At 42.9% G+C, this 66,276-nt stretch overlaps 1 protein-coding gene across 2 annotated transcripts; it reads left to right on the top strand.

The window, feature by feature from the left end:
• Positions 1-9,547: 9,547 nt before the first annotated feature.
• On the top strand, positions 9,548-59,595 carry abcf1 (ATP-binding cassette, sub-family F (GCN20), member 1). Of its 2 annotated transcripts, none has more exons than XM_074687343.1 (26): positions 9,548-9,771; positions 10,643-10,689; positions 10,945-11,022; positions 12,130-12,274; positions 12,365-12,399; positions 18,119-18,199; positions 20,208-20,258; positions 22,906-22,989; positions 29,899-29,979; positions 30,069-30,164; positions 30,263-30,385; positions 30,474-30,574; positions 30,677-30,762; positions 39,071-39,210; positions 39,313-39,461; positions 39,550-39,633; positions 41,266-41,390; positions 54,566-54,678; positions 54,765-54,939; positions 55,028-55,102; positions 55,268-55,338; positions 55,654-55,686; positions 56,748-56,916; positions 57,074-57,138; positions 57,586-57,658; positions 58,998-59,595. In XM_074687343.1, exons 1-26 carry the CDS (start codon positions 9,711-9,713, stop codon positions 59,162-59,164), a joined length of 2,508 nt encoding a protein of 835 aa, XP_074543444.1. In that variant the 5' UTR covers positions 9,548-9,710; the 3' UTR covers positions 59,165-59,595. The 2 variants fall into 2 exon arrangements, with proteins under 2 accessions (XP_074543444.1, XP_074543443.1); XM_074687342.1 differs by having other exon boundaries at positions 9,549-9,771; positions 10,640-10,689; positions 58,998-59,594.
• Positions 59,596-66,276: the final 6,681 nt, after the last annotated feature.

Genomic DNA, 66,276 nt, shown 5'->3' with positions numbered 1-66,276 from the left:
TTGTTCTCTTAAGATACTGTAATAGTGCATCATAACATTTATCACTTGAGTTTCTCTGTAAAATATCTCTCAAGTCCAATCTCAACTTCATTTCTGTGAGTTTGAAAATAAGTTCCCTTCTTTTAACGTCATACTTTGGACAGTAAAGTACCACATGCTCTATGGTTTCTTGCTGTTCACAAGAATCACAGTTTCCTGAAATATGCTTCTTTATTTTAAAGAGTGTGCTGTTAAGTCCAGAGTGACCAAATCTTAATCTTGAAATTAGTTTCTTATTTGCGAGATCTTGCTGTCTGTCCCATCAATCCTACTTGCCTTTGAATTCCATAGTACCATCTGCCTGTTCTTTCTTCTCCCCATTGTTTTTGCCACCTTTCTTTCTATTTGTGCTTAACTCTGGTCTTCATCTCTGTTTTACTAAAAGGAACTTGTATGTCAATGTGACTCTTTCTTGTTGCTTCTTTTGCACACCGGTCAGCTGTTTCATTTCCACTCAAGCCTATGTGAGCTGGGATCCATACAAATGTTGTTCTTAGTCCCATCATTTGGATTCTGAATATTGTTTGTTGTATTTCCAGTAAAATATCTTTTCTGCTGTCTGAGTGTCCATATTTAATGCTGGTCAAAGATGAGCTGGAGTCAGAGCATACCACTGTTTTCCAAGATCTGACCTCTTCAACCCACTGAAGTGCAAACAATAAAGCCATCATCTCCCCTGTATACACAGATAACTCCTTATTGATTCTTTTGCAAACTTTAATACTAAACTCTGGAACTACAAATGAAATGCCTATTCTGTGAGTTGTACTTTTTGATGCGTCCGTATATATCTGACTGTATCCAAAATAGTTGCTTTCTATGTAGTCTATTATCAACTGTGGCTGTACAATGAATCCCTTTTCTTTGTACTTTTTGTTTAGCAGTGTGAGGTCCACACTAGGTTCAGGAAGTATCCAAGGCTGTGTTACTGAGAGTGGAGCTGTTGGACTGATGTTTATTGCTGTTATATCATGCTCTTTTGCCTTTTTCTCCATTATCCACCCGAAGCTCTTTGTTTCTCTCCTCTCCTTTTCCCAACAGGGTTTCAGTGTATCTTGTGTTGGGTGATCTTCACTGTGCCCTGTCAAATTAACCCAATAGCTTAGAGCTAGTTGTTCTCTCCTGAGTTCTAATGGCATTTCTCCCATTTCTATTTGTTGGTGTTGTTCTTACTGCATCTGTACACAATCTTAAAGCCTGGTATTGAACATTGTCCAACTTTTTTAAAAGATGTTAGTGCTGCAGATCCAAATGCTACACTTCCATAGTGTAATACAGATCTTATTAGCCCTGTGTAAATGTTTTTAATGCTGTTCTGTCTGACCCCCATTCACTTCCAACAAGACATCTCATCACATTCAACACTTTCTTACATTTGTCAATGATTTTCTGAATATGGACCGGCCATGTTATTTTCTCGTCCAGCCACAATCCTATAGTCAATCATCGGCAAAAAGTGAAAACCCTATCCCCTTCTCTAAACTTAAAAAAACATTATTAATCATGACAGAAAATAACAAAGGGCTTACTATACTGCCTTGAGGCGTTCTATTTTCTATTTATGTAGGGACTATAGTCCCTCCCACCAGAGATGCATGGGAGAGACATGAGGAAATGAAGAGAGGAGAGAGGAACGGAGGAGATTCCTTTTTAGAGCAATGGGACATCCTCTCCTCCAGAGCGTCACATGAAGCGACGTGTTTCAGTGATGACGGCATCAGCTGATCACCTCTGGATCATCTGTCAGTCAGCTCTATCAGCTGTTTGTGCGTCTGGGCACGTGCGCTGTAATAACTCTGATAAAACATAAGCATTAACAGAGCTTTGTCTGTTCCTTTAACCAGTTAAACACAAACGTTACCATGAAGAAAACCTGCTCTCTGTTTATTCTGTGTGCTGTTTAGAAGCTCACGGATCACTCTGCCGGTAAAATACGTAATTGTGAGATTATTTATGAATCATTTAGCCTTTATCTAGATCGTTAACTCTGAAACTTATTAATGTAAGCTAGTTTATTGTGTTTCAGGAAGCAGTATTTATCCTCCATTGTATTGATTTGACGATGGTTGTGTTCAGTGTTTTGTGCTTTAAACTCACAACAAACACTTTATTACCAGATTTATGATAAGTTTCTGAACGATCCTCTGTGCCTGTCATCAGCTCGTCTTTTCTCTCTCATTAAACTCAGTTGTGTGTTTGTGAAGTTTCATTTAAAGAAGTCTGAGCTGCTGCAGTGTCCAATCAGAGAGTGATATTCCCTATGGGGCCGTGTCTGTCAGTGAAAAGACTTCCGAAAAAGCCGGCTCTCGTGTTTCCTCGATCATAGCTCCTCTGATCAGATTATCGCTTTGGGACAGTCTTCAAAATGGTAACTAAGAAACTACTTCCAGTGCTGCGGAGGAGATAGGAAGGAGAAGGCACAAAATTAATGCATTGAGACGCACCCAGTGTAATGAGAGGCGGAGTCACCGAATGTTGTCTGAAGTTTTTGAAAAAAAATGGAAACTTGCATCATTTCCTTTACTTTTACACCCAGAGGTTTTTTTTAGGCTTCAATGCCTTAAGTTGTAGTTGTAGTTGTAAAAAGAAAATAGATAGAAAACAAAATTAAAATATTTTAAAAAAGTAGTTTGATTTATTAACAGGGCTAACCCTAACCCTAACATTTAGCTGGGGTAACGAAGAAAGTCAATGCAGCCATTTGTCAAAAGAAAAAGGCTTTCTTTAGTGGTGACAAAGATCAAATCAAAGCAGCACAGAAGGAACTGAAATATGGAATAAATTTCCTATCTTAAATCAAGAGCATTTTAATTGATTTGAGGGCAGTATTTTATTGATTTCATGCTCAGATTTCGTGATATTGTCTTTCAAAACTCTGCTCTTGTGCTCATATTTGCTCTGCGTGTGCTCAAACTGTGTCCTTGCGCTCGGTTACAATGGTGCGCGTGCTCAAACTGTGTCCTTGTGCTCAGTTATAATGCTGCTCGTGCAGATTTCCTGCACACTCGAGTTCCTCTTTTGCTGAATGAATTTCTGCTCACAAATCCCTGTCTACTCTCGAATTTTTTTGTGGATCAACCAATAGAAGGCTGACAACAATTGACCAATCAGATTATCCCTGTTTGTTTACAGGTGCATTCGCTGTTCTTCATGGAGCGTCGCATACAGGTGGGCTCTCTTTTAACCTGGTTTATCACCCCCTGACCTCTGGGGCTGTAATAAATGTGATTTCTTTGATATTTTTGTCCACTGTTGAAATCAAATATCATTCAATAAATACACAATCGCTGTTTTTCACTGAAATAGCTATATTGCTGTGAAAATGTTGGTAAGCGCAATAAACAAAGCCATGATTCAAAATCACTTGACATCTGAAAAAAAGCTAGAGGGTGTTTTGGGCCTAAAAGGCCCCATGCTAAAGTGCCCTCTTACGCCCCAAAACGATAGTTGAGATCATATATGGGGAGAATTCTGAGAGACTGAAATAAAGGAGTAGAGCTGCTGAGTCTATTGGAGAAAGTTATCATTTTTATGAAACGTTTCTGGAGAGAGAAAATGCAGTTGAGATTGCTTTTGAAGGTGCTGGCCCAGACAATATTACAGTATGAGATGTAAGGATAGATCATTGTGTAGTATAGATTAAGGAGGATTTTTCTTGATACCAAATGTATAATTCTTCTGATGATGCCAATATTTTTTCCAATTTTGTTAGAAACAAATGATATATGAGTTTTCCAGGTGAGATTTTCATCTATGAGAACTCCAAGAAATGTAGTTACTGCTACTTTCTCCAGGGTGTTATGGTCAATATGTACAGTGGGTAAAGAACTATTGTGTGTTAAATTTCTTGGGATAAAAATCATATATGAACTTTTCTTTACATTGAGTGATAATTTGTTTGCTTTAAACCAGTTATGGATTTTACATAATTCACTGTTCATTTCAGACATTAAACTATGGGCATCATTACCAGAGAGGAAAATATTGGAATCATCAGCAAATAGAATGAAAAATGCTTTTTTTGAGACCAGATATAAATCATTAATGTATATAAGGAAAAGCAAAGGTCCAAGGATTGATCCTTGAGGCACTCCACAAGAAACTAACCTTAAATCCAAATGTGAATTTCTCCAGGATACAAACTGCTTTCTATTTGACAAGTAACTTTTAAACCATAAGATATTTGTTCCAGTTATACCATAATGACAGAGCTTTTTTAATAAAATGTCGTGGTTGACTGTATCAAACGCCTTTGACAAATCTAAAAACACTCCAAGTGTGATTTCCTTATTGTCGAGGACTTTGGTGATGTGATCAACAAGGTTAATGAGGGCCATTGAGGTTGAATGATTCTCTCTAAATCCATACTGGTGGGTATAGAAAATATTGTTTTCATTAAAATACTTAAATAAGCGAGTGTAGACAAGTTTTTCCAATACTTTGTAGAAGCATGGAAGAATAGATATTGGTCTGTAATTGGAAAATAAGGCAGGATCATCTCCTTTGAAAAGGGGAATGACTTTAGTCCACTTAAATGGATCAGGAAATACTCCAGTTTCCAGAGAGATTAAAAATGTGAAGAAGTGGTTTGATAATATAAGGAAGGCATTTTTTTAGAATTTAAGATTTTAATTCATCATGACCTGGTGCAGCTGATTTGAGTTTGTGAACAACTTCTATAAGCTCAGACTCAGTGATGGGGGATAATGTAAAGGAAGAGGGGGGGGTCTCTTACTGTCAGGTATAGAAAAGGGGATCAATGGTATTTTCTCTGCAAGTGAGGAACCAATGTCCACAAAGAAATTATTAAATTTATTTGCTATTTCTAAAGGATTTGTGATTGTTTTGTCTCCCTCTTTGAATTCATTTTGAGCAGAAGTGCTATCATTATTTTTGTTAAGAATTTCATTAATGATTTTCCATGTAGTTTTCATGTCTTTCTGGGAATCACAAAATGTCCTTTCATAAAACCTTCTTTTATGATCGCAGTCGGTGGTTTAATTTATTCCTGTATATTTTGTAACGATTAAAGAAAAGTGGAGAGGGATTTGTGAGGTAATCTCGATACAATTTGTTCTTCCTTGCAATAGAACGTTTCAAGCCACTAGTTAGCCAAGATCTGCTGGCATTAGTGGCCTTTTTACTATTTTGAAGCGAAAAGGTTTCATCAAAGATCTTTAAAAATACAGCATGGAAGATGTTGTATCCATCTTGAACATCACATACATCTTCAACCATAGACCAATTAACTGTTGACAATCATTTAATAAATGTATCAATGTTTCTATTATTAAAATTATGATACATAGACTCATTAACAGAGGTTCTTTTAGCAATTGTAGGCATAAGGTAAAAGATGGGAAGATGGTCAGATTTGTCACTGAACAAAACACCAGAGATCCCAGAGACACAGAAAGAATTTGTAAATATGTTATCAATCAAAGTTTCAGTTTTGGCTGTAATTCTTGTTGCCTTAGTTATGGGGGGGGGGGGGGGGGGGGGGGGGGACATTGAGATGGTCAATGAACTGGGATAATTGACTATCAAAAAGATTGATGTTGAAATCTCCCATTATAAAGCATTTTTTTTTCTCCTTACAAATTTTACCTAGGGTGTCACAAAAACAATCCTTAAAACTGTTCATATTTGAATTGGGTGGTCTATAAATACAGCCAACAATAACTTTATGACTAGAGGAAGACTCAACAAGCTCTACAAAGACAGCCTCAGCTTCATTTCCAACTAAGGCAACAAGATCATTGCGAGGATAAGACTGAATGTTGTTCTTTACAAACAGAGACACACCTCCCCCACTGCGATTAGGCCTAAAACTAGGATAGTGGTTATAGCCATTGAAAGAAAACATAGACACATTTTGTTCATTTAGCCAAGTTTCGGTTAATCCTATTATAGAAAACTTGATAGAGAGTACAGAAAGGTATTCAGTAAGGGTATCATATTGTTTTGGTAGACTTCAAGTATTGAGATGAAACAATGAGAAGCAATTACCAGCGAGCTTTTTTTCGACACAGAGGGAGTTTAAGGAATCCTCAGAAAAATACGAACAAGGAGTAGGGCCTTGTTTAAAATCAGTAAAGTATGAATCAGGATCAACATCAGAAAATGGTAAGAAATACTCATTGCCCCGAGGGGAGATGGAATCTTCAAACTGAAGATGAAGGTGACCAGAAGTATCCAAGTTCATAATTCAGTGCATACAATACATGAGTAAAACACACTGGCTGATGTAAGAGGCAACTATGTCTCTGAAGGAGAAGGGCGGGGTGGATGCACCACCAACTGGTCATACTTCAGGTATGCTATGTTTCCTTGTTTACGTGCCTCTTTAAGTTGAGGGAGTAGATCCTTCCTTTTAAGACGCACTTTTTCTGAGTCGTCCTCATTAATGTAGAGCTTCGTACCCTTAAGGTTTTGGGATTTTTTTGAGAATTTCCTCTTTGTCTTTGTATCTGAGAAGCTTAACCGCCATAGATCTGGGGCTCCCTTCAGCTTCAAACTTTCCTGACCTGTGGGCTCTCTCTAATTCAATGAGGGAGGGATCCATCTTCAGGTGCTCGGAAATAACTTTTTTAACCCTGGTCTCAGATTCATGCCAAGACTCAAATTTTGAGTCTGGATTTCCATCAAACAGAAGGTTGTTGCGTCTGGACTGGTTTTCCAAATAATCTATTTTGGAGGTCAAACTGGCCGAAGAGGAATTGGTGTTAGACAAATCTTTGCTAGTTGACTTACAGCATTCCAGACAGGTGCTAAAACCAGACTTTAAATCTTGAATTTCAGCTTGAGAATATTCAAGGCTCTGAATTAATCTTGCCAACCTCACTACTTAAGTTGTCAAAACGCTTGTTAGTGGAGTCTAAGATCTTCTGAACAAAGGATTTGAATGACTTTTCCTGCTGCTCAAGGAGATCTTTATAAAAAGATTTCTGTTGGTCAAGTAGCTCATGTAACACAGCCAGAGAGATGAACTCATCATCCTGACTGGCCTTCTTTGGAGGCATAGTTTCAAAGAGTGCAAGATAGAATTGCTGGAAAGTTGATACAAGGTGGCTTAACTACCACTGCTGCTGTAGAGGCCTGGAAGCTTCTGCTGCTACCGCTGCTGTTGTTGCTGAAGAGGCCTGGGAGCTGCTGGTGCCTTGGAGGCCTAGAAGCTTCTTGTTGTTGCTAGTGCTAGCTGGTGCTGGGGCTAGGGCCCAGCCTGGTGGTGGCTTGCTAGGGCTGAAACTCGGCCTGGTGGTGGCTAGCTTGGGCTGGGGCTGAAACTCGGCCTGGTGGTGGCTAGCTTGGGCTGGGACTGAAACTTGGCCTGGTGGTGGCTAGCTTGGGCTGGGACTGAAACTTGGCCTAGTGGTGGCTAGCTTGGGCTGGGGCTGAAACTCGGCCTGGTGGTGGCTAGCTTGGGCTGGGACTGAAACTCGGCCTGGTGGTGGCTAGCTTGGGCTGGGGCTGAAACTCAGCCTGGTGGTGGCTAGCTTGGGCTGGGGCTAAAACTCGGCCTGGTGGTGGCTAGCTTGGGCTGGGACTGAAACTTGGCCTGGTGGTGGCTAGCTTGGGCTGGGACTGAAACTTGGCCTGGTGGTGGCTAGCTTGGGCTGGGGCTACTGCCCACCTGGTGGTGGCTAGCTGGTGGCTAGCTGGTGCTGGGGCTGGGGCTGGGGCCTGGCCTGGCCTGGTGGTGGCTAGCTGGTGCAGGAGCTGCTGCCTGCCAGGTGGTGGCTAGCTGGTAGCTAGCTGGTGCTGGTGCCTGAGCTGGGCCTGGTGGTGGCAAGCTTGTGCCTGGGCTGCTGGCTGCCTGGTGTCCTTGGGAAAACATGAGGATTTTAGTGCCCTCTTTAGTGAGGGGAATGTGCTGTATGGGTCTTTTTTCTTTTGCCCCTGTCATTCAAAAAGTCTGTGCACACCACAGGTAAAACTATCTATCTTTGTAATTAGTTTTTTGTTTGTGTATTTGATAGAATGCCCTACAATGAGATAAGTTTTCATGCAAAAGCGTTAATTTTTTTCCCCCACAATATGAGGGCGTTTATGATAAACCCTTAGGTTTTTTTTGATAAATGAGAGGCCTCTGAGAGATCATGATGTGAGACTGTATGGTTCTGACCATAGATTGTATGACACGATTCGATATGATGAGATATGATCTAACTGTCAGTCTAACTTCTAGTCTTACTGTCCTGTTATAGTTACTGACCATACACCTCTCTGGGAGGCTCTGAGTTTGTCTCAAAGTTTTTCTCTTGATTGGTGATGTGGACGGCCTGCTGCTATGCTCCTGTCAGACTCCAGCTGCTACGGCTTTGGATTATTGCGGGTGTTGAGGCACAACACTGAGAATGGCCCGCTGGTTTCACCTAACTGTCCACACAATGCCAAACTTCAGACTATGTCCTTCTCTCTCCAACACAGTCTCCTCTATCTGTCTCTCTCTAACCCCAACATAGTCTCCTCAGATGTCTATCATAACACCAGGTCCGAGGTTTCTGCCCGTTAAAGGGAAGTTTTTCCTTGCCATTGTAACTTTCCAAATGTTAACCAAAGAAGAAGAAGAAGAACTTTCCAAATGCTGCAAAGTCCTGTACTCATGGTGGGTTATGATGAGATGAGACTCCTTATCTTGTCTTGATGGTGGGTTTCTACTAATAACATTTTATTAACATTTAGGGGTCTAGACCAGTGAATACTTTTGTAAAGTGTCTTGAGATAACGTTTGTTATGGTTTGGCGCCAGGGCTTGACATTACCTTTTTTGCTCACCAGCCACTGTGGCTAGTGGTATCCCTGAGTTACTAGCCACTCAGTATTTTCACTGGCCACAATTTGTTGTTGGATAATTATGTTCAATATGATTAAAGCCAATGATGACATGCTAAAGTTTACTTAAAAAAGATTTACAACCTCTTTAAATGTAAATGACCCCTATGCACACTCAAAACAAGACTACACCAATGTTAAAATCCACAGGTCTTTAATCAGGTATTCAGCTCTGATAAAGTTGTGTGTAACATTATGCTGCTTTCATATGAAAAATATGCAGTCTATTAGGACATAGTAATTAAAATAGTAGTTGTTTTTATTGCTTATAATAAAATGGTAAAGGGGATTAATTGAACTGATAAAAACTCAGCAAGAGACACTGTCTGCTTAAATATTTATTAACGACAGTAATCAGAAATTAATTTCTTTCTTCATGAGAATGACAATGAAGGAGGGGTAAATTAAATTTCCTCAGAGCTTTCATCATCAGAGCCATCTTTTTGCTTGTCTCTCTGCTCCATGTTTGAGATAAAATTCAACCCGCCAAAGTGGCCAGTGGGAGCGGCGGTATTACCAGCCACTGCCGAAATCCACCAGCATTTGGCCGGTTGGCCGGTGTTAATGTCAAGCCCTGTTTGGCGCTATACAGATGAAGACTGATTGATTGATATGATACGCACCAGTATGTTCCTCCTCCAGCAGGGGGCAGCGCCCGGTCGGAACAGGTCGTGGCAGCCATCAGAAGAAGATGAACGGCCGGTGGTTGGCTCGGAGATTCAGCGTCACGATCAGATCTGTGGGCCGCAGCTAGTCAGTCCATGTGGGGAGTGACAAATATAACTGAATAAACAGTTTCAACAACTGATCTTCATCGTTTTCAGTCAAAGGAAGACCATGCCGAAGAAGGGCAAAGAAGAGGCGGAGTGGGTCGGAGATGAAGTGGCTCCAACAGCGGGTAAAAAGCGTTACTGTTCAGTTAGAAGCAACGAGCCGGTCCATTAGCATTAGCAAGTTTAGCATCTGTGTCACGCAAAGCCAAACTACAGCACGAATTTACCATGTTTAACACAAACTGATTATTTTAATTTTTTTTTCAAAATGTAATCTACTGATTTATAAAACACATAAATGCATATAACGACTGGTTGATTCGGCTGCAATAAACCCCCTGTACGGACAACATTTCTACTGAAATTATGACTTTTGTAAGTAGAATGTGTTTTTAAGCCGGGTAACTTTGGGCCTTTTCTGCTGTGATACAGAGTCATTAAAGAATTTAAAGCAAAACAGATAAAGTAAGAAAGCATTTAAGCTCTTAATTAATATTGTCGTTCGTATGCGTAGAGTTTACATTGGTTAGGTTTGTGCTCGAAGAGTCAAGTGTGCTAATGTTAAAGTCTGCGTGCGTGTGCTTGTGGGTCAGAACGACTGTAACACTAATGGAATCAAATGAGTATCAATGAATTTTCAGTCAGTCCCGATTGATGTCATACCTACACCTGACGGTACCAGTGATTGAGTAATGTTAAACTAAGCTAACGTTAGCCACGTATCTGTCAGCCCATTCATGATGCAAATGACGCAACTGCTGCCAGTCCTGCAACACATCATCACAGCGTACCATCTTATAGTATACCATCACAGAGTACCATCTCATAGTATACCATCACAGAGTATACCGTCACAGAGTGTACCACCATGGCAGAGTGTACCATAATGTGTTAAGTCAGTGTAGTGAAGTCAGTATGTCATGGATGTATGACAGTGCTATCAGAGGATCAGTGATGTCCCTGTCAAATTAAATATTCATGGTTTTATTTCAGCAGAAAAGGCTGTTAAGAAGGGAAAAGCTGCTAAAAAGGACAAAAAGAGCGTGAGTATGAATATTTATTTAACTTCAGCCTTCTAACTTTTTCCTGGAGGTTTCCTCAGAACAACGAACTGTCAGTGTACACCTGGTTCTGTTTATGTTGTTCTCATGGTTTATTCCCTCTCTCTCGCTCTCTCTCTCTTTCTCTTTCTCTCTCCCCCTCTCTCCCTCCCTCTCTCCCTCCCTCCCTGTGTGTGCGTGTTTGTGTGTGTGTTTGTGTTTGTGTGTGAGTGAGAGAGAGAGAAACTGTTTGTGTAGTTTTTTGAGGAACTGGCTACAGAAAGTAAAGATGAGAAGATGGAGGCAGTTCCCACAAAGGAAACAAACAGCAAACAGGTAACCATCTCAGAAAACAGGTAAACGTACAGTAAGCAGTCAGTTTACAGTCAGGAAACATTATGAAGTCATGGTAAACAGTTTGCAGTCGGTTAAACATGTTAAAGTCCCATTAAACACGTAACATGAATTAAGCACATTTCAGTCGGAGTAAACATGTAACAGTCAGTATACCTGTTTAAGTCACAGTAAGCAGTTTACTATCAGTAAACATGTTTAAGTAACAGTAAGCAGTTTACAATAAGTTAACATTTAGCATGAAGTTAACAAGTTTCTGTCAGAGTGAACATGTTACAATCTGGAAACATGCTTCAGTTATTGTAAACAGAAGGAATCCAGTTACATTTACAGTTCACATTAAAATCTCTTAGAAACAAGTAGACAGGTAACAGTCAAATTTAGATGTTTCTATTACAGAAACAGGTGTAGACAGGTTACTTAACATGGCACAATAAATACATGTGCTATTATATGTGCTGTGTGACAAACACATTTAAACATAAACAGTCCAAATGCAGCATGGTACTCTGTTCTAAAAATGTTATTACGCATTGTCAACGCTGAATTTTGCTCACATCTTACAAATAAGACTTGGTACACAGTTCTAAAAATGTCACCACACAATACATGCATCAATCTACATAGATAATTACAGATACAAAGTTAAAACTAGTTAGAGAGAGCTTCATTCCTCCTGAAGTTCACCCCGTCTAACGTTACCTTTTTCTCACATCAAGTTGCTCCTTCAGATGCACCTTCAGTCTCAGAATCATGCAGAAACCTCTGTGTAGGCTTTAAAAACAGGGAGGATCTTTTTTGGCTTTTTTAGGAGAAGTCTGCTCCTTTCTTTCTGTGAGCTTCTGCCATCCATCTGCTCCACATTCTTGTGTGTATTCGTGGGCTTCCTTAAATGAAATTACCCTAAAAACCACATATTGGCTGTAAGAGCACCATCTTAGCTTTCACAAACCATTGGAAATTTTCTGGATTTAGCCATTAGGCCACCAGTTGATGATCACCGACATATGTTAACAGTTAACAGGTAAAAAGCCCTGGTAACAGGTCACATTCACATAGAGGTCAGAGATCATTCTGTTTTTTTTTCAGCCTCAGAAGAAGAAGAAGGACCGCAGGAAAGGAAAAGGAGCAGGTGGCGGGGGTGGCAATGATGATAGTGATGATGAAGACGTGATGATGAAGCTAAAAAAGCTTTCAGTTCAGGCCAGTGATGAGGATGAGGATGAAGAACCAGGTGTGCAGGTGTCACCATGAGAAAGGTTTGATTAGATTGGTCACTGCTACAGTCACTGTTAAATGTGTGTTTTAATGTTTGTATTTACAGCCATGTCTAAGACTACAGGAACCAAGCAGAACAAGGTGAGACTGAGTAAACTACCTCCATCTTAAGATCCATAGCTATCAACATCTGTGACTCTGACTCCTCTGTCTCTCATCTGTGACTCTGATTTCTCTGTTCATCATCTGTGACTCAGACTCCTCTGTTTCTCATCTGTGACTCTGATTTCTCTGTTCATCATCTGTGACTCTGACTTCTCTGTTTCTCATCTGTGACACTGTCTTCTCTGTTCATCATCTGTGACTCTGACTCCTCTGTTTCTCATCTAAGGCTCTGATTTCTCTGTTCATCATCTGTGACTCTGACTCCTGTTTCTCATTTGTGTCTCTGATTTCTCTGTTCATCATCTGTGACTCTGACATCTCTGTTCATCATCTGTGACTCTGACCTCTCTGTTTATCATCTGTGACTCTGACTTCTCTGTTCATCATCTGTGACTCTGACTCCTGTTTCTCATTTGTGTCTCTGATTTCTCTGTTCATCATCTGTGACTCTGACATCTCTGTTCATCATCTGTGACTCTGACTTCTCTGTTTATCATCTGTGACTCTGACTTCTCTGTTCATCATCTGTGACTCTGACTCCTCTGTTTCTCATCTGTGACTCTGATTTCTCTGTTCATCATCTGTGACTCTGACTTCTCTGTTTCTCATCTGTGACACTGTCTTCTCTGTTCATCATCTGTGACTCTGACTCCTCTGTTTCTCATCTAAGGCTCTGATTTCTCTGTTCATCATCTGTGACTCTGACTCCTGTTTCTCATTTGTGTCTCTGATTTCTCTGTTCATCATCTGTGACTCTGACATCTCTGTTCATCATCTGTGACTCTGACTTCTCTGTTTATCATCTGTGACTCTGACTTCTCTGTTCATCATCTGTGACTCTGACTCCTGTTTCTCATTTGTGTCTCTGATTTCTCTGTTCATCATCTGTGACTCTGACATCTCTGTTCATCATCTGTGACTCTGACTTCTCTGTTTATCATCTGTGACTCTGACTTCTCTGTTCATCATCTGTGACTCTGACTCCTGTTTCTCATTTGTGTCTCTGACTCCTCTGTTTCTCATCTGTGACTCTGTCTTCTCTGTTCATCATCTGTGACTCTGACTCCTCTGTTTCTCATTTATGTCTTTGACTCCTCTGTTTCTCATCTGTGACTCTGACTCCTCTGTTCAACATCTGTGACTCTGACTCCTCTGTTCAACATCTGTGACTCTGACTCCTCTGTTCATCATCTGTGACTCTGACTTCTCTGTTTCTCCTCTGTGACTCTGACTTCTCTGTTCATCATCTGTGACACTGACTCCTCTGTTTCTCCTCTGTGACTCTGACTCCTCTGTTTCTCCTCTCTGACTTTCTTATCATCATCTGTGACTCTGACTCCTCTGTTCATCATCTGTGACTCTGACTTCTCTGTTCATCATCTGTGACTCTGGCTCCTCTGTTTCTCATTTGTGTCTCCGACTCCTCCTTTTCTCATCTGTGACTCTGACTCCTCTGTTCGAAATCTGTGACTCTGACATCATTGTTCATCATCTGTGACTCTGACGCCTCTGTTTCTCCTCTGTGACTCTGACTTCTCTGTTCATCATCTGTGACTCTGACTCCTCTGTTTCTCATCTGTGACTCTGACTCCTCTGTTTCTCATTTATGTCTTTGACTCCTCTGTTTCTCCTCTGTGACTCTGACTTCTCTGTTTATCATCTGTGACTCTGACGTCTCTGTTCATCATCTGTGACTCTGAATCCTCTGTTTCTCATCTGTAACTCTGACTCCTTTGTTTCTCATCTGTGACTCTGATTTCTCTGTTTCTCATCTGTGACTCTGATTTCTCTGTTTCTCATCTGTGACTCTGACTCCTCTGTTTCTCCTCTGTGACTCTGACTTCTCTGTTCAACATCTGTGACTCTGACTCCTCTGTTTCTCCTCTGTGACTCTGATTTCTCTGTTTCTCATCTGTGACTCTGACTCCTCTGTTTCTCCTCTCTGACTTTCCTATTATCATCTGAGACTGATTTCTCTGTTCATTATCTGTGACTCTGACTCCTCTGTTTCTCATCTGTGACTCTGACTCCTCTGTTTCTCATCTGTGACTCTGACTCCTCTGTTTCTCCTCTCTGACTTTCCTATTATCATCTGTGACTCTGACTTCTCTGTTCATCATCTGTGACTCTGAATCCTCTGTTTCTCATCTGTGACTCTGACTCCTCTGTTTCTCATCTGTGACTCTGATTTCTCTGTTTCTCATCTGTGACTCTGATTTCTCTGTTTCTCATCTGTGACTCTGACTCCTCTGTTTCTTCTCTGTGACTCTGACTTCTCTGTTCATCATCTGTGACTCTGACTCCTCTGTTTCTCCTCTGTGACTCTGATTTCTCTGTTTCTCATCTGTGACTCTGACTCCTCTGTTTCTCCTCTCTGACTTTCCTATTATCATCTGTGACTCTGACTTCTCTGTTCATTATCTGTGACTCTGACTCCTCTGTTTCTCATCTGGGACTCTGACTCCTCTGTTTCTCATCTGTGACTCTGACTCCTCTGTTATCATCATCTGTAACTCTGCCTTAGGGCTGGGCAATATGGCCTAAAAAAAAACTGATTTTTTCACAAAAAATTTGATTTAAGATTTTTTGACGATTTTTTCCCCAATCTCTTAAAGAAAATAAGTGCAAAAGGCAGATATAGCCCAAAACCAGTTTTGTTTGAATTTTGTACCAAAAACTTACTAAAAGTAACAATCTATTTCACTCCTGGAATTGAAGTTTCAGCTCTTCTTCTATTTAAACAACTTCACTTTGTAGTTTTAAAGGCGGCAGACTTATTTACATTCACATTGAAAGCTGCACCATTTTATACATTTTGAATTTAAAAATACAGCCAGGAAAAGCGTGTAAAGTACTTTTTCAGTGCTCTATAGCACCGTTCAGTTATATTCTACTTTTAACTGATTTAAAAAAAACAAACAAATTTGTTTTAGTCTGGTTTTTAATTTTTGTTTAAGCAGTAGCCTGGTAATCCTGTAATTTTAATACAAAAAAATAAGCAAAAATAAATTATATTTATTCTGTGGTGGGCTACTCAAAATTCATGCCTCCCTGCACAAGTCAGTGCTCTGGTCGGGGCACCTCAGTCTAAAAAGTGTGGCCCGCCCGTGCCTGTCAGAGTGTATCTCGTTGCAGGTTGGTTATGTTGCTCTGCTCATCAGCAGATGGATTTATGCTGAACGGAGGGTTCAGTTGGTGGAATAGAGGGAGTTACAGAAAAAGATGGGACTCAGCATTCCTCAGGTAAAAGTCAAACAACTTCTCAGTCATGTCTGTCCGAGCAGTGCGCCATACTATTCGATTGTCCGTCGCCGTCCCGTCTCCCTCCCCGTAGTTTATTTTCACAAATCACGATCAGTCCATATCACCAATAAGAGGGGATTTTCTTTGGTAGAGTTGGCATGTTCTGAGAAAACCTAATGTTTTCCAAACTAAGTCTAAAAATGATCCGAGTATCTTTTTGAAGAGCAGCAGGTTTTACGTGTCAGTCACATCATTAATAATCTGCAGGTGAACATAAAAGGGCTTTGGAAATGTTTCAGTCAAAGATCTTGATCAAACTCCTGAAAAGTGACAGATTGAAAACAGAGGATTGGAGGAAAGGGGTTTGAACATTTACTGACGAGAGGTCTAGTTCACATTAAACTGTTTGGGCTGTTGATACGGACCATAAGGAACACGTGTCCGTCAAGGTGCTGGGTCACAGACACACAAGAACATTTTTATGACATTCTAGTTTCTATTGTTTCATTACTGAACTGTTAAATCACGCTGCACACACGCGGAGTCACCACTTGCTGCGGTACAGAAGTTGCTCAATGGCAGGGAAGAAAAATAGAATTTTTCATTTTTTAAACTTATCCACAAAGTAAAATTCAAACTAATCGCTTTATTCAAAATACTGTTCAGGTCAACTCTGGCTCCTCTGTTATCATCTGTGACTCTGAATCCTCTGTGGACATCTTCTGTGACTCTGACTCCTCTGTTATAATCTGTGACTCTGACTCCTCTGTTTATCAACTGTGACTCTGACTCCTCTGTTATGATCTGTGACTCTGACTCCTCTGTTATGATCTGTGACTCTGACTCCTCTGTTTATCAACTGTGACTCTGACTCCTCTGTTTATCAACTGTGACTCTGACTCCTCTGTTATGATCTGTGACTCTGACTCCTCTGTTATGATCTGTGACTCTGACTCCTCTGTTATGATCTGTGACTCTGACTCCTCTGTTTATCAACTGTGACTCTGACTCCTCTGTTATGATCTGTGACTCTGACTCCTCTGTTTATCAACTGTGACTCTGACTCCTCTGTTTATCAACTGTGACTCTGACTCCTCTGTTTATCAACTGTGACTCTGACTCCTCTGTTTATCAACTGTGACTCTGACTCCTCTGTTTATCAACTGTGACTCTGACTCCTCTGTTATGATCTGTGACTCTGACTCCTCTGTTATGATCTGTGACTCTGACTCCTCTGTTATGATCTGTGACTCTGACTCCTCTGTTATGATCTGTGACTCTGACTCCTCTGTTATGATCTGTGACTCTGACTCCTCTGTTATGATCTGTGACTCTGACTCCTCTGTTATCATCTGTATCTCTGACTCCTCTGTTTATCAACTGTGACTCTGACTCCTCTGCTATGATCTGTGACTCTGACTACTGTCATCATCATCTGTGACTGTTTGTACTCCGTTGTCATCATCTATGACTCTGACTTCTTTGTTTATTATACGTGACTCTGGCTCCGTTGTTCAACATCTGTGACCCCAACTCTTTTATTATCTACGACTCTGAGTCCTCTGATATCTGTGAATTTTTGAGTCCTCTGTGTTTATAATATGTGTCTGTGACTCCTGATATAATCATCTAATCATCCGACTCTGAATCATATGAATTTGAAATCTGTGACCTTGTCTCCTCGGTGTCATCTGTGACTCTGACACCTCTGTTATCATGTCTAATTCTGACTAGGGATGGGAATTGATACAATTTTGTCAATACCAATGCCCTTATCGAATCTGCTTCTCCATCTGATTCTTTATCGATTCCCTTATCAATTCCTGTTGTGAGTTTTTTTGGTACAAAAAGTATCTTGACGGAGTGTCACTTTGACGTGCGTTCACATTTTCCCCCTGCTCCAAAAATTACGCTCCATTTACCTACACACAAACACATGCGCGCACACATACTCACAGACACGCACAGAGAAATAGAAAGGTGAGCACACTCTGTGAAGCACATAGTCGGAAACACGTAATGTAAAACTAATCTCTGCCTAGTTGTAAATGCTCCCAGTTCCAACATTATGCCGTCTCCCACCCCCATGTGCCGCCACAGAGCGGTTACGTATGGAGTGATGTACTGACGCAATGACTTGGCCCCAACTTGGCTCTTTGCCTATGGAAAACCAAACCGGTTCTCAGAAAGAACGTGATTTCAGCCAACTAAGCACTAGCACTAGCACCAGCACCAGACGAGCACTGGTGGAAGGGGTACGTGTTGATCACCTGACTCCTCTGTTATCATCTCTGACTCTGAATCCTCTGTGTTCATCGTCTGTGACTATGACTCCTCGGTTATCATCATCTGCTACTCTGACTTCTGTGTGTATCAACTGTGACTATGACTCCTCGGTTATCATCATCTGTGACTCTGACTCCTTTTTTCATCTTGTGTCTGTTATTTGCAGGGTGGAAACAGCTTTGCAATTCTCAGTAAGAGTCAGAGTGATGAAGAGAAGGATGATGAAGTGGAGAAACCATACACAAAGGTAAGTAATACAAATCATTTTTCATCAGAGGCTGTTTTGTTTTTAACTGATCTCTGAAAACTGATCATCGTCGTTCTCTTCCTTAAGTGTTCAATCTGCTGAGCTGAGACTAGGGGTGTAACGGTACACAAAAATCCCAGTTCGGTACGTACCTTGGTTTTAGGGTCACGGTTCGGTACATTTTTGGTACAGTATGGCACAAAGCAAAACCCTTTGCTTGTTTAGCATGTTTATTAAACCAAAAACTTGCCATTATACAGCGAGGGGGGAGGCTCTTCAAGCTCCGGTTGGTCGTTAGCAGCAGCCATGATGCACAATTCAGACACAAGCTCCTGTGGCTACAAAAGCTCTTTGATATTCATTTTCTGATTGGCTCATCGTGAGACGTCATGTCCACATGACATGCACATGATCACAAAGCACGAATCACAGACCACTTCCCTCATGAATATTAAAACGCCTTCCCTGCTCAGCCAATCATAGATGAGTACTCACATGAATATTAAAAAGCCATGTGCAGCGGTGTCACGGGTTCGTTTTAAAAATTTGTAGAAACATGATGGCTCAGTCGGAATATTTCAGTTCTGGTGAAAATTATTCGCACCGTGTTCCCAAAACAAAACAAAAAAAGCAAAAGAAGAATATTTACAGTATGTACAAATATTTACAGCAGCTCTCAAGCACTTACTCAGGTAGCCTTCCACCATGCTTCTAGGTCAAGCACCCCCTCCTGAATGAGCAGAGCTCCCTTTTATACCCCCTTAGCCCCTCCCCTGGCAAACCAAATGACAACCGAGACAGTTTTTAAACATAACTTAGTATTTCACAATTCAAAATAAATTAATCAGAAAACAATTTCATCACAAAAAAATAAGGAACCAAAATGTCCTCCATATGGCGTTTACTGCGTTCATATAATCTAAATAAATTAACAAAACGACAGAAATCAACCCATAATGGTACAGTCCGTGGTCACCTGATCCTGTTAAGCGCGCCACCAAGCGCTACTTACGGGGTGACCAGGAAGTGCCCCGGTTTGGCCCCTTGAACAGGATCGAACACATCCTCATCAGCAGGTGAGCGTTCGTGTGTGTGTGTGTGTGTGTGTGTGTGCATTTCTGTGTTGTGTAGGAGCGGAGTGTGCACCCCCGGCAGCCTGCCACAGGATAGCCGTGTGTGGAAGCAGGACCACGGGTCATAAATGTGGTCCTGCTGAGAGAAAGTTACAAGCTCTGTTTGTTACTGGAGCGATGAATCATACTCTGCTCCGCGCGCTCCCGGCCCCACATTCTCCAGCCAGGAGAGAGAGAGAGAGACACACGCGCTGAACGGGGAAGAGGAGCGTTCAGAAACGCTCCTTCACAAGCGGCTAATGTAAACTTACTGTACTCGTTCGAATACAGCACTGTACCAGACCAAACAGCCTTGTGGAGCGGTTCGGCACGGATACATGTACCGTTACACCCCTAGCTGAGACTGTTATCAAGATCATTAAAAGCTAATGCGGCACAGATGACCTGGCAGTTTAGTTGGCGTCCAGGAGGTTCGCCTTAAGCGGGTGGCCTGGGTTGAAATCCAGCCTTTGGCCTGTCCTTCTCACCCTGTTTTCTCCTCTACCGACTGTCCTGTACTCTTCAATTAAAGACATGACAAGGCCAGAATAAATAAAAAATAAATCATACCGTTTTTTTCATTACTGGCAACTACAACAATCAGCCAATAAGAACTGTTCCAAGCTTCAAACTCCACCCTCAATGCCCACCTTGTGTCCTCCAGAGGTTTCTGGCCTCTGGGAGCAGATCTTACTGTAAAAAACATGGCTTTTAGTAAAGGAAGAGGTCTGAGCTGTTCCACAAGTCAGACACATGAAGCCCTTCTCTGGATCTTCATTCAGCAGAATCACTGTGATTCAGTCTGCACAGCTCTCTGTGTGACACCATTCACCAAGTCTCAATCTTAAAATGCCTGTGTGTGTTTGTGTGTGTTTGGTTGTGTTTGTGTGATTCAGGAGGTTGAAAGGGGAAAGAAAAAAGAAAAATCTAAGCCTCCGAAGGTAAAGGTGGGTGTGTTTTATATGATATAATCTCTTTGTGTGTCTGCATGTTTGATGTCACTCCTCTCATAAAGAACTAACAGATTGTTTCTGTTCCTTCTCATTGATAACATCTGTCTGATACACCCATCATCTCTGCTCCATTCTCTTATCAATTCATCAGCATGTGTGAACGCAATGTTTTCTAACATTTCCTCTGGCCTCCCTCTCTGTCCTCACTGGCTGATCACTTTTTATTTCAGATTAATGAATGTTTGTGTGAGCCGTGGTAGCTCTGGTAGTCAGAATCGCAGAAGTTACTCACCAGCTGGTGTAGCTGTGACCCAGTCTAGGCAGTGGTGTATTGAAGCCTGAGGTAGAACCTCAAGATAGAACCTGAGATTGAACTTGAGATAACAACTGAGATAAAACTTAAACTAGAACCTTGGGTAGAATGTGCGGTATCTCATGGCTCCTGTGCATGAGTTCAGTAGAGACTGACAACAGACAGCGATGTACTCTCACCAGCCACTTTATTAGGCACACCTATCCAACTGCTTGTTAACACAAATTTCTAATCAGCCAATCACATGGCAGCAACTCAATGCATTCAGGCATGTAGATGTGGTCAAGACGATCTGCAGTTCAAACCGAGCATCAGAATGGAGAAGAAAGGTGATTTAAGGGATTTTGAACGTGGCATGGTTGTTGGTGCCAGACGGGCTGGTCTGAGTATTTCAGAAACTGCTGATCTACTGGGATTTTAACCAACAACCATCTCTAGGGTTTACAGAGAATGGTCCCAAAAAGATAACATATCCAGTGAGCAGCAGTTCTGTGGGGCAGAATGCCTTGTTGATGCCAGAGGTCAGAGGAGAATGGACAGACTGGTTGGAGCTGATAGAAAGGCAACAGTAACTCAAATAACCACTGGTTACAACCGAGGTCTGCAGAAGAGCATCTCTGAACACACAACACGTCCAACCTTGAGGCAGATGGGCTACAGCAGCAGAAGACCACACCGGGTGACCCTCCTGTCAGGTAAGAACAAGAAACTGAGGCTACAATTCACACAGCAACACCAAAACTGGACAATAGAAGATTGGAAAAACATTGTCTGGTCTGATGAGTCTGGATTTCTGCTCCACATTCAGATGGTAGGGTCAGAATTTGGCATCAACAACATGAAAGCATGGATCCATCCTGCCTTGTATCAACGGTTCAGGCTGCTGCTGCTGGTGTAATGGTGTGGGGGATATTTTCTTGGCTCACTTTGGGCCCCTTAGTACAAACTGAGCATGGTTTAAAGTCCACAGACTACCTGAGTATTGTTGCTGACCATGTCCATCCCTTTATGAGCACAGTGTACCCATCTTCTGATGGCTACTTCCAGCAGGATAACGCTCCATGTCATAAAGCTGGAATCATTTACACGACAAGGTTTCATCTGAAAACGGTAAAATCCTGTGAAAACGCAGTGAAAAAAATTGCGTCTACAAGTTAAAAAGTGGAGCAACAGATGCTCAATCTGTATAAAGACAGTCAGCAGATTCAGCAGCACAAGCACAACATTGTAGTTCGCGACTGTACTGTTGTCCTGTTGTATGGCGTGCACGAGGCAGAGTGTGACGTCAGCGTTTCCACTGAAAAGCGCCGGTTTACTGTTTACATTATCCGTTGCTAGGCGCTGCCCCAGTAGCTGCCTGTTGCAGCAGCTCTCTCTTCCTTGTCCGTTTCTTGTAATTTTTTTCGTCTCTTTTTCGTAATCTTTGTATTTGGAGTGAAGCATTACTTTGTATGGCTCATTTGTTGGTCATGGACACCAAACTTTTTTCAGAAAAATCTCACTCTGGAGGGCGTTTTCAAAAGTTTGCATTTTAGGTCGGCTGAAACGCTGTTTCCATGTCAATGCGAGGCTGAAACGCAACAAAACTAAAATCGTTGTCGTGTCAACGGCCCCTGAGTTCCCTGTACTCAAATGTCCTCCACAGTCCCCAGATCTCAGTCCAATAGAGCACCTTTGGGATGTGGTGGAACGGGAGATTCTCATCATGGATGTTCAGCCGACAAATCTGCAGCAACTGTGTGATGCTATCATGTCAATATGGAGCAAACTCTCTGAGGAATGTTTCCAGGACCTTGTTGAATCTATGCCACCAAGGATTAAGGCAGTTCTGAAGGCAAAAGGGGATCCAACCCGGTACTAGCAAGGTGTACCTAATAAAGTGGCCGGCGAGTGTATGTTCCTGCTCTCTGGGTATCAGTCATACTGTAAAATGATGGTAATGGTGGGTTAGTGACAAGAAACTAACTTTGATAGTTGGCCAGCTCACTATGCTATGTTAAACAAGTATGCATACAGGAAAAGCTGGTAAAGCTAATGGGACACCATCCATAGACCAAGCAAAACCCTTTGTTTTTCTCTTGCTGGTGTATTTTGATCCTCAGAGCCACCGTCGTCTCAGAAATGGGTTTAATCTGTAACAGGCTTTGACACTCGTGTGTGTGTGTGTGTGTGTGTGTGTGTGTGTGTGTGTGTGTGTGTGTGTGTGTGTGTGTGTGTGTGTGTGTGTGTGTGTGTGTGTGTGTGTGTGTGTGTGTGTGTGTGTGTGTGTGTGTGTGTGTGTGTGTATGTATGTATGTATGTGTATGTATGTATGTGTGTGTGTTTTAGGCTGTGTCTGATGAGGAGAAGGAGAAGGAGGATGAAGGTGAAGAGAAAACTTACAAGAACCAAAAGTCAGAGGGAAAGTCAAAGGTGAGTAAGGAGATGGATCAGCTGATCAGACTCTGAAGGTAAAATGTGATGAACCTGGGTGTGTGATAAAACCCAAACACATGTCTGACAAACTGACACCTTATTGGCTGTAATAAGCCAGGTTGACTAACCAGCTCTTAGAAAGTCTGAGCTCGCAGTTGGTTTGGTCCAGAAACAGGTCCTCAGATACATGACCTGCCTAAAAGTTTCTCAGAGCTAGATGATAAACTAAGGGTCCGTCAGTCTGAATAAAAACAGAGGGTCTAACAATCTGGATGATGAACTAAGGGTCTAAGATGCTGACTGTAATCTAAGGGTATGACAGTCTAGATCAGGGGTTCCCAAACTTTTCCACCACGAGACCTAAAACAGAAATTTGGGGTCTCTCCAGGACCCAAACTCAAACTTCCTTTGTACTTGACCATTCATGATCCTCCAGTCACTACTGTTGTTCTCCTTGGATAAAACATTAACAGTTGTGATTAAAGAATCAGCATATTAAGGCTCACTTTGTCAAGAGGTCAATTTACACACACACTCACAAAGCATCTATTTATTCTCACACCTAAATCAAAGATTCTTTTCTTCAGTTCAAATTTTACTTCATTTTGAAATTTTGTTTTCAATTTCATTTTAGATTTTATCAATTTTGAGCAGGTTTTCTTCCTTTTTTTTCTTTTCTTCCTTTTTTTTTAAATGCTTATAATTATCTAGTTTATATTAGTTTCAGAAGTAGTTTGAGTCTTTCTTGCAATATTCAGATGGAAATAATGCTGGTTTCACTTTAAAGCTATGGTGTATGATTTGGAAGCTTTGTACATCTAAATAACACCATTTATAGGGCTGTAATGGTCCTATGGTCCAATCTACACAATATAAAGACCAAAAAGAACGAAAAAATCTATTCAGTATATCCACTGCAAAGCTGCATACTGGTTGACCAACTAGCTGATTGGTACGTGAGTCTATCCAATCCCCTGTCTCCCTTGCTTTGCGCCGTCATGCCCATGGTCCCACCTAGTCCTTCCCCACTACCCCTCTCACGTCAGCTAGCTGCTCAGCTACTGAAGCATCATGGACCCAGAGAAGACCCAAACCAGGAAGCTGTTACTGTTACCCTCCACAGGGAAGGGAAGAAAACGAAAAAGTTTTGAGGAAAAGGCTGAAGCAAGGAAGAGTTATGAGCCATGCAGGTGCCAACAGAGACTGAAAATTGGAGAAATGTACGACTGGTGGAAAAAGCTGCAGAGGGATTTGGGACTGAAGACTGACGCAGAGACAGCTGAGTTTCTGTTGAGCAGGTAATGACTTTGTTTACCACAGTGGGAGATGTCAGCTGAATAACTCTGGTTAGTCTGAGCCTGTACTGGCTAATGACTGAACACTGCTGGTCAGAACGGGTCGGCTCTGTCAATAGATGTTAGCACAAGTAAGCCACACATCTTCAGCATTGTAAACTGAGCTGGTGAAGACACGCAAAGAAAGGTAAAGCCCCGTCCACAGTCGGCTCTGCTCTGATCGGCTGGCAGTGGCAACGCCAGCTGATCAGACCTGCTTCCGGCGAAGCCAGACCTGCTTCGCCGGCTAATTCATGGTTTTGATCGCGCCGGTCCAAATGAAAAAGCTACCACTGTGTGTTACAAGGAGGATGACTGTCTGTCTGTTACATTTTCTGCCGGCCGCTTCTTGCTCTTTTGGAGGGTGCGTGTTGTTAGAAGGCGAAAGAGGGCCATACAAGCTGGGGGCGGGATCTTGGAACACAGAGGGGTGAGTGAGGCTGCGTTTTTCAAATGTGTCTCATCAGCGAAACTGGGTTTCAGGTCGTAGACCATAGCTTTAACTGTTGATCTTATACTACATTTTATACTTTTGGATTCATTTTTAAGTAAGTGTGGAGCTTAACTCATTAAATATGTGAACAGATTTTTTCAAGGTTGCTGATGCTCTGATAACCTCTTGAGTTACGAGTGTCACATAGCCACAAGCTGTCTGCGTGTGTTTGAATCAAGCGTAACGTTAGTTCAGGCAGGCCACGACGTCAAACTCTAACAGCTTAGCCCCATCATCGGTGCAGATCAGCTGATTGCTCTGCTGACTCCTGTGTCCACCTCTATTGGGAAATTGCATTCAGATCTGGCTACCTGCGAGTTCACACTGGAGAGAAACCGTTTAAGTGTGACAGATGTGACAAGTGCTTCTATTACTCTCAAGGTTATACTCCACACTACACTTCACTCCCGCGCCGCATCGAGCTGCTGCCTCGCCGCTGTGCGTCCTGCACATTCACACCAACTGCTCACCCCATCTCAGTCATTACCTCAGCCAGGTTCTCAGTTCAGTCACGCTGCTCATCCGTCCGCCGTAACAAAAACAATCGTCACGTGACTCTTTTCAATCTCCGCCCACTAACCCAGTCCACGCAGCCTGTCTCCACCACCCGTCAACTGAAACTGGCCCTTTTCAACACTCGGTCTCTTAACAACAAAAGCCTCATTTTAAATGACTTTATTACTGACAATAACCTGGATTTCCTGTGCATCACCGAAACATGGCAAAAACCCCTGGAATTCATCATACTCAACCAAACCACCCCCACTGGATATACATACATTGACAAACCTCGCTCTCAAGGACGGGGAGGCGGCCTTGCAGTGATCCACCGTAAAAACATTAAAACAAACAGCATCTCCATCCCCTCTGTCTCTTCTTTTGAACACCTCACCTTCAAGCTCTCCGGTCCAACCCCTCTAGTTGCAGCAATCATTTACCGCCCCCCCAAGCCAAATCCCACCTTCCTCTCTGACTTCTCAGACCTTCTAATCCAGCTCTGCGCCATCTCTCCATCCGTTCTCCTCCTGGGCGATTTCAACCTCCACATTGATAACACAAACTGTAAATCTGCCACTGAATTCCTAGGACTCCTGCATTGTCACAACTTCACACAGCACATCAACTTCCCCACACACACTCATGGTCACATTCTGGACTTGGTCTGCTCCACCAACATCAACCTACAACAGCTATCCAGTCACAACCTTCATGTATCTGATCACCTTGCTATCACCCTGGACATCAACATCCCCCTCCCTACCCCAAAACACAAACGGTCATTAACCTTCAGAAACCTCAAATCCATCAGTCCCGCAGCTCTCTCAGCCTCTCTCACCCATTTTATGTCCACCTCCCCACCCCCACTCTCTGATGACCCTTCTGTCCTGGTCAGTTTCTACAACGATGCACTCTCCACCTGTCTGAACAAACTTGCACCCTCCAAAACTAAAACGGTGTCCTTCAATAACTCTGCTCCCTGGTTTACACCTGAACTCCACCTCATGAAATCCCACAAACGCCAACTGGAAAGACTCAGCAATAAAACCGGTTTATCAATACACCACCAATTATACACTGACTACCTCCAACAGTACAAAGATGCACTTAACTCAGCCCGGTCCACCCACTATTCCAACCTCATCCACTATGGTGCAAAAAACCCGAAGGCTCTTTTCAGTACAATAAACTGGGCAAACCTCCTCAAACCACCTGACAACATCTCCTCATCATTCACTACTGAAAAATGTCAATCCTTCCTGCTCTTCTTCAAGTCAAAAATCGATACCATCTATAGTAACCTCAACACTTCCGGTACCTTACCCACCTCCCCACCTGGCTCCCCTCCCTCCACTGCTCAGCCCCTATCCCATTTTTTTCCGGTGTCCCAAACGGATCTACATACCCTTGTGACTGGCATAAAGACCTCCAACGGCACTCTGGACCCCATACCATCAAAATTCATCAAGGACTGCCTCCCTGTCATCTCACCTCCACTCACTGCCATCATCAACTCCTCCATCAACTCTGGCTTTGTCCCTGAACCCCTTAAACTGGCTGCTGTCACCCCCATAATCAAAAAGCCAGGACTCAACCCGGATGACCCAAGCAATTTCCGTCCCATCTCCAATCTACCCTTTCTGTCTAAAGTGCTGGAACGTGCTGTTGCTTCACAACTCAAAACCCACCTCTCCTCCAATAACCTGTTCGAACCATTTCAATCCGGTTTCAGATCAAAACACAGCACCGAAACAACCCTTCTTAAAGTCTCCAATGACCTCCTTCTCTCTGCTGACTCCGGACACCTCTGTATTCTCATCCTCCTCGATCTCGCTGCAGCCTTCGATACCATCAACCACACCATCCTCCTCTCCCGTCTTCAATCAACTTTGCACATCACCGGCACAGCACTCTCCTGGATCAAATCATATCTCACAGACAGACATCAGTTCATCCAAATCAACAATTGCACCTCTTCTACAGCTCCCTTGACTCGTGGTGTCCCCCAGGGCTCGGTGCTTGGCCCTCTCCTTTTTATTCTCAATATCCTCCCCATTGGCAAAATAATCCGTCGTCATGGTCTCCACTTCCACTGCTACGCTGATGACATCCAACTTTACATTTCCACAAATTCCATCACTGCTCCAACCCTTTCCACCCTGACCAACTGTCTAACAGAGATAAGATCCTGGATGCAAGCCAATTACCTTAATTCAATTATGACAAATCCGACCTCTTAATCATTGGCCCCAAATCCCTCACCAAACCCACCAACAGCTTCAACCTCTCAATTGGCAATGCTTCCCTCACACCATCCTCTCATGTCCATAACCTCGGCATCATTTTTGACTTTCATCTCACTCTAGAACATCACATAAATCAACTCACTAAAACTGCCTTCTTCCATTTGAAAAATATCGCCCGTCTCCGTCCATCCCTCTTGCTCACGCACACCCGCTCCCGAGACCACATCACCCCTGTCCTCCAAAACCTTTACTGGCTCCCCATCAAATTTCGAATTCATTTCAAAATCCTCCTCCTGACCTACAAAGCCCTCCATAACCAGGCTCCTCCCTACATCAACGACCTGCTCCACCACTACACGCCCCCCCCGTAACCTCCGATCCGCCGACGCCCACCTCCTTTCCCTACCACCTGCCACCAAGCACCGAACCTTCAAAACACTAACAAAAACCCACCTTTTTAAAATAGCTTTTAATGTCTGATTGTCTTGTAAATCCACTTGGTTTCTTTTCATTCATGTTTTATTATTGTGTGTTGTTTTATATGCTGTTTTATCCACTGTAAAGCGTCTTTGAGTATTGAGAAAAGCGCTTTTATAAATAAAATGTATTATTATTATTATTATTATTATTATTATTATTTAAACAGCTCTAGCCCAGCCTCCTTCCTGCTTCCTCTGCTGGCATTTTGCAACCCACCTCCACCCCAGTGCCTCCTGTCAATGTATTTAAGCTGATTACTCTGCTCTGTCTGGGTTTTTTCTCTTGCTGCTGCTCTTCCTGCCTCAGGCTTTCCATGCAATCGGAAATACCCCTTTGATTCTTCCGTATATGTCGGGTGCCTGGTTTAAAGACGTTGGTCCAGTTTATTAAATTTCAAACTCTTATTACTTAGCACCTTGCCACAGAAAATACATCGAAGTCCATCTTCTCCATTTCTTTAGGTTTTTATAATGCCAACTTTATGTTTACATCTAGACATCGCGCATGCTGAGCTAGGAGAGGGATGATTATTAATAATAATTAATATTGATAATTATTCTTCTGTCTTTCTCTGATCAGTACATGTAAACTGGACCGCCACAGGGGTGATGATTCGCTAAGGGAGGGGAGGGTGATAAGGGGCAGACAGAGTGAGAAACAGACAGAGATGCACCAGAGACAAAAATCACACAGCGAGATGAACATTATTTAATTTAATTTTAGTTTGGAGGGTTACTTCCCAAATATGTTTTGTTTTATGTTTTATGACCCACTTTGGGTTGTGACCTATAGTTTGGGAAAGGGTGGTCTAAATGATAAACTGATAGCCTGACAGTATGTCTGAGAGTCTGTCAGTCTGGATAATAAACTAAGAGTCTGACAGTCTTGATGATAAACTGAGTGTCTGACCATAGAGCTAGGGGATATATCGAACATACTCAATGTGTCACAGGCTTTTGCACGTGAGATCTATAAAATGCCTATATCGCAACCATCGAGTACAAACATAGTCACATAAATGTTTTCAGACATCGGGGCACAATTCTCTCCGGTGATTTGCTCGTTTTACTCTTTGCTGCTCAGCTGGTGCTCCTCTCACAGCGAGCCCCCCACCCACCTAGAAAAATTCTACTGGGCATATGTGTTCTTGTATTAGGAGAGGAGAGAAATAAGTTGCTTGCGCGTCTGATCAGTCACGGGTTGTGGGTTCCTGGGGGTTTTTAAGTATCCAGGAAGCTGAATTATGGAAATGAAAGTACTAGATTATCTCCAACTAAACTTCAAGATACTTTTTTAATATAATATAATGCAATATAATATAACAAATATTTAGTGCTGTCAGGCAATTAATCTAATTAATTACAGGATATGTGAATTAATTAATCTGATTTATCACATTTTAATCTCATATCTGCTTACGGTCTCCAAATGAAAAAAAAAGAATTCTTTCATTATACTGATGTCATTTTATGCATAAAATGGTTGTATTTTACATTTATTTAGTGATTTAGAGGAGAAATCAGAATACCAAGCTATGTATCGTGTATCGCAACATAGCCCAAAATATTGAAATATTGGTTTTTGGCCACGTCATGCAGCCCTATCAGACAGTCTGGATGATAAACTGAGTGTCTGACAGTCTGGCCTGTAACCTGTCTTGATGATTAACTGAAGGTCTTACATTTTAAATGTTGCACTTGTAGCCTCACAACATCCTGACTTCAGATAGTGAGAGTCAAAAGCTGGAGAAAGAGCAGCTGAAGGTGGGACCTTGGCCAAGGGCTCTGAATCGGTCTGACTCCAATGTTTTGAGCTGGTACAGGTAACTTGTCTGTGCTTACACCTGTTTGTACAGAGAGAGAAACCTTTAAAGAAACCATACTCTGATGAAGATGAAGAGGAGGAGGAGGAGAGTGATGGAGGAGACACCATGATGGTATGTTGACTTTTCCTTTTAAAAATGTGATCCCTCCCTTCGTTGCCATTCACGTCCATGTCTAACCTCTCTGTCTGTGTGATGGTCAGAGTGCTGAGGATGTGATCGCACAGCAGGCAAAGCAACAGGACGATGACCCGTTTGCTAACCTCAGTAAGAAGGAGAAGAAGAAAAAAAAGAAACAGGTAACCTCTCTCTTGTTTAGATGTGTCTACCAGTCAATCTGCCTCTGTGTCTCATGTCAGGAATAATGAAGTACTGATTGTTTTGTGTGTATCATCAGCTGGAGTACGAGCGCCAGGTGGCAAGTGTTCGTGCTCAGAATGCTCTGGAGGGAGATTTCTCTATCTCCCAGGCTGAGATGTCTTCTAGACAGGCCATGCTGGAGAACGCCTCAGATATCAAGGTGCTCTTTTTATTCCAACACAGTGAACCTTTGCCTGTCTCACTTTAACAAAGCTGTTTGTTGAAACATGTCTTTTTTTACCCTGTAGCTGGAGAGGTTCAGTATTTCTGCTCACGGTAAAGAGCTCTTCGTAAATGCAGACCTTCTGATTGTAGCAGGACGAAGATACGGTCTGGTTGGACCAAACGGGTACATTGCTGTGATTTATTCCTGACAGATACAGATAGTACTTAATCTGTGTGTGTAAATATGCTGACAGGAGGTCGTGTGTGTGATCCTCTCACCCTGCAGGAAAGGGAAGACCACATTATTAAAACACATCGCTAACAGAGCTCTGAGCATCCCTCCAAACATCGACGTGCTGCTGTGTGAGCAGGGTGAGTCACCTGGGGGAAATCATGACTAGCAGTCTTGCCATCCAATACCACCAGAGGTCCCAAACAACCCCACACAGCTAACACATCCTACTGTCCCTACACACTCTACATGCCTTACACACCCCACACAGCCTCCATATCCTACAGAACCCCACACAGCTTACAAAGCCAACAGCCCCAACAAATTTTACACACCTTTCACACCTTACAGATCCTACACAGAGTCCAGAATCCAACACAGCTTCGATATCCTACACACCCCAAACATTTTGCACATTCTACACATTCTACACCCACTACACACCCCGCATAACCCTATAAAACCAACTTTCATCACATCCAATACAACCCTATGCATTGCACACCCTGCACATTTGTCATATACTACACACCCTACAAATTCATCCTACACATTCTGCACATTATATCCAACCCTATACGTCTTGCAACCCCTACATGTCCTGCCCACCCTACAACCTTAAATACCACACACAACCTACAAATCCTTCAAACCCTACACATCCTAAACACCCTTAACCCCCTTACCAACCTACAAATTCAACACTCTACACACTGTAAACATCCTACACATCTTGCACATTTTTCAAATTCTGCACATCTGACACAATTTTACATCCTACACATTTTTAACATTCTACGCATTCTTCCAACCTGCCATTTTTCATATCTTACACACCCTACCCATTCTTCACATCCTGCATATTTATCACATCCTTTACATATAGGGGTACACTGATCACCGTTTTCTGGCCAATCACCGATCTTTAAAAAGCCTGACCTGCCTATACCAATTTGGATCAATACCGATTTTTATCTTTTATATCTGACAGCATATACCTTCAATGTTCCAATCTTATTTTATTGAAAATCATTGAACAATACCTGTGAAACAATAACATTTTTATGTTTTAACTTAAACAACCAATAAAGTGTTCTGAACTTAAGGTCTTAGAGCAAAAAGTGACAATGGGTGCACCCGAATAGTCCTTTTTTGATATGAAACCTTCCTAACTGAAGAAATGACCTGGAAGCATTTAGGTGTCAGCCATGATAAGTAGGGGTGTAATGATCCATCGATATACATCGATACATCGATTGGTTAAGCAATGATCCAATCACATCGATGGAAAGTCGAAACATCGATCAACATCCTGCTCTTTAATGTACGCCTTTATTTTGAAATTCCGACCAGACACCCATGTCCGTTTCCGGCCAACTGCGAGTCGTTCTGAAGTTTCCTCTCAAGCCTCACGCACTCAGCGTATGAGACACACATTTGAACCTTTTCACTCTCTGACACGCCACGCCTGATATTTCTTCTGCTGTAAAATGTTCTGTTTAGTGCCCACCGAGTCACACCGCTGTAGGTGAACATGTAGCAAGACGCTGTTAGCATCAGCAGCATAGCCAATCATAAAATAGCTCTCCTGTATCCGGGTAAGATATGGTCGACCTGACTGCAGAGGATGCAGGCTGCACAGACGACAGGAGTGCATCATCACACGACTGCAGTGAGTTATCTCATAACTTGATTTTGTAGCGCACTGATTCATGAAATTTCATACAGTTAAAAAGTCAAACGGCGAGAGCTTAGTGTCATTCCTCCTCCACATCGACTATTACACAGTGAAACAAAGTCTGATCACACTGACATACAAACTGTGCTTATCAGGCATCACAGTAAAAAAAAATCTATCAATGTTAAGTTAGTTAAGTTGATAGTTCTAATTTTGAACAATAGAAATGTTTGGGTTTAATTAAAATCAAAGCTTCACATTTTTGGTTTGATAGAAAATGGTCAAATGTTGGAGGTCAATAATAAAGTTTGTTTAATCAGTAATTTTTAATTATAGTGTTGCATCATTACTTGATATAAGAATCAAACATTACAGTATAACAGTCAGACCCATAAGGTAACTGTGGGGGTAAAAAAGCACCTTACCTGAATTTAACCAGTTTTAATTTTAAAACATAATCAGATCATACAGATGGCTATAATCCTCTACAAACTGTCATACCCAAAGGTCAGCACATCGCTCCACACATCAGTAATAAAACTATCAAAATTGTTTTGTATTTCTTTCTTGCCTCAGGTGAAATGTTGCTGATTGTGTCGTATCATATCCCATCGCCTCGCATCGCATTACATCGCATCGCATTACATCGCATCGTATCGTATTGTATCGTATCGTGACGGACTTTGTGATATCAGCAAATACCATATTGATGTCCAAAGAAATTGATATTGTATGGTAATGTCATGAAACTGGTGATTTACACCCCTAATGATAAGTGCTGTTTAAGTCTCCAAAAGTTGAGGAAAGGAGGGTCGTTGCTTCCTTAAATATTTTGTTTAGCTTAGGAAACACTGGACCATCCTTTTCAAAAGGAAAGGAGAAGAAAATGCCCCATAACGCCTTGCAGCACGTGACATGTACAAATACGGCTCCTGCTGAAAGTTTACGGAAACTTACAATGGAGAAGGGACGGAAATCATTTGAGTACTGTTGCTTTTCTAACATTAAGCATCATGTGTCTGCCTGAATGTGTTTATTGTGTTCACGATGTATGACTGTCAACAAGATTTATAAACCGAAACGTTTGGTTGCAATTCCATACTGAAACAATGAATCACTAGTGATAGAAGTAATGACGTTTATCAAAATCAATAAAAGAAGGAGAAATGAGGACTTTAACAATACTCCAAATATAATAAATTCAAACAATGTTCATAATGATATATGTGAATGAAACAGGGGGTATAGTGTTTCTGACAGTCTGCTGTATTATCCAAGACAGTGTTATCAGACACTTGTGTTATCAGGCTTCAGACTGTCAACATTTATAGATGCTCTCACGACCCTCACAGCTGTGAGCAGGAAACACACACTGCATGACCAAAGACAAAACTATGGGGTTATATTTATGGCACTAGAAACTGAAGTTGAATTAAAATATTGAATTTGAAAAGCATGAAGTGAAACTGAAAATTAATGTTTTGAAAATGAATTTATTTTTTTAATTGAATTATTTTTTTTAATTGAATTTTAAAAACACAGAATTCAATTTCAATTCACAAAAATCAGTTTCAGTTTTAGAATTCAATTTCAATTCACAAAAAGCAGATTCAGTTTTAAAATTCAATTTCATATAGTTTCCCTCCCGTATATTGCCAAGTTTGAAGATTACTGCTTAACCAGAACAAGGTGATATCAGGAAAGAAACAGTGATAAAGGGAAAGAGTGTAGAGAAGAGACTAGACAGGGGGGGAGAGAGAGACAACAAAGAGAGAGCAACCACAACAACTGAACAAATGACTACAGTAGAGAGCAACCACAACAACTGAACAAATGACTACAGACAGGAGAAATAAACAACCAGCTACTGAGCCTGAAAGGAGACAGTATCCTGGGGTCTTTGACATCATAATCAGAAGAAGCACCTGTGGAGAAATGAACTGGGGAAATCATGAGTAGCAGTGAGCACAACAACGACAATTGTAAAAAGGTACATATACGTATATAGATCTATACACAGAAGCATATACTCACCTACACATATAGGGGTACAGGTGGCAGTACAGAATATTGGGTTTGATTTAGGTCAGGTGATCATGCCAAGGTGTGATCATGCAGATGTGGCCCCGCTGCTCCCAGAGGCCAGACATGCACTGAGATAGCCCTCATCCCCGGGCATCCTGCAGCCACAACAGAGCACAGGGCCCAGACAGACCACCATGGAGACAGCAGCACGCCAACCCAGGAGAAGGCAAGGAGAGGGGGCGTCCCGGGAAGGCTAGAGGCAGGCCCCCGACACTGCGGAGGGAGGACCCCAGGGGGCCAGGGACTGAGGTCTGCAGGCCCCGCTAGACGCAGGGCCCCCGATTGAGTGCAGTGGGTAGGACCCGGGGTCACCTGTGCCCAAGGGCCACTCACCCCCGGGGAGGGAGGGTTCGGCCAGGTACCCGGGAGGATGGACCCAGCCCAGGCCACCACCCATCACAGGTCGGTGCCAGCCCCCAGCGCACCCGGTCAGACACCAGAGACCACAGAAGTCCTCTCCCCAAAAACCCAGTGTCCCCCGTACACAACCCCCGTCCCAACCCACCCCTATCCCCCTCTCATCTGTACCCCAGCTCACCAGCCCTCCACCGTGGTCCATCTGGGTAGCATCTCTTCTAATTTGTTTCCAGAGGCGGGACTTTAAAAAAAATCAGCAGCTGGTGATTGGACGACCGTTCTGATTAACACACTCACCAGGGACCAATCCACATCAAGCCATGGTATGATATAGCTTATGTGAGCCGATGCCTCCAAGAAACAATAGATGAACAACCACTGAATCACGAGAAACAGCTGTGAAAAAGGCGTTAGACGACAGCTTCCCTTTTTATAAATTTAACTTAAGAATCAAAGGAATGCTGACAAGAACAAAAGTCTGCTGACGCCACGCACAGCTCCCGCCTCTCTTCCCTGATTGGGCCGGTCAGAATTTAGCCGAGTGAAATCGTTGGTCATTGGAGCCTGGCAAGATGGACCTTCAGGAGTTCAGAAACTGAATCAGGCAGGTCCATCTGCTCTGCAAGGTTAAAATGAGGCCCCAGGAGAGGAGAATATGAAATAATGAGCTGCGTCAGCTCGTTGGTATGGTAACAGGTGATTGTACTGCGTGCCTGCACTGACTCTGAATGTGCGGTGATAATGAAACAGTGTGGCCGCTCTCGTCACTGAAACTCGGGAATCGAGACGTGCGGGGTGCAGCCGTTCCTCTTCTCGAGAAGGAGGGCAGACAGCGCAGTGAGATACTGTGTCCACGGCCACTGTTAGCATGGGCGCTACTGCCCAGAAAAGAAGTTGCTCGTGCCTCAAAGTCAGACGTCCCACTCCAGTGTCGCTGGAATCTGGTTCGCGTCAAACGTATCAAGTAAAGAGCGACGTCTTTGAGCGTGACCAGTGAAGGCGCACTCTTGTTCTCGCGTGTTTACAGGGGTTGGAAAGTACAGCTGTGTAATGGTTTGACAGACTGACGGATCATATTTTTTTCTCCATATGAGACTGTGGCGGGGCCAAATGAGACTGCGGTGGGCCGCCACAGTCTCATTGATCAATGGTAAACACTGATGTGCAATAGAAACAGAGGCTGTAGCTGTATATCAGGTATAGAGTTGTGTTTTATGGCAGGTTAACTGTTCATCAGAGTGACGGCCGAGGGGAAGAAACTGTTCCTGTGTCTGGATGTTCTGACGCACAGAGTTCTGTAACGCCGGCCAGGGGGGAGCAGTTTAAATACTTTGTGTCCGGGGTGTGAAGGGTCTGCAGAAATGTTGCCAGCCTGCTTCCTGGACTGGTATAAGTCCTGGATGGAGGGCAGGCTGGCTCCAATGATTTTTTCTGCAGCCCTGACAGTTCTCTGTAGTCTGTGCCTGTTGTGTTTGATGGCTGAGGAAAACCAAACCGAGATGGAGGAGCACAGGACAGACTGAATGATGGAGGTGTAGAAGATGATGAGCAGGTCCTGGGGCAGGTGGAACTTCCTGAGCTGTCTGAGGAAGAACAACCTCTGCTGTGCCTTCTTTCTGATGGAGTCTATGTGTGAGGTCCACTTCAGATCCCGGGAGATGGTGGATCCCATCAGTGGACTTCTCCTGAAGTCCACTGTCATCTCCACAGTCTTGAGCGGGTTCAGCTCCAGGTGGTTCTGACCACACCAGAGGACCAGCTGTTCCACCTCCTGTCTGTAAGCGACCTCGTCACCATCCTGGATGAGACCGATGATGGTGGTGTCGTCCGCAAACTTCAGGAGTTTCACAGAGGGGTCCCCTGAGGTGCAGTCATTAGTGTAGAGGGAGAAGAGCAGTGGGGAGAGCACACACCCCTGGGGGGCGCTGGTGTTGACTGTCCGTGTGCTGGATGTGATGGACCCCAGCCTCACCTGCTGGGTCCTGCCAGTCAGGAAGCTGGAGATCCAGACAGGTGGGGGCTGGCACAGAGAGGTGGGAAAGCTTGTGGTGGAGGATGTCAGGGATGATGGTGTTGAACACCGAGCTGAAGTCCACAAACAGGATCCTCACGTATGTCCCTGCAGAGTCCAAGTGCTGTAGGATGTGATGCAGTCCCATGTTGACTGCATCCTCAGCTGACCTGTTTGCGCGGTAGGCAAACTGCAGGGGGTCCAGCAGGGGTCCTGTGATGTCCTTCAGGTGTCCAGGGGGGCAAGTAGTCCTTTGTTGATGGGATGAGTGGGGGGTGTGAAGGAGTCTCTTTCGAACCTGGTGTAGAACAGATTCAGCTCCTCAGCCAGTTGGTGGTTCTCCACAGGGTGGGGGATGGTCTTTTGTAGTTGACGGCCTCCTGAAGGCCCCTCCACACCGACGCAGGATCGTTAGCTGAGAATTGTCTTCTCAGCTTCTTAGGCCCCATTTACATGACGCCGAAAACGGTAGATTCCGCAAACACTTAGTTGCGTTTTGGCCTTTCGTTTAGATGAGACCACATTGCGTTTTCAGTGAAAACATAAACTTTTGAAAACACTCCCCAGAGTGGAAAGATCTGAATCCGCTCCTCCATCCAGCTTCGTGTAAACACAGAGCGGAGCGTCTCAGGGTGAAACGCTGACATCACCTCATGCGCACTCGCAGTTTCAGGTGAAGGCTCCGCGCTCAGCCACATTTACAGTTGAGCCATTCCAGTCCAGTAGGTGGCGGTAATGCGCGTTATGGTTGGATTCCCGACCGTCTCACACAACAAAACGGCAGAAAAAGAAAGAACAGAAGAAGTAACTTCTCCTCCTGGAGTCGTATGAATACGGATCGTTTCACGCCGTCCTCATGGAGACGCGGGTGGCTTTTGGAAACGCAAAGGAAGAATCTTTGCGGGAGTCTCCATGTAAACGGGGCCTCAGAGTAGCTCCTCTTAGCTGCTCTGATCTCCTTTGTCAGCGTGTTCCTGGCCTGCTTGTTCAGGAGCCTGTCCCCACTTCTGTAGGCCTCCTCCTTGGCCTGGCGGAGGTGCCTCAGGTTCCCAGTAAACCAAGGTTTGTTGTTACTGTATGTGCGAAAGGTCTTGGTTTGCACACACAGGTCCTCACAAAAACTGATGTAAGATGTCACAGTGTCACAAAGTCCATGAATGTCTGTGGCTGCACCTTCAAAGACGCTCCAATCTGTGCAGTCAAAACAGGCCTGGAGCTCCTGCCTTGACTCGTCCATCCACTTCTTCACTGATTTTACTACAGGCTTTGCAGATTTTAATTTCTGCCTGTAGGTAGGAATAAGGTGGATCAGACAGTGATCAGAGAGTCCTAAAGCTGCACGGGGAACAGAGCGATATGAGTCCTTTATTGTGGTGTAGCAATGGTCGCGAATATTTGTGTCCCTGCTGGGACACGTGACGTGCTGTATGTATTTTCGGAGTTCATGGCTGAGGTTTGCTCTCAGTTTATCCATCTTGTTTGACAGAGAGCGGACGTTGGCCAGGTGGATAGACAGGAGCGCAGTGCGTAATCCCTGCTGCCTCAGTTTCACGAGCGCACCTGCTCGCTTTCCCCGCCGGCGTCTGTAAACTCCATACAGAGCTGCTGCTTCTCCAACCAAAACATCTGTAAAATTCTCTGGTTCAGTGAAGACTGAACACCCTGCACTTCCTTAAACATTCTTCAAATCCTACACATCCCAACCATTTTAATATCCCACACATTTTTACCATCCTACACATTTTAACATCCTACACATTCAACACATCCTAATTGCTCTTCCAGATCCTACACATTTTTCACATGCTACACACCCTTGAAATGACTGGACTAGCCTTTTTAGGGGTCATCAGATGATCTGTTCCATCTGGTTTTTCTCTTGAACTACAATGATTTTTATTGACAACTCTATCCATTCACACACCAATGAGCAACAGGGGGCGCTATTTGGGGCTCAGTGTCCTGCTAAAGGACAACTCAGCATGTGGCTTTAGGTCCTGGGATCGAACCCTCAACCTTGATTGAGAACAATGATCTGACCACTGAGCCTCTAAGCCTACATCTCTGGCCAATAAAGGGCTGTGACGCTTCTTTCTGTTGCATCCTTCCTGACTTAAAATTTAACAGTTTGACCCATGCCCAAGCAGGCAGGGGGCACTCTCAAAATTCTGGCTCATTTTCAAAAAGCTGTCATGTCATCATGTTCCAGTCTAGTCACTGTGAAGGCATGAAATATCTCTCTGTCTCTCCCTTCTGGTGTTTCTGTCTCTGTCCCTGTGTTTCTCACTCTGTCCCCCTGATGTCTTGCTGTGAGTAGAGGTGGTGGCTGATGACACTCCAGCGGTGCAGGCCGTGTTGAAGGCAGACACTCGTCGTCTGAAGCTGCTGGAGGAGGAGAGGCAGTTGCAGGCTCTTCTGGAGAAAGGAGAGGACAGTGTGGCAGAGAGGCTAGATAAGGTCTGTATGTGTCTTTGACCAGGGAGAGCTGTTCAATAACTTTACACTCACTTTGCGGTACAAGTGTACTCTGTTTTTAACCTGTCTCTTTGTGGCCTCCAGGTGTATGAGGAGCTGAGGGCCATTGGAGCTGCAGCAGCAGAAGCCAAAGCTCGCAGGATCTTGGCCGGTCTGTCATTCACCCCGGAGATGCAGAACAGACCCACCAAGAGGTTTTCTGGAGGATGGAGGATGAGGGTGTCTCTGGCCAGGTACAGCTGCAGACAGGACCACCCGGTGTCATACCATGAGCCTGATTAAGGCTAATATTTTCACTTTCTCACCTGGACTCCCCATCAGGGCTCTCTTCATGGAGCCAACTCTGCTGATGCTGGATGAGCCCACCAACCACCTGGACCTGAACGCTGTCATCTGGCTCAACAAGTAAGCCCCACATAAATGACCTCTGACCTCACAACAGGACTGCTTGTCATAAAGGCCTTTTTAAAGGGCTGTAATAAGACCTCTGAGAGAGGGCAGTAATTAAGGGCTGTAATAAAGACCCCTGAAAGAGCCAGTAATAAAGACCTCTAATAGAGGCCAGTAATATAGGGCTGGAATATAGATCTCTGACAGAGGCCAGTAATATAGGCTAGTAATAAAGACCTCTGATAGAGGCCATTAACATAAGGCTGGAATATAGATCTCTGATAGAGGCCAGTAATTAAGGTCTCTTATAAAGACCCCTGGTAGAGGCCAGTAATAGAGGGCTGCAATAAGGACCCCTGAAAAAGGCCAGTAATAAAGGCCTGTTATAAATATCTTTGATAGAGGCTAGTGATAGAGACCTCTGATAGAGGCCATTAATAAAGGGCTATTATAAAGACCTCTAATAGAGGCCAGTAATTAAAGGGCAACTCCGTTTTTTTGACACCTGGACCTTATTTATAGGTGTGTGCATGCTCGTTTACTCACTCAGACAAACATCGTGCAGCTCGGAGTCCTTCAGAAGTTATTTAGATCCAACTGATTTTAGCCGCACTTAGCGGGGGCCACGGCAAGGGAGCTTCAGCGGGACATAATCTCTGCAAAATCACTCATTTCGTCTATATTTTTACATCCATCGCCAGTGTTATCATAAAGTCAGCTCGTCTACCGTCTTCAGGTGGGTCAGCTGACCCAGAGCTGACCTGGTAAACAAACGTTTGACGGTTGTCCTTACCAGTTTGAGCCTGAGTACACGGATGAAGAGCTCCATGAAAGAAGGATGCAGAGGGAGAGAGACGAAGAGCTGGCTCGAGAACAACAAACAGGAGCACGTCCATGACTCAATGTGAACTGGTGGTGCGTTTGTGGACAGTGTTCGCCAATGGCAACAGAAGAGGAGCGTGTTTGTGATAACACTGGCGATGGATGTAAAAATATAGCCGAAATGAGCGATTTTGCAGAGATTATGTTCCGCGCTGAAGCTCCCTTGCCTTGGCCCCAGCTAAGTGCGGCTAAAATCAGCTGGATCTAAATAACTTCTGAAGGACTCCGAGCTGCACGATGTTTGTCTGAGTGAGTATATGAGCATGCACACACCTATAAATAAGGTCCAGGTGTAAAAAAACCGGAGTTGCTCTTTAAGGCTTGTGAAGCCCTGTTTCCACCAAGCAGACCAGTTCGGTTCGTCTTGGTCCAGCACGCATTTTGTGGCATTTCCACTGACTTATCAGGCTTAACTGTACCAAACCGAGCCAAACAGTACTTAACCAACCTGGATTCTTGATGGAAACGCAGCTTTATAAATACCTCTGATAGGGGCTACTCATAGAGGGCTGTAACAAAGACCTCTGATAGAGGCCAGTAATAAAGGGCTGCAATTAAGACCTTTCATAGAAGCCAGTAATTGAGGGCTGTGATGAAGACCTCTGATAGAGGCCAGTAAAAAGGACTGTAACTATGTTCTGAGGAGTGGAGGACAGAGCCTAGCCATCTGGCTCATAGACATCAAAGGGGTCACTCCCCTCATTGTTTCACACTTAAACCCCTGATTTGCTGAAGTGTGTTATATGGTGTTTTTGTGTGTAACAGCTATCTACAGGGCTGGAAAAAAACTCTGCTCATAGTTTCTCACGATCAAAGTTTCCTCGACGACGTTTGTACGGACATTATCCACTTAGACAACCAGAAGCTCTACTACTACAGAGGGAACTACTGTAAGTCTGTCACTCTGTGTGTCCATCACTCTGTTTCTATCACTGTCTGTCACTCTGTTTCCATCACTCTGTTTCCATCAGTCTGTCACTCTGTTTCTACCACTGTCTGTCACTCTGTTTCCATCACTCTGTTTCCATCAGTCTGTCACTCTGTTTCCATCACTGTCTGTCACTCTGTTTCTATCACTGTATGTCACTCTGTTTCTATCACTGTCAGTCACTCTGTTTCTATCACTGTATGTCACTCTGTTTCTATCACTGTCAGTCACTCTGTTTCCATCACTGTATGTCACTCTGTTTCTATCACTGTCTGTCACTCTGTTTCTATCACTGTCATTCACTCTGTTTCTATCACTGTCAGTCACTCTTTTTCTATCACTGTCTGTCACTCTGTTTCTATCACTCTGTTTCTATCACTGTCTGTCACTCTGTTTCTATCACTGTCTGTCACTCTGTTTCTATCACTGTCTGTCACTCTGTTTTTATCACTGTCTGTCACTCTGTTTCTACTACTGTCTGTCACTCTGTTTCTATCACTGTCTGTCACTCTGTTTCTATCACTGTCAGTCACTCTGTTTCTATCACTGTCTGTCACTCTGTTTCTACCACTGTCTGTCACTCTGTTTCTATCACTGTCAGTCACTCTGTTTCTACTACTGTCTATCACTCTGTTTCTATCACTCTGTTTCTACCACTGTCAGTCACTCTGTTTCCATCACTGTCTGTCACTCTGTTTCTACTACTGTCTGTCACTCTGTTTCTATCACTGTCTGTCACTCTGTTTCCATCACTGTCTGTCACTCTGTTTCTACCACTGTCAGTCACTCTGTTTCTATCACTGTCAGTCACTCTTTTTCTATCACTGTCTGTCACTCTGTTTCTATCACTCTGTTTCTATCACTGTCTGTCACTCTGTTTCTATCACTGTCTGTCACTCTGTTTCTATCACTGTCTGTCACTCTGTTTTTATCACTGTCTGTCACTCTGTTTCTACTACTGTCTGTCACTCTGTTTCTATCACTGTCTGTCACTCTGTTTCTATCACTGTCAGTCACTCTGTTTCTATCACTGTCTGTCACTCTGTTTCTACCACTGTCTGTCACTCTGTTTCTATCACTGTCAGTCACTCTGTTTCTACTACTGTCTATCACTCTGTTTCTATCACTCTGTTTCTACCACTGTCAGTCACTCTGTTTCCATCACTGTCTGTCACTCTGTTTCTACTACTGTCTGTCACTCTGTTTCTATCACTGTCTGTCACTCTGTTTCCATCACTGTCTGTCACTCTGTTTCTACCACTGTCAGTCACTCTGTTTCTATCACTGTCTGTCACTCTGTTTCTATCACTGTCTGTCACTCTGTTTCTATCACTGTCTGTCACTCTGTTTCTACCACTGTCTGTCACTCTGTTTCTATCACTGTCTGTCACTCTGTTTCTACTACTGTCTATCACTCTGTTTCTATCACTCTGTTTCTACCACTGTCAGTCACTCTGTTTCCATCACTGTCTGTCACTCTGTTTCTACTACTGTCTGTCACTCTGTTTCTATCACTGTCTGTCACTCTGTTTCCATCACTGTCTGTCACTCTGTTTCTACCACTGTCAGTCACTCTGTTTCTATCACTGTCTGTCACTCTGTTTCTATCACTGTCTGTCACTCTGTTTCTATCACTGTCTGTCACTCTGTTTCCATCACTGTATGTCACTCTGTTTCTATCACTGTCTGTCACTCTGTTTCTATCACTGTCATTCACTCTGTTTCTATCACTGTCAGTCACTCTTTTTCTATCACTGTCTGTCACTCTGTTTCTATCACTCTGTTTCTATCACTGTCTGTCACTCTGTTTCTATCACTGTCTGTCACTCTGTTTCTATCACTGTCTGTCACTCTGTTTTTATCACTGTCTGTCACTCTGTTTCTACTACTGTCTGTCACTCTGTTTCTATCACTGTCTGTCACTCTGTTTCTATCACTGTCAGTCACTCTGTTTCTATCACTGTCTGTCACTCTGTTTCTACCACTGTCTGTCACTCTGTTTCTATCACTGTCAGTCACTCTGTTTCTACTACTGTCTATCACTCTGTTTCTATCACTCTGTTTCTACCACTGTCAGTCACTCTGTTTCCATCACTGTCTGTCACTGTTTCTACTACTGTCTGTCACTCTGTTTCTATCACTGTCTGTCACTCTGTTTCCATCACTGTCTGTCACTCTGTTTCTACCACTGTCAGTCACTCTGTTTCTATCACTGTCAGTCACTCTTTTTCTATCACTGTCTGTCACTCTGTTTCTATCACTCTGTTTCTATCACTGTCTGTCACTCTGTTTCTATCACTGTCTGTCACTCTGTTTCTATCACTGTCTGTCACTCTGTTTTTATCACTGTCTGTCACTCTGTTTCTACTACTGTCTGTCACTCTGTTTCTATCACTGTCTGTCACTCTGTTTCTATCACTGTCAGTCACTCTGTTTCTATCACTGTCTGTCACTCTGTTTCTACCACTGTCTGTCACTCTGTTTCTATCACTGTCTGTCACTCTGTTTCTATCACTGTCTGTCACTCTGTTTTTATCACTGTCTGTCACTCTGTTTCTACCACTGTCAGTCACTCTGTTTCTATCACTGTCAGTCACTCTTTTTCTATCACTGTCTGTCACTCTGTTTCTATCACTGTCTGTCACTCTGTTTCTATCACTGTCTGTCACTCTGTTTCCATCACTGTCTGTCACTCTGTTTCTACCACTGTCAGTCACTCTGTTTCTATCACTGTCAGTCACTCTTTTTCTATCACTGTCTGTCACTCTGTTTCTATCACTCTGTTTCTATCACTGTCTGTCACTCTGTTTCTATCACTGTCTGTCACTCTGTTTCTATCACTGTCTGTCACTCTGTTTTTATCACTGTCTGTCACTCTGTTTCTACTACTGTCTGTCACTCTGTTTCTATCACTGTCTGTCACTCTGTTTCTATCACTGTCAGTCACTCTGTTTCTATCACTGTCTGTCACTCTGTTTCTACCACTGTCTGTCACTCTGTTTCTATCACTGTCTGTCACTCTGTTTCTATCACTGTCTGTCACTCTGTTTTTATCACTGTCTGTCACTCTGTTTCTACTACTGTCTGTCACTCTGTTTCTATCACTGTCTGTCACTCTGTTTCTATCACTGTCAGTCACTCTGTTTCTATCACTGTCTGTCACTCTGTTTCTACCACTGTCTGTCACTCTGTTTCTATCACTGTCAGTCACTCTGTTTCTACTACTGTCTATCACTCTGTTTCTATCACTCTGTTTCTATCACTGTCTGTCACTCTGTTTCTATCACTGTCAGTCACTCTGTTTCTATCACTGTCTGTCACTCTGTTTCTACCACTGTCTGTCACTCTGTTTCTATCACTGTCTGTCACTCTGTTTCTATCACTGTCTGTCACTCTGTTTTTATCACTGTCTGTCACTCTGTTTCTACTACTGTCTGTCACTCTGTTTCTATCACTGTCTGTCACTCTGTTTCTATCACTGTCAGTCACTCTGTTTCTATCACTGTCTGTCACTCTGTTTCTACCACTGTCTGTCACTCTGTTTCTATCACTGTCTGTCACTCTGTTTCTATCACTGTCTGTCACTCTGTTTTTATCACTGTCTGTCACTCTGTTTCTATCACTGTCAGTCACTCTGTTTCTATCACTGTCTGTCACTCTGTTTCTACCACTGTCTGTCACTCTGTTTCTATCACTGTCTGTCACTCTGTTTCTATCACTGTCTGTCACTCTGTTTTTATCACTGTCTGTCACTCTGTTTCTACCACTGTCAGTCACTCTGTTTCTATCACTGTCAGTCACTCTGTTTCTACCACTGTCTGTCACTCTGTTTCTATCACTGTCTGTCACTCTGTTTCTATCACTGTCTGTCACTCTGTTTCCATCACTGTCTGTCACTCTGTTTCTACCACTGTCAGTCACTCTGTTTCTATCACTGTCAGTCACTCTTTTTCTATCACTGTCTGTCACTCTGTTTCTATCACTCTGTTTCTATCACTGTCTGTCACTCTGTTTCTATCACTGTCTGTCACTCTGTTTCTATCACTGTCTGTCACTCTGTTTTTATCACTGTCTGTCACTCTGTTTCTACTACTGTCTGTCACTCTGTTTCTATCACTGTCTGTCACTCTGTTTCTATCACTGTCAGTCACTCTGTTTCTATCACTGTCTGTCACTCTGTTTCTACCACTGTCTGTCACTCTGTTTCTATCACTGTCTGTCACTCTGTTTCTATCACTGTCTGTCACTCTGTTTTTATCACTGTCTGTCACTCTGTTTCTACTACTGTCTGTCACTCTGTTTCTATCACTGTCTGTCACTCTGTTTCTATCACTGTCAGTCACTCTGTTTCTATCACTGTCTGTCACTCTGTTTCTACCACTGTCTGTCACTCTGTTTCTATCACTGTCAGTCACTCTGTTTCTACTACTGTCTATCACTCTGTTTCTATCACTCTGTTTCTACCACTGTCAGTCACTCTGTTTCCATCACTGTCTGTCACTCTGTTTCTACTACTGTCTGTCACTCTGTTTCTATCACTGTCTGTCACTCTGTTTCCATCACTGTCTGTCACTCTGTTTCTACCACTGTCAGTCACTCTGTTTCTATCACTGTCTGTCACTCTGTTTCTATCACTGTCTGTCACTCTGTTTCTATCACTGTCTGTCACTCTGTTTCTACCACTGTCTGTCACTCTGTTTCTATCACTGTCTGTCACTCTGTTTCTACTACTGTCTATCACTCTGTTTCTATCACTCTGTTTCTACCACTGTCAGTCACTCTGTTTCCATCACTGTCTGTCACTCTGTTTCTACTACTGTCTGTCACTCTGTTTCTATCACTGTCTGTCACTCTGTTTCCATCACTGTCTGTCACTCTGTTTCTACCACTGTCAGTCACTCTGTTTCTATCACTGTCTGTCACTCTGTTTCTATCACTGTCTGTCACTCTGTTTCTATCACTGTCTGTCACTCTGTTTCCATCACTGTATGTCACTCTGTTTCTATCACTGTCTGTCACTCTGTTTCTATCACTGTCATTCACTCTGTTTCTATCACTGTCAGTCACTCTTTTTCTATCACTGTCTGTCACTCTGTTTCTATCACTCTGTTTCTATCACTGTCTGTCACTCTGTTTCTATCACTGTCTGTCACTCTGTTTCTATCACTGTCTGTCACTCTGTTTTTATCACTGTCTGTCACTCTGTTTCTACTACTGTCTGTCACTCTGTTTCTATCACTGTCTGTCACTCTGTTTCTATCACTGTCAGTCACTCTGTTTCTATCACTGTCTGTCACTCTGTTTCTACCACTGTCTGTCACTCTGTTTCTATCACTGTCAGTCACTCTGTTTCTACTACTGTCTATCACTCTGTTTCTATCACTCTGTTTCTACCACTGTCAGTCACTCTGTTTCCATCACTGTCTGTCACTGTTTCTACTACTGTCTGTCACTCTGTTTCTATCACTGTCTGTCACTCTGTTTCCATCACTGTCTGTCACTCTGTTTCTACCACTGTCAGTCACTCTGTTTCTATCACTGTCAGTCACTCTTTTTCTATCACTGTCTGTCACTCTGTTTCTATCACTCTGTTTCTATCACTGTCTGTCACTCTGTTTCTATCACTGTCTGTCACTCTGTTTCTATCACTGTCTGTCACTCTGTTTTTATCACTGTCTGTCACTCTGTTTCTACTACTGTCTGTCACTCTGTTTCTATCACTGTCTGTCACTCTGTTTCTATCACTGTCAGTCACTCTGTTTCTATCACTGTCTGTCACTCTGTTTCTACCACTGTCTGTCACTCTGTTTCTATCACTGTCAGTCACTCTGTTTCTACTACTGTCTATCACTCTGTTTCTATCACTCTGTTTCTACCACTGTCAGTCACTCTGTTTCCATCACTGTCTGTCACTCTGTTTCTACTACTGTCTGTCACTCTGTTTCTATCACTGTCTGTCACTCTGTTTCCATCACTGTCTGTCACTCTGTTTCTACCACTGTCAGTCACTCTGTTTCTATCACTGTCTGTCACTCTGTTTCTATCACTGTCTGTCACTCTGTTTCTATCACTGTCTGTCACTCTGTTTCTACCACTGTCTGTCACTCTGTTTCTATCACTGTCTGTCACTCTGTTTCTATCACTCTGTTTCTACCACTGTCAGTCACTCTGTTTCCATCACTGTCTGTCACTCTGTTTCTACTACTGTCTGTCACTCTGTTTCTATCACTGTCTGTCACTCTGTTTCCATCACTGTCTGTCACTCTGTTTCTACCACTGTCAGTCACTCTGTTTCTATCACTGTCTGTCACTCTGTTTCTATCACTGTCTGTCACTCTGTTTCTATCACTGTCTGTCACTCTGTTTCTATCACTGTCTGTCACTCTGTTTCTATCACTGTCTGTCACTCTGTTTCTATCACTGTCTGTCACTCTGTTTCTATCACTGTCTGTCACTCTGTTTCTATCACTGTCTGTCACTCTGTTTCTATCAATGTCTGTCACTCTGTTTCTATCACTGTCTGTCAATCTGTTTCTATCACTGTCTGTCACTCTGTTTTCATCACTGTCTGTCACTCTGTTTCTATCACTGTCTGTCACTCTGTTTCTACCACTGTCTGTCACTCTGTTTCTATCACTGTCTGTCACTCTGTTTCTACTACTGTCTATCACTCTGTTTCTATCACTCTGTTTCTACCACTGTCAGTCACTCTGTTTCCATCACTGTCTGTCACTCTGTTTCTACTACTGTCTGTCACTCTGTTTCTATCACTGTCTGTCACTCTGTTTCCATCACTGTCTGTCACTCTGTTTCTACCACTGTCAGTCACTCTGTTTCTATCACTGTCTGTCACTCTGTTTCTATCACTGTCTGTCACTCTGTTTCCATCACTGTCAGTCACTCTGTTTCTATCACTGTCTGTCACTCTGTTTCTATCACTGTCTGTCACTCTGTTTCTATCACTGTCTGTCACTCTGTTTCTATCACTGTCTGTCACTCTGTTTCCATCACTGTCTGTCACTCTGTTTCCATCACTGTCTGTCAATCTGTTTCTATCACTGTCTGTCACTCTGTTTCTACCACTGTCTGTCACTCTGTTTCTATCACTGTCTGTCACTCTGTTTCTATCACTGTCTGTCACTCTGTTTCCATCACTGTCTGTCACTCTGTTTCTATCACTGTCTGTCGCTCTGTTTCTATCACTGTCAGTTACTCTGTTTCCATCACTGTCTGTAACTCTGTTTCTATCCTTGTCAGTCACTCTGTTTCTATCACTGTCTGTCACTGTGTTTCTATCACTGTCAGTGACTCTGTTTCTATCACTGTCTGTCACTCTGTTTCTATCACTGTCTGTTACTCTGTTTCTATCACTCTGTTTCTATCACTGTCTGTCACTCTGTTTCTATCACTCTGTTTCTATCACTGTCTGTCACTCTGTTTCTATCACTGTCTGTCACTCTGTTTCTACCACTGTCTGTCACTCTGTTTCCATCACTGTCTGTCACTCTGTTTCCATCACTGTCTGTCACTCTGTTTCTATCACTGTCTGTCACTCTGTTTCCATCAGTCTGTCACTCTGTTTCTACCACTGTCTGTCACTCTGTTTCTATCACTGTCTGTCACTCTGTTTCTATCACTGTCTGTCACTCTGTTTCTACCACTGTCTGTCACTCTGTTTCCATCACTGTCTGTCACTCTGTTTCCATCACTGTCTGTCACTCTGTTTCTATCACTGTCTGTCACTCTGTTTCTACCACTGTCTGTCACTCTGTTTCCATCAGTCTGTCACTCTGTTTCTACCACTGTCTGTCACTCTGTTTCTGTCACTCTGTTTCTATCACTGTCTGTCACTCTGTTTCTATCACTGTCTGTCACTCTGTTTCTATCACTGTCTGTCACTCTGTTTCTATCACTGTCTGTCACTCTGTTTCTATCACTGTCTGTCACTCTGTTTCTACCACTGTCTGTCACTCTGTTTCTACCACTGTCTGTCACTCTGTTTCTATCACTGTCTGTCACTCTGTTTCTACCACTGTCTGTCACTCTGTTTCTACCACTGTCTGTCACTCTGTTTCCATCACTGTCTGTCACTCTGTTTCTACCACTGTCTGTTACTCTGTTTCTACCACTGTCTGTTACTCTGTTTCTACCACTGTCTGTCACTCTGTTTCTATCACTCTGTTTCTATCACTGTCAGTCACTCTGTTTCCATCACTGTCTGTCACTCTGTTTCTTTCACTGTCTGTCACTCTGTTTCTATCACTGTCTGTCACTCTGTTTCTATCATTGTTAGTCACTCTGTTTCTATAACTCTGTTTCTACCACTGTCTGTCACTCTGTTTCTACCACTGTCTGTCACTCTGTTTCTTTCACCGTCTGTCACTCTGTTTCTATCACTGTCTGTTACTCTGTTTCTATCACTCTGTTTCTACCACTGTCTGTCACTCTGTTTCTATCACTCTGTTTCTATCACTGTCAGTCACTCTGTTTCCATCACTGTATGTCACTCTGTTTCTACCACTGTACGTTACTCTGTTTCTATCACTGTCTGTCACTCTGTTTCTATCACTGTCTGTCACTCTGTTTCTATCACTGTCTGTCACTCTGTTTCTATCACTGTCAGTCACTCTGTTTCTATCACTGTCTGTCACTCTGTTTCTACCACTGTCTGTCACTCTGTTTCTATCACTGTCTGTCACTCTGTTTCTATCACTGTCTGTCACTTTGTTTCTATCACTGTCTGTCACTCTGTTTCTATCACTGTCTGTCACTCTGTTTCTACCACTGTCTGTCACTCTGTTTCTATCACTGTCTGTCACTTTGTTTCTATCACTGTCTGTCACTCTGTTTCTATCACTGTCTGTCACTCTGTTTCTATCAATGTCTTTCACTCTGTTTCTATCACTGTCTGTCAATCTGTTTCTATCACTGTCTGTCACTCTGTTTCTACCACTGTCTGTCACTCTGTTTCTATCACTGTCTGTCACTCTGTTTCCATCACTGTCTGTCACTCTGTTTCTATCACTGTCTGTCGCTCTGTTTCTATCACTGTCAGTTACTCTGTTTCCATCACTGTCTGTCACTCTGTTTCTATCCTTGTCAGTCACTCTGTTTCTATCACTGTCTGTCACTCTGTTTCTATCACTGTCAGTGACTCTGTTTCTATCACTCTGTTTCTATCACTGTCTGTCACTCTGTTTCTATCACTGTCAGTGACTCTGTTTCTATCACTGTCTGTCACTCTGTTTCTATCACTGTCTGTTACTCTGTTTCTATCACTCTGTTTCTATCACTGTCTGTCACTCTGTTTCTATCACTCTGTTTCTATCACTGTCTGTCACTCTGTTTCTATCACTGTCTGTCACTCTGTTTCTACCACTGTCTGTCACTCTGTTTCTATCACTGTCTGTCACTCTGTTTCCATCACTGTCTGTCACTCTGTTTCTATCACTGTCTGTCACTCTGTTTCTACCACTGTCTGTCACTCTGTTTCTATCACTGTCTGTCACTCTGTTTCTACCACTGTCTGTCACTCTGTTTCCATCAGTCTGTCACTCTGTTTCTACCACTGTCTGTCACTCTGTTTCTGTCACTCTGTTTCTATCACTGTCTGTCACTCTGTTTCTATCACTGTCTGTCACTCTGTTTCTATCACTGTCTGTCACACTGTTTCTATCACTGTCTGTCACTCTGTTTCTATCACTGTCTGTCACTCTGTTTCTATCACTGTCTGTCACTCTGTTTCTACCACTGTATGTCACTCTGTTTCTATCACTGTCTGTCACTCTGTTTCTACCAGTCTGTCACTCTGTTTCTATCACTGTCTGTCACTCTGTTTCTATCACTGTCTGTCACTCTGTTTCTACCACTGTCTGTTACTCTGTTTCTACCACTGTCTGTCACTTTGTTTCTATCACTCTGTTTCTATCACTGTCAGTCACTCTGTTTCCATCACTGTCTGTCACTCTGTTTCTTTCACTGTCTGTCACTCTGTTTCTATCACTGTCTGTCACTCTGTTTCTATCATTGTCAGTCACTCTGTTTCTATCACTGTCTGTCACTCTGTTTCTTTCACTGTCTGTTACTCTGTTTCTACCACTGTCTGTCACTCTGTTTCTATCACTCTGTTTCTATCACTGTCAGTCACTCTGTTTCTATCACTGTATGTCACTCTGTTTCTACCACTGTACGTTACTCTGTTTCTATCACTCTGTTTCTATCACTCTCTGTCACTCTGTTTCTATCATTTTTCAGTCACTCTGTTTCTACCACTGTCTGTCACTCTTTTTCCATCACTGTCTGTCACTCTGTTTCTACCACTGTCTGTCACTCTGTTTCTACCACTGTCTGTGACTCTGTTTCTATCACTGTCTGTCACTCTGTTTCTATCACTCTGTTTCTATCACTGTCTCTCACTCTGTTTCTATCACTGTCTGTCACTCTGTTTCCATCACTGTCTGTCACTCTGTTTCCATCACTGTCTGTCACTCTGTTTCTATCACTGTCAGTGACTCTGTTTCTATCACTGTCAGTCACTCTGTTTCTATCACTGTCTGTTACTCTGTTTCTATCACTCTGTTTCTATCACTGTCAGCTGTTTCTATCACTGTCTGTCGCTCTGTTTCTATCACTGTCTTTCACTCTGTTTCTATCACTGTCTGTCACTCTGTTTCTATCACTGTCTGTCACTCTGTTTCCATCACTGTCTGTCACTCTGTTTCTACTACTGGCTGTCACTGTGTTTCTATCACTGTCTGTCACTCTTTTTCTACCACTGTCAGTCACTCTGTTTCTACCACTGTCAGTCACTCTGTTTCTACCACTGTCAGTCACTCTGTTTCTATCACTGTCAGTCACTCTGTTTCTATCACTGTATGTCACTCTTTTTCTATCACTGTCTGTCACTCTGTTTCTATCACTGTCTGTCACTCTGTTTCTATCACTGTCTGTCACTCTGTTTCCATCACTGTCTGTCACTCTGTTTCCATCACTGTCAGTCACTCTTTTTCTATCACTGTCTGTCACTCTGTTTCCATCACTCTGTTTCTATCACTGTCAGTCACTCTGTTTCTATCACTGTCTGTCACTCTGTTTCTATCACTGTCAGTCACTCTGTTTCTACCACTGTCTGTCACTCTGTTTCTATCACTGTCTGTCACTCTGTTTCTATCACTCTGTTTCTACCACTGTCTGTCACTCTGTTTCTATCACTCTGTTTCTATCACTGTCTGTCACTCTGTTTCTATCACTGTCTGTCACTCTGTTTCTATCACTGTCAGTCACTCTGTTTCTACCACTGTCAGTCACTCTGTTTCTATCACTGTCAGTCACTCTGTTTCTACCACTGTCTGTCACTCTGTTTCTACCACTGTCTGTCACTCTGTTTCTATCACTGTCTGTCACTCTGTTTCTATCACTGTCAGTTACTCTGTTTCCATCACTGTCAGTCACTCTGTTTCTATCACTGTCAGTCACTCTGTTTCTATCACTGTCTGTCACTCTGTTTCTATCACTGTCTGTCACTCTGTTTCTATCACTCTGTTTCTACCACTGTCTGTCACTCTGTTTCTATCACTCTGTTTCTATCACTGTCTGTCACTCTGTTTCTATCACTGTCTGTCACTCTGTTTCTATCACTGTCAGTCACTCTGTTTCTATCACTGTCAGTCACTCTGTGTCTACCACTGTCAGTCACTCTGTTTCTATCACTGTCTGTCACTCTGTTTCTACCACTGTCTGTCACTCTGTTTCTACCACTGTCTGTTACTCTGATTCTACCACTGTCTGTCACTCTGTTTCTATCACTCTGTTTCTATCACTGTCTGTCACTCTGTTTCTATCACTGTCTGTCACTCTGTTTTTACCACCGTCTGTCACTCTGTTTCTATCACTGTCTGTCACTCTGTTTCTATCACTGTATGTCACTCTTTTTCTATCACTGTCTGTCACTCTGTTTCTATCACTGTCAGTCACTCTGTTTCCATCACTGCATGTCACTCTATTTCTATCACTGTCTGTCACTCTGTTTCTATCACTCTGTTTCTATCACTGTCAGTCACTCTGTTTCTACCACTGTATGTCACTCTGTTTCTATCACTGTCTGTCACTCTGTTTCTATCACTGTCTGTCACTCTGTTTCCATCACTGTCTGTCACTCTGTTTCTATCACTCTGTTTCTACCACTGTCTGTCACCCTGTTTCTATCACTCTGTTTCTATCACTGTCTGTCACTCTGTTTCTATCACTGTCTGTCACTCTGTTTCCATTACTGTCAGTCACTCTGTTTCTATCACTGTCTGTCACTCTGTTTCTACCACTGTCTGTCACTCTGTTTCTATCACTGTCTGTCACTCTGTTTCTACCACTGTCTGTCACTCTGTTTCTACCACTGTCTGTCACTCTGTTTCTACCACCGTCTGTCACTCTGTTTCTACCACCGTCTGTCACTCTGTTTTTATCACTGTCTGTCACTCTGTTTCTATCACTGTATGTCACTCTTTTTCTATCACTGTCTGTCACTCTGTTTCTATCACTGTCTGTCACTCTGTTTCTATCACTGTATGTCACTCTTTTTCTATCACTGTCTGTCACTCTGTTTCTATCACTGTCAGTCACTCTGTTTCTATCACTGCATGTCACTCTGTTTCTATCACTGTCTGTCACTCTGTTTCTATCACTCTGTTTCTATCACTGTCTGTCACTCTGTTTCTATCACTGTCTGTCACTCTGTTTCTATCACTGTCTGTCACTCTGTTTTTATCACTGTCTGTCACTCTGTCTCCATCACTCTGTTTCTATCACTGTCTGTCACATTGCCTCAACCATTGTGCCAGGTTTTGTTTGTTAGTGAGTGGTTATCTTAATGTGTTTTTGTTGTTTTTACATGTGTTGTGTTTTTTGTTTTTGTTGTTCATGTTGTTGTTCCTAAATGTTGACACTTTGTTTGTTTGACCTTTTTCCAATGTCTCCCTAGTGTGTAAATACTGTGTGTATTGTTTTCTCCACAGTGTGTAAACATTCTCTGTGTTTTTTGTTTTTTTCTCAGTGTGTAAACATTGTATGTTTGTTTCTTTCTACACTGTGTGTTGTTGCTATCTCAGTGTGTAAACACTCAGTGTGTGTTGTTGTTGCCTTCAGTGACCTTCAAGAAGATGTACGTCCAGAAGCAGAAGGAGCTCCAGAAACAGTACGATAAACAGGAGAAGAAGCTGAAGGAGCTGAAGGCTGGGGGCAAGTCCACCAAACAGGCTGTGAGTCACCTCCCTTCCTCCCACCCTCCATCCCACTCTCCCTCTTCCTTAAACCAAGCATCAATACGTGTCCTTTCCTCCATCAGGAGAAGCAGACCAAAGAGGCTCTCACCAGGAAGCAGCAGAAAGGGAAGAAGAAAGTGGGTCAGGAGGAAGAGAGTCAGGAGGCCACTGAGCTGCTCAAGAGACCCAAAGAGTACACCGTCAAGTTCACCTTCCCCAACCCACCTCCTCTGTCCCCTCCAATCCTGGGCCTGCACAGTAGGAACAACCGCACTCACACCCACCCACCCACCCACCCACCCATATGTCACCTGTTTTAAACCCCTGATTTCTCCCTCTCCCCCAGGTGTGGACTTTGCATATGACACTCAGAAACCGCTCTTCAAAAACGTGGACTTTGGAATAGATATGGACTCCAGGAGTGAGTATGAGTACCCTTTTAGCTTGGCATTACACTCTGAGCTTAAAAAAATGTTTGCCTAAAAAATAAAGGTATCATGGCATCCCCTGTATCCTGGGTCCTAGCAGCTTTCAGTCTGTATCAGTCTTAGTGGATCAGTTTTCTGACCCGGGTCTCTCTCCTCAGTCTGTATCGTGGGTCCTAACGGTGTGGGGAAGAGTACCCTGCTGCTGCTGCTGACGGGGAAACTGAACCCTGTGAGTGTGAACAGGTTTAGACTTTAACACACACCTGATCCTTGACATCAACATAACACAGATCTAAGCTCACTGTGTGTGTGTGTGTGTGTGTGTGTGTGTGTGTGTGTGTGTGTGTGTGTGTGTGTGTGTGTGTGTGTGTGTGTGTGTGTGTGTGTGTGTGTGTGTGTGTGTGTGTGTGTGTGTGTGTGTGTGTGTGTGTGTGTGTGTGCGTGCGTGCGTGCGTGCGTGCGTGCGTGCGTGTGTGTGTGTGCGCGCGTGCGTGCATGCATCTGTGTGTGCGCGTGCGTGTGTGTGTGTGCGTGTGTGTTACAGACTAAAGGAGAGATGAGGAAGAACCATCGTCTGGTGAGTGTTACTCTGACTAAAGAAATGCAAACAGTCAGTCTGAGCCCACTAATCTAAGACTAGCAGCATGTTCAGTTGTTAAATGGAACCGTTGGTCCTAGCATTCTGTTTTGGAACTTCCCATTTGGCTGCAGCATAAGCCGCTTGAACAACTGCAAATACTCGTCCAGTTAACTAATTACACCATGAAAGAGACGCAGGTGCAGAGTACGTCATAAAAAACTTATTAAACAAACTCGAACTGCGCATGTCTACCATTCATAGACAGCAATAAACCTGGCAAGCAGTAACGGTGTGACTGAGAGAAAATCAAGAAAACCATTTTTCAGCAGAAGAAATGGAGATTTGATTACAGCAATCTACAAACAGCTGTTATCAGTGAGTCAGTTAGCCAAACAAAGAGAAAGTTGGGCGATCTTGAACAGAGTTAATGTGTGTGGCGTTGCTGAGCACACAGTAGAAAACCTCAACAATAAACTCATCAATATGAAAGCTGCTTTGCAGAAAAAGGGCCGCAGCGATGCCCCAGTACCTCGATGAATAACTCTTACAGCAGTTAATGAACTCTAGCATTTCACCACACATCTTAAAGGACCCAAGACACATAAAAGCGTCTATCAAGCAAACCAAACTTGTAAAACTGACAGCAGCGAGCCTTGCAGGTTTGAGACTTGGATTGCCCCTCTTATTTCATCTGTTCACTGAAAAATGTTGTGTCTCCTAACTCTAAATTTGCTATATGGCTACACATCGCCACCTTTCCAAAGGATTTTCCACTGTCTTTGCATATCTAGTCCCAAATGGTAACGCATTGCACAATGTCTGCCTTTTGACAGCTGAACAGGCGCCGTAATCCTGCCATTAGCACCAGTAATGGTGGGGTCTACCTCCATTAAATTTAACTCTCTTTTGGGCTGTTAACCTGACTCATACCACTGTCAACTTTTTTTCCCTGTTAGCACTATAAGTCACCTTTCCTCGCTAATGGCTGGGCATGCATACAGTCCCAGGTCATCCCATTCATCTCACACTCTGCTCTGTGTCTGTTTGTGTATGAACAGAAAGTGGGCTTCTTTAACCAGCAGTATGCAGACCAGCTGAACATGGAGGAGACAGCCACAGAGTACCTGATGAGAAACTTTAACCTGCCCTATCAAGACGGCAGGAAGTGCCTGGGCAGGTTTGGACTGGAAAGCCATGCCCACACCATCCAGATCTCCAAGCTGTCAGGTGAGATCAACTAAACACATGATGACCACCATGTCAGACCCTCAGGTGTCTGGTCTGATCAAACCCCAGGACGGTGGATCTGAGACCAGGGACGTGAGCAGAACAGGTTCAGGTGATCTAAGGGTTCATGTGTTCTCTGACTGTGTTTTTTTCTCAGGTGGTCAGAAAGCTCGAGTGGTGTTCGCTGAGCTTTCCTGTCGTCAGCCTGATGTTCTGATTCTGGTGAGAAACCCTTGAAGGTCTGACTTAATTATCATGGCCTAGGTTAAAGAAAAACTTGAAGGACGGTTTAATTAAGGTCGACAGGGAGGTTCAAGGAAATGTTAAGGAGACTTTAAAGGAAAGTTTGGGGGAGGGTTTAAGAAAAGTTTGAAGGAAGGTTTAAGGAGAGTTTAAGGAAGGTTTAAGAAAGTCTGAAGGAAGGTTTAGCGAGAGTTTAAGTAAGGTTTAAGAAAGGTTTAAGAAAAGTTTGAAGGAAGGTTTAAGAATAGTTAAAGGAAGGTTTAAGGTAATTTCAAAGGAAAACCAAACTGCCAAACTGTTAATGTCATAAAATGTTAGTAAATGTTATCATTAGGTTAAGAAAAGATAACAGGCTTTTAATGACTGGTAATAACCTCTGGTTCTTCTGTGTGGGTCCTCTGGGTGTGATTCTTCTTCTGTGCACAGGATGAACCCACCAATAACCTGGACATCGAGTCCATTGATGCTCTGGCAGAGGCCATCAACGAATACAAAGGAGGTGAGAGGCCTGCCCGAGGGACACTACACTCACGGGCTACTTTATTAGGTAGACCTTGGTAGTACTGGCTTGGACCCCCTTTTTCCCTTCTGAACTGCCTTAATCCTTGGTGGCATAGATTCAACAAGGTACTGGAAACATTCCTCGGAGAGTTTGGTCCATATTGACATGATAGCATCACACAGTTGCTGCAGATTTGTCGGCTGAACATCCATGATGAGAATCTCCCGTTCCACCACATCCCAAAGGTGCTCTATTGGACTGAGATCTGGGGACTGTGGAGGACATTTGAGTACAGGAAACTCATTGTCATGTTGAAGAGATGATTCCAGCTTTATGACATGGAGCGTTATCCTGCTGGAAGTAGCCATCAGAAGATGGGTACACTGTGCTCATAAAGGGATGGACATGGTCAGCAACAATACTCAGGGAGGCTGTGGACTTTAAACCATGCTCAGTTGGTACTAAGGGGCCCAAAGTGAGCCAAGAAAATATCCCCCACACCATTACACCAGCAGCAGCCTGAACCGTTGATACAAGGCAGGATGGATCCATGCTTTCATGTTGTTGACGCCAAATTCTGACCCTACCATCTGAATGTGGAGCAGAAATCCAGACTCATCAGACCAGACAACGTTTTTCCAATCTCCTAATGTCCAGTTTTGGTGTTGCTGTGTGAATTGTAGCCTCAGTTTCCTGTTCTTAGCTGACAGGAGGGTCACCCGGTGTGGTCTTCTGCTGCTGTAGCCCATCTGCCTCAAGGTTGGATGTGTTGTGTGTTCAGAGATGCTCTTCTGCAGACCTCGGTTGTAACCAGTAGTTATTTGAGTTACTGTTGCCTTTCTATCAGCTCCAACCAGTCTGTCCATTCTCCTCTGACCCCAGGCATCAACAAGGCATTCTGCCCCACAGAACTGCTGCTCACTGGATATGTTATCTTTTTGGGACCATTCTCTGTAAACCCTAGAGATGGTTGTTGGTTAAAATCCCAGTAGATCAGCAGTTTCTGAAATACTCAGACCAGCCTGTCTGGCACCAACAACCATGCCCCATTCAAAATCCCTTAAATCACCTTTCTTCTCCATTCTGATGCTCGGTTTGAACTGCAGATCGTCTTGACCACATCTACATGCCTGAATGCATTGAGTTGCTGCCATGTGATTGGCTGATTAGAAATTTGCGTTAACAAGCAGTTGGATAGGTGTGCTGAATAAAATGGCCGGTGTGTGTATGCTCCACTGCAACTCCTGTATTACCTGTCTGTCTCTCTGACGCCCTGTCTGTCCCTTTAACGGTCTGTCTCTCTCTAACGTCGTCTATGTGTTTGTGTGTCTTCCAGCGGTGATCATAGTGAGCCATGATGCTCGGCTCATCACAGAGACCCAGTGTCAGCTGTGGGTGGTGGAGGACCGCTCCATCAACCAGATCGATGGGGACTTTGACGACTACAAGAGGGAGGTCCTGGAGTCCCTGGGAGAGACCATGGTCAACAAGGTCAACCCCTAATCCCCTCTCCAGGGATCTGGTTCAGACCCTCTTCTTCTGACAAGGACTCACAGCATGTTTCTCTGTTAAATCATAAAACCTGGATCTGGCCTCTGTGTTCTGGAGTCAGTCAGGTTCTGATGTGTTTAAACACAGAGAGAGGATTGGCACTAAACCTGAACCAGTACTTAATAAAAATTGAATCAACAGCTGATCCAGTTGGTTTATTCACACGCACCAACCTGGAGCCTGTACTTCAGAGCTGGTTTAACACATTCAGGATATCTTGATTAGCTGGGCTGACTGAACCAGACATTCTCAGTCCTGATTAGAGGTACTGTGAAGCTGGACATCTACTCAGGACCCTACAGAGCGGCCTTCTTTACGCTGAAGGAGCAGACACTTATTCTTCAGAAACACAGAGTACTCACACACATCATCCAGGACTAAAAGCAACACTGCTGCAGCAAATTCCAGAAAGGAGTACTAGCAGGAAGTTACTGAATCTTTTAATGAGTAAATTCACAAGATTGATCAAAATTAAATGATCAGACAGTATGAACAGACAGCACTCTGATCACTCAGTTTGACTTTATTACAGCACAGACGTTGGGGTCGAGCTCTTCCTCAGTGTCTTCCCTTTGTTTTAGATTTCCATTCAGTTCTTTGAGGCCCAGCCCCCACCAACCTCACCCAGTGTGTGCACGCTTTGGTCTGATTCTTAACTCCTCTCCATGACAGCATGAGTAGTTGTGTGTTCCATAAATTCATGTTTCTGCAGTTCTGCCTGGTGTGACCAGTATTATTAACCTCATAATTTCAGATGAGCCTGACTGTGATGTGTAACATTTGTAACATGTGGCTCCATCAGTCTGCAGATGTAGCTCAGTCCATCTGATGACAATCTGTATCTCTGGTACAGGATGTCATCAGGGACATTAAAGAATTCTATCTATCCCTCAAAACTCTTTCTCTCTTAGGAGCTCCTCTCACGATGCACACACCAACGCTGACAGGATTTTCTAATAATGAGCAGGTCATTTTCCCAGAGAGCTTATTGGTTAGGAGGTGGTGCTTCTATATTCACTGACCCAGAGATCAGCATAAGTTACATTGGTCATTTCTCTCGGTTAAGATGTAAACCAGTAAAATCCAGGGTTAACCATGAAGTTACCTTATTCAGAAAAAAACCCACCTTCGTAGTCCAGGCCTCTGAGCCATATCCAAAAAAAAAACAGAATTAACAGCTCATCCAGTCTATTTATTCACACACACCAACTGAACCCCATTCTCCGTGCCTGGCTAACTCATCTGGATCATTCAGGATCAACCCGACGTCACTCAGGCTTGTTCCGTTCCTCCAAGCAGGCTAAGTTAAACCACCACAGCAAAAGATCAACAAACTGAAACACATACTCAAGCTCCCTTCCTGAGAGACCCAGCCCATTTAGGAGCAACAATAAGCTGCGACACATTTTGTTGGAAAGACTGATCTGGGATCACCAAGGTCTTTTATTTTCTCACGATTTACTGTATCAGTCGTCAAGGCTTATTTATCTTTAATAACTGACAGGGCCATACATCGTCGATACTACCTGGTGCAGCTATTCACTTTGTGTGCAAGGTTCTAGTTTGCTTTTTAGATATATTTTTTTCACGTTTTCATAAATAAACATTCATAATAATTAGAGACACAAAAAAGCACACACACAAGATGAAGAGTTGTAAGTCAAAACGTTTTGGTAATATACCAAATCAGCTGGGTTTTAGTCAGTATAACTTTAAACCATCAAGATCCCTGGCAAAGTTTATACAACTGTCCCAAGTGCTGTGGAAGTTTTGAAAGGGCCTGTTTACCCTGTATCAGATCTTTTCCAATTTAAGACTTGACATGTAGGGTTTTGTTTTTTTTTTATTATTATTATTGTGATCGGCTCATTTCTTTAAAGAGATAGATAGATAGATAGATAGATAGATAGATAGATAGATAGATAGATACATAGATACATAGATACATAGATACATAGATACATAGATACTATATTTATCCCAAGGGAAATTCAAGCATTCTTTCGTGGTTACAAGACAAATGTGAAATAAAGAAAAACAGTTACAAATTAACCCCAAGGACTGATGCCCCCCTCCCACACACCCATTATCAATAGAAAACTATGATGATGATGATGATGATGATTTGATTTATTTCGGTCATGTCAGCACACTTATACAATATCACACATTTTCAATAGATCACAGACATGTACAATGTCTGAAAGGGAAGACGGGAGAAGCAGAGCTTATCTTGTCCCGTCCCCATTTCCTCAATATTAGTCTCCTCTTTTTCACATTTCATCAGATTAATGTGAATTTTGATTCCATTTACAGATGTATGACATAATTTTTGATTTAGTGTCCATATTCGATCGTTACTGTCCATCACTTATCTTACAACATCACTTCATTCACTATCATTGTTTTGGAACATTTTGACCTTCCTGCTGTCTTACAGACCAAACAAACCCCTTATTTACGTTTCAGCATTCTTCAGTCTTGACAATTTTGGATGATTCACACTTAGCTATTATCATTTTCATATCCGTTAAAGGTCATTTTGACATTTTTTTTTTCTTTTTCTTAAAATGTTCGTGGAACCGCTGCACCTGGTTTCTCCTTGTAGCTTGTGTTTATTTGGGTTTGGCAAGTCAATGTTAGTAATAACACAGATTAAACCTTTTTTCTGTCCAATTTTAGAGAAACGATTTCCAGCATATGTGATGAAGCTGTTCAGATTCTAACTTGGTGCTCTGTAAATACAACAAATAATAATATTACAATTTTTCTTTGTATGGATTTCAATCGTAATGCATTCTAATATGTTGTCAATTATTACAGATATTTCCTTCAATACTCTGAATTTGATATCTTCAGCTATGAACAGTGCGACCCCCCAACTTTGTTTTCTCTGTTCATACAAACAAGTTTATATCCTTCTAGTTAAAAGTCCATGCCTTTCTCTTCGTTGATCCATATTTCTGCTATTGCAATAATGTCAAAATGGCTCTTAAATTCCATTAGGTATTCCTTTGGAGTCAGAACAGTTCTGGTCAACATTTTGATTTTTTATCAGATCCTGGTGCCCATGGTTTGTAATCCAGTCAGGTAAATCCAAATGTTCATATTCCGAGTTACAGTTCATTTGCTCCTTTTCCTCAGATTGTGTTGAGGTTTTGAAGCTTTTTTCTTATCCATTTATTCGTCAAATTTGTCCAGATCCTCCATGCTCTTGATCAGCACCATCTTCATTTGTTCTGGTGTTTCTCCGTTGGTTCTTATCAGTACTTTGCAGTTTGCCGTCCAGGTGATTTTTATCTTCCCGGCCTTTTTCAGCTCCCGTGCCTTCTTTGCCTTCTCTGCATTTTTCTTGGTCAGGTTTTCAGTGAAGAACACCGCCGTCCCCTTGAGCTTTGGGCCCTGTTTCAGCAGCGCTATCTTGTATTTTCTGTTTGTGAATCTCAGTTTCACAACTTTCCCGCCGTTGGCCCCTTTCCAGGGCATGAGGTGACAGTATTCCACGTTATTGAAATCCACCTCGATTCCATTTGATTTCATGGAGTCAGCCACCTGTCCCTCCACCGTCTTAATGTCCTCTTTGTCTTGTACGCTATCATGCTCCCCTGCCTGTCCGTTTGTCAAGGCTTTTGCGTAGGAGCACGGTTTGATCTTTATGCTGGTTACGATCACTTCATTCAGCTTGGTTTGTTGATCCAGCTCTTCGACTCGCGCTTCCAGTTGTTTGATCATCTCTGAATGTTTTTTGTTGTAATCCTGCAGCTGCTTGTGTTCTCTCTGAAGGTTTTTTTAATTCAGTGAGAACAGTTTCTATTTTCTCTTCCATCTTCACCATCTTCTCCATCTTCTCATCCAGATCTTTTTTGATTTCTTTTTCTCCTTCCAGGATTTCATGGATGTCCTCAGCCATGTTTGGTCCGGACCCGGACCCAGAATCCGAACTTTTTGTCTTGGATTTTCCCTCCCTATTGCCTCCCCTTTTAGTGAATTCCAGAGAGTCTTGGAGTAGACTCTGTTATTTTTGCTGCAGCTGCTATCCAAGGACAGAGCTCACTGATATGCGTCTGTCTCCCATGGAGGACAGACACCAACTATACTTAACCCTTAAATGTTTTTAGTATCCTGGGAGATACAGACACCTGGCGGGCTGTGAAGGAGGGGCATCAAGTATTTGAACTTTTTATTTTAGGAAAAACTTAAGGGGGGTGGGTCAATTACCTGGTCATGTGACTTCATGCCAGCATTCAAAATTTTATTTACAAATTTCTACCAAATTTCCAAATGGCACCCTACGAGGAAAAGGCACTGACCATGTGGCAAGTCTTTATATTTTTCATGTAACATATATTTTCATGACTTGCTTTACTAAAACATTGTTCCTTAATGATGAATTCATGTATTGTTTTCTAGACGTAATGAGTTATATCTACACAGCTTTGATAATCAGGTGTTGAATGTCATGGATACATTACCCTAGATAGGGGTATAAAATGGGAAAACTCAGTCACAGGTATAAATGGGTTTTGAGGACTTAGTCTATAAACTCTCGATTATATGAAGCTGTGAAATATTGTTTTCTCTTTATTTTACTATTAAATATTTATAACTGATTAATTCACCAAAGTATAGTTAACTTATAGTAATATATGTGCAGTACATATATGCAAATGTATATGTACACTGCTCAAGAAGTAAAGGGAACAAATAATCATCATAGTGTAACTCCAAGTCACACCTCTGGGGTATCAACCTGTTCAGTTAGGAGGCAACACTTATTTTAAAACAATTACAGTTGCTGTTGTGCAAATGGGGCAGATAACATAAAAATGAGAGGCAATAAACAAGACGACCCCAATAAGCTTATTGTTATGCAGGTGGTGGCCACAGACCATTTTCCTGTTGCTGTCTGTTCTGATTGATAATGTTAATAATGTATAACTTTCAAAAAGACATTTAAACTTACAATATGTGAGTTTAAATTTAAGTCGGGCACCACCCAACTTTGGAGAAAACAGGGAAACTTTAGAAAGGTTTACTGTAAGAATTATGTGATTTAATAAATCATAGAATTACCAATTATCAAGTCTTGATATCAAAAGGCCGCTACATCAATTTTCTTTTCAATTTCAATTCTTTTGACCAGTGTACAGTGGCCTTAAATTTCAACCACACAAAGACAGAAAGCAATTTCTTTTTATAAGAAAAGTTTATTTAATAACTAAAAGAAGAAATATGTGCATGAATAAATGAACAGGTGAAAGATATGACAGAATAAATGCATAGAGGAATGAAAAGTGAAACTGATCATAATAACCGGAATAAATGGAACAAAAGGACAGAAACCACCCACATAATGTATTAATCTATTAATCTAACCCACCCAAGATCTCTGGGGCATTGACCACGACACACACGTAAATGCAAGATTGCCTTACACAAGTTCAGAGGCCCAAAGAGGAGAACTGTGGCAACAGAGATGACGAAGTCCCACTGCAGATGTGGGTGACAGAGGCTGGCTGCGGTCACAGACAGGATCAGCCAGCCTCAGGTCATCTGAGTGTCACGGAGGCGATGTCCCATGAGTTGAGTCCGTAGAGTCGATTCTAACAGCAGCAGTGGCGGCAGGAAAAGCGGTGGTGATGCTGGGTGTCGGGTTGAAACTTTGGTTGAATCACCGCAGGGAATGCAGGGATCAGAGCTTGTCTCCTGACGTCAGAGTGCCGGGGAACCCCGCAGATCAGCTGTTTGCCTCAGGCGGAGACGTAGGCGCTGATGGATGGCTGGATGCATCTTGGGTCGGTTGTCTGGGGCCTGTGAGGAGTCTGGAGCTGATTGGTGTGGTGCAGGTTGCGAACGTGCTAGGAGCAGGCATGTAGACAGGAGCCAAGAGCAGAGGAAAAGGGAAGAGCCTTCAGGTAGAAGGAAGAAAAGGAGCCAAAGGGCATGTCTGAGTTTAGCGTTATATTGTCCCCTCGGTTTGCGCCAATGCAGAATCCCGCCTCTCCTCTCAGCCCCTTTTTGCATGTGGATCATATTATACCAGAGACCTCTAACTAACTATATCTTTATACTGTCAAGAGATTCCCACCTGCAATAGTCAAAATCACATTTCTTATGATTTAAGCTTCACATCAAGACTAAACATGACAGGTTTTTCTCTTTATGAACCCAATAAAATAAAAATCAAGATGTTAAAATGGAATATGTTTCCAAGACAGCAGTTTTGACACACACATTATCAGTGATTTTCATTTCCCAGTACGCTTGCAAAGGTGAAGATGTACATGTAAGTTTCAGTGTAAAAACATCATTTGCTTTGTTCTGAACTTTGTGAATCAGAGCATCTTTGTCTTTGGAAGGAAAAGGTGGGGAGCAGATCTTCCCCCTATTCCTTCTTTCTTGTTCCCAGAGAGAAAGGTCAAGGGTTACAAGATACTGGATGGAGGCTGGGAGGTCTCTCCCGAGAGAAGGATGTCTGTACAGTCACTCATGTCCACCAGGTGTCAACGAAACATCTTCGAATTTACAGCAATTTCTCAATGTTTTATGGTTTCGCAAACATCAGATGAAGGGACGAGGCCAACTTTTATGAGTAACCACTTAAGTAGAGGTCTGTTTTTCCAACACTTGCTTTTTTATTACCTCTCCTTCCTTGGGGGGGGGGTTAAAGTTGCGAGACCAGGTCAAAGCTATGAAACCAGGTCACATCATGACCTACGTTACAGTCCCCCCTTTTGTCGATTGGGCTCATCTTCCTGGAATGAGACTGGGCGGCAAACCAAGGCGTGGCAGCTGGCAGGTTGAGCAGGTTAACAAGGTGACAACAACATTGCATGTACACAGATACATGGTCAATGTACCCCTCTAACCCATTACCTATGCCTGGATCAAAAGTTTTGGAACTCACAGTGGTTCGCTACAAGGAGGCTTGAAGAGGGTTGACCCTAACTCAAAACAAAGAGAGAGATAGAAATAAGAGGAAGAAAGGAAAAAAAAACATCTAACTTGAGTTAAGAAGATAATATATGTGTACCTGTTCAAAGTGTTTGAGTACTGATGAGCAC

The sequence above is a fragment of the Halichoeres trimaculatus genome, unplaced genomic scaffold (assembly GCF_033239565.1).
Source record: "Halichoeres trimaculatus isolate MK-OKI-2021-1 unplaced genomic scaffold, fHalTri1.1 fHalTri1_scaffold_14, whole genome shotgun sequence".
Taxonomy (NCBI): Eukaryota; Metazoa; Chordata; class Actinopteri; order Labriformes; family Labridae; genus Halichoeres; species Halichoeres trimaculatus.
Note: the sequence above shows the minus strand (reverse complement) of the source record. Positions and strands in the feature narration are given on the sequence as shown.

Coding starts and splice junctions, on each gene's coding strand:
- abcf1 (XM_074687342.1), top strand. CDS start 9,711: ATGCCGAAGAAGGGCAAAGAAGAGGCGGAGTGGGTCGGAGATGAAGTG. Junction 39,634..41,265: donor GCTGTCATCTGGCTCAACAA/GTAAGCCCCACA, acceptor TGTGTGTAACAG/CTATCTACAGGGCTGGAAAA. Junction 55,103..55,267: donor AATAGATATGGACTCCAGGA/GTGAGTATGAGT, acceptor CTCTCTCCTCAG/TCTGTATCGTGGGTCCTAAC.